The sequence below is a fragment of the Malania oleifera genome, chromosome 4 (genome assembly GCF_029873635.1).
Source record: "Malania oleifera isolate guangnan ecotype guangnan chromosome 4, ASM2987363v1, whole genome shotgun sequence".
Lineage (NCBI taxonomy): Eukaryota > Viridiplantae > Streptophyta > Magnoliopsida > Santalales > Ximeniaceae > Malania > Malania oleifera.
Genome location: NC_080420.1, coordinates 56,795,744 through 56,867,832, shown reverse-complemented (window position 1 = coordinate 56,867,832; position 72,089 = coordinate 56,795,744). Strand labels below are relative to the sequence as shown.

At 36.1% G+C, this 72,089-nt stretch overlaps 1 protein-coding gene across 6 annotated transcripts; it reads right to left on the bottom strand.

The window, feature by feature from the left end:
* Positions 1-36,326: 36,326 nt before the first annotated feature.
* Positions 36,327-71,754, bottom strand: LOC131154527 (probable UDP-3-O-acyl-N-acetylglucosamine deacetylase 1, mitochondrial). 6 transcript variants are annotated; one of them, XM_058107346.1, is made up of 8 exons: positions 71,482-71,754; positions 71,031-71,339; positions 63,793-63,831; positions 56,986-57,192; positions 44,755-44,856; positions 42,962-43,026; positions 37,990-38,134; positions 36,327-36,789 (listed from the first exon to the last, which is right to left on the bottom strand). In XM_058107346.1, exons 1-8 carry the CDS (start codon positions 71,533-71,535, stop codon positions 36,736-36,738), a joined length of 975 nt encoding a protein of 324 aa, XP_057963329.1. In that variant the 5' UTR covers positions 71,536-71,754; the 3' UTR covers positions 36,327-36,735. The 6 variants fall into 6 exon arrangements, with proteins under 6 accessions (XP_057963329.1, XP_057963333.1, XP_057963327.1 ...); XM_058107350.1 differs by having other exon boundaries at positions 71,507-71,693; XM_058107344.1 differs by having other exon boundaries at positions 71,479-71,668.
* Between the last annotated feature and the right edge of the window lie 335 nt (positions 71,755-72,089).

Sequence of the window (72,089 nt, the reverse complement as noted above, 5' to 3'; positions counted from 1 at the left end):
AAAAAGGAACCCAGAGCTTGTGTTCATAGTGAATACTTATAAGATCTAGGGTTTACAAGGTTTGTTTTACAAATTAGGAAAGTTTGCAGCAAATCTCGTGCAAAAGATCATCGCTATCAACCAAGTCGCCCTTCTGTCATTCGTGTGCATGCCCTAGTCGGATCTTGCGGGAAGTTAGGGATTCAAATATTCAATGTCTTCGACTTCATCGCGCCTCAGTGTCTTTATGGTCAAGCTGATGGTCGAGACTTGCAGTATCTCGATCCTTAGGAAATCTTAGTATCTCGACATAGTCGCCCCTGAAGGTCTTTTAGTCGAACACTTCATTGAGACTCTTGATTTTTCTAAATTTTAGTTCTTTTTCAATATCTCGACGTGGTTGCTCCAAGGTGTCACTTGGTCATGCACTTGGTCAAACCTTGCAGCATTCTGATCTCGATCTAAACCTTGGAGTTTGCCGTGGAAGACTAAGTCACCTTTATGTGTTGCTAGTCGTGCCTTGTTAGAAATAAGGCAAGACAAGTAGGTCAAGGATATAACCAGGAAGAAGGAATAGATTTTGAAGAAACCTTTGCACCTGTACCTAGAATGGAAGTCATTCGAATGCTTTTAGCCTATGATGCTTTTAAGTATTTCAAGTTGTATCAAATGGATGTCAAAAGCGCATTTTTAAATGGCTACATAAGTGAAGAGGTATATGTAGAACAACCCTTGGGTTTTGAAAACCATAAGAATCCTGATCACGTTTATAGACTAAAAAAAGTTTTGTACGGTTTAAAGCAAGCTCTTAGAGCTTGGTATGAGAGACTAAGTGGCTTTCTACTGACAATGGATTTATCAGAGGGAGGATAGACAAAACACTTTTCATAAAGTCTAAGAACGATGACATGCTCCTAGTTCAAGTATATGTAGATGATATCATATTTGGAACAAAAAATAAAGACTTATGCAATGATTTTGCAAGCACTATGCAAAATGAATTCGAGTTGAGCATTATGGGTGAACTAAATTTCTTCCTAGGATTTTAGATCAAACAATTGAAACATGGAATTTTTATAAATCAATCGAAATACATTAGAGATCTGCTCAAAAAGTTTAATATGGAAGATGGAAAAATACTAGGGACACCTATGAGCTCTTCTTTGAAATTAGACAAATAGGAACAAGGTATACCAGTAGATTTCAAGCTCTATCATGGAATGATCGGTAGCTTACTATATCTAATTGCCAGTAGACCTAACATAATGTTCAGCATATGTTTGTACGCAAGATTTCAGGATGCACCAAAAGAGTCACATTTGTTAGCTGTCAAATGAATACTTAGATACCTGATAGGAACTATTGAACTGGGGTTATGGTATCCTAAGTATACATCCTTTGAGATTATCAGCTATTCTGATGCTGATTTCTCTGGTAGCAAAGTGGATAGGAAGAGCACGTGTTACATATCATTTCTTAGGACATTCTTTATTCTCTTGGTTTTCTAAGAAGTAAAATTCAGTTGCTCTTTCTACAGCTAAGGTAAAATACATAGCGGCAGGAAGTTGTTGTGCTCAAACGCTATATATGAAGTAACAACTGACAGATTTTAGATTAAGTTATGACACAATTCCTATAAGATGCGATGATACGAATGCAATAAACATCTCAAAGAATCCTATATTACATTCATGAACTAAACATATAAAAAATTAGACATAATTTTCTTCGTGATCATGTACAAAAAGGAGATGTGACACTTGAGTTTATATGCACAGATGAACAATAGGCAAATATATTCACGAAACCACTTGCGGAGGATAGGGTTATCCAAATTATACGTGAATTAGGCCTGATGCATAGTCGATAAGTTGCCTAAAAATATATTAGATGACATAATTCAGGGGGAGCAACATCACTTAATATTCAAAATTGATTAAAAATTTCAAATTCAGCTCATTTGTTCCCATTTGGTATCACATTTGTTCACATTTGGTATTAAACTCATATCATGAAGAGTGCATGTTAACTGACACATGTTAATCCTCACATAACTTTTCAACTTTAGTGACTGTTTTTGCTCATCCATGTCTATGAAATTTGACACACTGTGTATGTTCACATTGTAATTTAATTCAACACCACAGTTTTTTACATTAGCAAAGGAGAGAAGTAAATTGAATTAACAATTTTTTAAATCTGAAGGTTGAATATTTTTAAAAATTTTGAAATTTAAAGGGGGAGAAAAATATAAGATTATGTCCGAACATTTTTGTTAAATACCTTTTTGTTGATGTCGAAAGAGGAGGAAGAATATCAGGTTATAGCAAAAATAGTTGGCAAAATTAATTGTATATGAGCATATTTCATATTGCTGAATATTTGATTGTGTATTATTTGAGGGGGAACCTTGTTAGGCATAACCCATTTTATATTTTTGCTCATATATTTGTCATCATCAAAAAAGGGGAGATTGTTGACTCTATGAGTCCAATCCTATTTTGATAATGGCAAATCACTTGGTATTTGATCTGTGCATTGAGATTGTGAACAAGAATAATGTTTAGCATGCACGAAAAGAAGGCTAGAAAGTCATGGAAGCCATGAGGATTAAAATATATACGTCTTGGCACAATCCATGGAACTAAAAGAGTAGAAGAATGAAGATGCAAGCGTCAAGTTCAAGATCGTCATTGGAATGGGTATTTAGAACTGAATGTATTTACATATTTCATATGATTTTATTCGAAACTCAAAATATACCCTAGACTGACCTTAGGACTCATGCATCTCATGAAAATATTTTAGGGGTTATTTATTAATTTAGAGACTCTATTTACAATCCCAGAAAATGTTTTATGAACATGAAAAGCAAGAAAGCAAAATGAGTTTTGAAAATAAAATAAAATAAAAAACTGAAGTTAGACTGCCCAGACGACTGAGGATTATCCTAAGATGTATGAAGATCCAACTTCAGACGACTAAAGTTTTACTTTAGATGTCTGAAGAATTTCATTAGAAGACTGAAGAATTAGTTCAGTCGTCTGAAGAATTAATTGCTGAAACACAGAACAGGTAGAACATCTTCAGACGTCTGAACCTTAAGTTCAGTCATTTGAAGCAGGGACTTTAGAAGTCTGAACCTCAACTTCAGACGTCTAACTTTATGTCCAGTTTAATTTTTTGAAGCTTTAAGGAACATCAGATGTCTAAACCCTAGACCTCAGTCGTATGAACCTATGGGAAGTTTAAAATTTTGATCTTTAGCGAGAGAACACACGGGTTATACACTTGATCAATTTAATCCAATGGTCAGGACTTATTTTAAAGCCAAGATTACCTATATAATCAACATCTAAACCCTAGTGCCCCAAGTTTTTAAATAATATTGAGAAACTTGAACATATTGCAATACGATTGTCTGCACTCCAACTTATACTCATCAAGTTTGGGCAAATCATCTCAGCAAAACGAAGGGATTTCATTTACACATCTTGATAGCAAGCTTTGGTGATTGAGGTTTAGTAAACAAGGGATTGGTTTGTGCTTTTAAATATATAGATATCTTGAAGAGTTTTCATATCTCATACTCATACATCTATTACTCTTATTGAAAAAGAAAAATCATTTTGTTGTTATATAAAATAAATTTATTTGTGAAAGGATTTTCTAAACATCGAATATTTGGTGATCTTCAAGTTCTTATTTTCACTCAAGGACTCAATACTTTGTTATTGCAAAATCTACCTGATTGAAAAGTATAAAGGTTCTCAATATACATTTGTGAGAAATATTGTTGTGGCAAGTTGTGTTTCAAATCTTTGCAATTTTCAAAGCCTTTTATTTATTCAAAGATTCAACCTTACAAATTATTTTATAGCAAGGACTTAGATCTTCATAATATTCAAGACCAATTTTTTAATAAAATCATATTCGGTATTCTTACATCTTGTAAGTTGAACTAAAATCCTAAGTTCTCCAAAGCATTTACTTATATAATTATTTTGGGAGATTTGATTAAAAGGAAATTTGGTGAAGAATATCATTCATATAACGATTACGTCATTACATACATACTGAGCTTCAAGTTTTATCATATGGATATGTGTTAGGATTTTCCATTGTACTCACTAACTTTGTTAGAAGCAATATTGAGTTTTTTGTAGATTTGAAATTCTATATTGTAATCATGATTCGGGTTGTAAACCAGGTAAGGAGGAAGTTGTGCCTCTTGTAAGCAGCGGATTGTAAGGGAAGCTCCATCCCAGTTAAAGGATCAGGGATTTAGTGAAATCCTTGAGTGGGTTGCTCAAGGCGAGGACATAGGTCGCGTTGGCTGAACCTCGTAAAATCGTGTTTGCCTTCTCTCTTCCCTTATCTTTTTAATTTCTGCTTGCATTTCATTATCAGCTTTTGCATGTTTGTATGCTGATTTATATTATATGCACTTGATAATTAATTGGGTAAAAGAGAATTTAGTAAGATAATTATTTGAATTAATTTCAAGCACCAGCAATTAATTTCTTAAATAATGAAATAGGGCTTAAGTACTTAAAGAATTTTAAAATACCCAATTCACCCCCCCCCTCTTGGGATTACACCCGAATTAACAGGCGTGATTGGATGGGCTGAAGGCTCATTAGGTCCGAGACTTAGGCTTTGGGCTTGGTTCTAGGATTTGGGCTTTTGGTTTCAAAACTTAGGCTTTGGGCATTTCTTCTGGAATTTGGGCTTTGGGTCTTGGCTTGTTGACTCAAACTTGGGATTTTGGTTTTGAAACTTGGGCTTTGGGCTTTTGGTTCTAGGATTTGGTCTTTGGGGCATTGGGTCACCTTTGTACTAAAAGCAAAATCAAGGGTTAATGGACCCAGGTCAAAACTTGGAACTGGGTCTCAGGTTTTTGGGTCCACATGTCAAAATGGCTCGTGTCAACAGGTCAGATGCGGTTTAATGGGTCGGGTCAATGGGTAAATTTCAGAACAATTTTTGCATTATTGGATTCATATGATCAAGCATGAAAACAATGCCAAACACAAAATCAAAACCAACATTTGGTCTTCAACTCCTTTAGTCTTCTTGTCTAATGTTAGGTTTTTTCTACTCCTCTTTGCTCCTAGTCTGAACCTCTGACTCTAATTCTTTGCCTTAAAAATTTTTCAAGTCATTTGTAGGTTGTGCATTCCTCAACTTTCAACTCACTTTGGACTATCTTTCTGACTCTGTCTGCTCCTCTCTCAATCAGAGCTCTCTAATTTCTCTCATGATTACATGTGCTCTCACTATGAGCGAATCTTTGTGATTGCTTGTGAATGTCTGTCCTTGCCTCCCTCGGAAAGCCTCTATTTAAGGCTTGGGACCATTTGCCAACGTTAAAATCAAATCAAAACAAATCAATTAATTTAAGAAGCAGATCAATCAATCTTTAATGCTGATTTCATAATTTTCTATCCTTCCATCTGTGCCATTTTCTTCTTAAAGAAAACTTCCATTATAGGCTTGGGAGCATTGAAACTTGATCTTTATTGTTTATTTCCTTCCATGTGTGTCTCATAGATATTTAAATTTGACCAATCAATTCTAAGAATGGATCAATCAAATTAAGAACCAAATCAACCAATCTTTATTATTGATTAATCAATTTAAGAAACAAATCAAATGATCTTTATTACAGATTTTCCTAATGCTTCTTTTGTGTGTGCAGGTGCCAGCATGGACTTTGAGAATCCAAATTTTCTTTTTTTTTCCTGTATTTTTTATATATATTTTTCTGTCTTTTTAATGTAAAATTGTTGTATTCATAATTTTCCATGTAGTTTTTTTTTTTTTTTTTGTGTTTTTATTGCATTTTTCCTCATATCATGAATTGTATAATTTGTTATATTCAGCCACCAGACAAAATGGGGTGTCTATAGACTCGACACTTATCCCTTTTATGTGTACCTTCTATCATACTCCCCAACTTTATCTAGCCTTACAACTTCAATTTTATTTTCCTTTTGTTCCTCTACCTCTGCCTTATAGGTCTTGAAAGCATCTAGTGCTTCAACCATATCAAATAAAAGATCAAGATACATGAATCTAGTATGATCATCAATGAATGAGATAAAATATCTTTAACCATTTAGGCAAGAAGTAATGTGTAGCCCTCCCCCCCCCCCCCCAAAACCCGGTGGGGTCTAGAGTGCTATTCTCCATACATAATCTTTGATACCATAACTATATCGACCCGAACCCAATGTGGGGTACTAGGTACACTCGTCAATATCCCTAATAAAACATGCAGCGAAAATACATCAAACCTCAAAAACTATACTAGAGTTCTATTCTCATCATAGTTTCACAGGTATTCCCAAACGATCATATTACATCCAAAATATACAAAACATAACCATACCCACATATATACATGCTAGTGTCTCACATACACTTACTTTAAATACTCTATCTAGTCCAGCTCTGGAGCTTTCTAGGCTTGGTTCCATGGATTTCCTGAAATGTTAGAATCATAGGAGTGAGACACTTCTTAATAAGAAGGAATAGATTATTATCAATGTGTGGTAACATGAGTTTTAGTGTAGCATAAACATATCCTTTAAAAAATTAACTTTAACTGGTAAATCATGTAAATTTGTACTCACACCTATATATTTGAAAATGCATACTTTTTCGTAATAAATTTCTCTATGTGCTTAAATCATCATATATACAATCATATACATGAATGAGTTGTGCCGCCCGAAGGCAGGACTTAGCATTGGTTGGTCAACCAAGCTAAGTAAAACATAACGTGTATGTAAGTACGATTGGCCACCCAATCTGACCCGAACTCCAGAAGGGTACTCTACTCTTCTCTGGCCTAATCGACTATCCAATCACCAACATTTTTTTAATAGTGTGGTGGCATTGACTATATCATATTAGCTACAGTACCATACTATGAACATAATTGGTCCATTATGGTTCTTATACCATATAATGTTGTTTATATATAATAAAACAGTTACATGATCTCATTTTCATAAAACCTGTCATATCATAAATCCACGTAAATCCTGTCATAATCATAAATCAGTATAAAACTGTTATATCATAAATCTATATAATTCATGTCATACCATAATTCTGTATGAATCCTGTCATATCATGAATCTGTCTCAATCCTATCTTATCATAAATCTATATAAAACTGTCATTTCATGATTCCATAATATTTATAATATTTCCTGAAATTAGTATAAAATAATACTTTGTTGTGTATTATCATAAAATATTCTAACAAGCTTATTTATGCAGTAAAAATAATCATACTCATGCCACACAATTTGAGTGATAAATCATAATATAATGACTACTTGGAAAAAATATATTTTATTGAGAAATAAACTTATAATCATCTCTAGGATTTACTTAAACTCAAAATACCTAGTTTTTCCAAAATCCACACACACACACACACACACACACATATATATATATATATATATATATATATAATATCAAATTATCATTTTCATATGCATGATTATTCAGAAAAATCATATATAATAATCCTATAATCACATACTTCATTTTAACTTGTTAACTTTTCAAAGATAACTGACATAATTTATTCCCCTAACCTTATCCTTGGAGTGGTGCCTTGGATGCCCAAACGATAAATCCATTTTGGTTAATAAGCTGACGATCAAAGTTAGGACCCAAAAATGGTGTTCATTCCTCAATTTGAATGAGTTTTTAAGGAGAAATTGAAGAGAGAGAGAGAGAGAGAGAGAGAGAGAGAGAGAGAGAGAGAGAGAGAGAGAGAGAAATTTCACAACCTAAAGAGAGAGGGAGAGAAATTTCTAAAAAAAATGAACCTAGATCCTATTTATAGGTTGCAGGCCCAAAGGAAACCGTCGACGGTTTTGTCTCTAACCAAACCGTTTTTCACTGTTTTACCTTTACTGGCCCTCAGTAACTCAAAACCGTCGAGAGTTTTCCCTGAGCTTACCAGACTATCGAAAATTTAGTCTGCACCAAACCAACTTCCCTATTTTATTGCTATTATTATTATTATTATTTATGGGTCTCTACATATTGAACGGTCCATAAACACTGTTGTGTATGATCTTTAAAATTTCTAAGCTCTTTTTGGCACCTTTAATGGACTTGTTGGTTTGCTTTCCCTTGATGCAATCCACACAATTACCAAAATTAGTAAAATCAAAAGTCTTTAGAACTCCATTATTTGATAATATTTGGAGATGTGTACCAATCTCTTATGCCACAATACACAGAAAAATTATCATCAATCATGCTCCTTTTAGTATCAACATTGACATGCATTAATAAATAGTTGAGCTCAAAAGTGGGTTGTAAATCTTTTTTGTATAAACCATTAATTAATATTCCACTAACAAAAAAAAATTTATTTTTCAAGGGATTAATAGTTTTTCCTTCAAAAAGAAAACCATAACCAAAATGAAAAAAGTCTCAAAGTTGATATTTCTAGAAAAATATGGAATATAAAAAACATTTTCCAAATCTAAAACAGATCCAGATTTCAAAATCAATCTAAAATTACACACAATTTCAACTTCAAATCACATCTGATTTCCTAAATAGATGCCTTCCTCATTTCCTCTTCACTTCCTTAGGTATAGAAAACCCTACATGGTATTCACAATATGGATTGTAGAACTAGAATCAATCCACCACATATTAGTAAAAACATCAATATAAAGATTCATTGCACACTAAAAAGGTGAACTTACCTTTCTTTATAAGCCATTTTAGGTACTTCGGGCAATCATTCTTCTTATGTCTCATTTCCTCGCAAAAGAAACAATTGTTGCCTTTTCTCTTCTTTGGAACTTCTCCCTCTTTCTTCTCATGTGGAGTATTCTTACCCTTCTCGACATTTTCTTTAACATAATTAACCAACTTAGCACTTTCATGCTTCTTATGTTTCAATCTCTCTTCTTTTTGAACACACATGATCAACATTTCATAAATTCACCATTTTTCTTTGTGCGGTATAGTATATTTTGAAAGGGTCGTATTTGGATAGAATTTAATATCAAAGGGACCAAGAATGACTCTAATATCTCAACCTCTAGGGACTTGAGTTGAGCAGCAATGTCCACCATTTCCATAATGTGCCCATGTACACCTTTAGAATAGTCAAATGACATATCTGAAAGATTTTTCATCATGGTGCTAGCTAATTCCTTGCTAAAAAGAACAAATTATTCTTCTATAGCTTTTAGGAAGTCTGTTACATTAGAGAATTTAGAGATAGAACCCTTTATACCCTTACTCATGCATGACCTTATAAGCATCAAATGTAAATAATTAGAACGCTACTCATAATTAGTCTTTTCTTGTGGGATACGAGTGGTATGTCCACATAGAGTGCCAAATCCAAATTGAGATGTCCCAACACAAAAAGAACATTTTTTTTCCAATTAGAAAAATTGTCACCACATAATATTAGAATATTGGAAGTATCAATAAAAGCAATAGGAAAAGCTACAAATAGTAACCAAGAATGCCTTTTAATTCTATGAAATGTAAATGTAATCTAAATTAATCAATATCAATTCAATAGTAAGTTCTAGCCTTCTAATTGATAAAGGTTGCATCAGGCAAAAAATTCACCAAATACTTTATATAACATTAGCAAATAAAAGTATTAAGGACACATTTTTATTCATACTGGTGGTTCTAGAAGAAAAGCTATTCTCAACACCCATTTACCATCTTATGCAATTATATTATAAAAATAATAACCTCCCTATGAGAGCATGTTATTACCTCTAAAAAATAATTACATATATTCGTAATTTATGAGATTTATTTTGCTTTTTTTTTTAGACTTTATGTAATTATTAACATGCCTTAAGGTGCTATTGTCATTCCTTAAGTCATTTGAAATTGTTATCTTAATATAGCATAATTGTAGTAACCGGGAAAAAAATTAATTATTATTATTAATCAATTTAATTAATTAATTAAACAAATAAAAGGAATAGTATGAGAGAAAAAAATATATTAATTAATTAATTATTATTATTAAATTAAATTAATTAAATATTACTAAATTGAATTCATAAAATAAATAATAGGATAAGATATATGTATAAGGATAAAGACAGATGAGTGTATATATATATATATATATATATATATAATCATATAGGAAAGCTTCTTCACGAAGCTTCCCAAATCCAATTTCAAATTGGATTATAAGAGTCCTGCGTCCCATCTCTCTTTCTGTGTTATCTCACTCTTCGTCTCTCCTTCGTTCCTCTTCCTCTCTCTTCTCATTTTCTCAGTAAATATTCAGCCGATTGGAAAACGGAAGATTTCATTGGGTTTCTATCTCCACCACCGACATTACCGAAGTAGATTTGTCATGGGAGTGACATAGGCACCACTCCTAGGGAAAGGTATACTCCCTCTCTTTCCTCAATTTCTCCTTAGATCTTCAGCTAAATTGATGATCGGGCACCATCACGGGGTTCTAGTCTCGATCGTCGTCATTTTGGCTGGAGCAAATTTTTAATTTGGGGGTCTTAGGCACCACTTCAAAGTAAGAGTGAGATTTAGGAAATTAAGTAAATTGATTATTTTTGAGAGTTTAATTGTTTATTTGGAGTTTTGGACCTAAGAAATTTCAAAATAGTATTTTATTTGAGATTAAATTGATTGAACTAGGGTTATTGAATTCAGGGTTCGGGTGAGCGCCACGGGTATAATTTTGAGATCTTCATAGGCGTAGTTCAGGAAACCAAGTAAGGGAATAGATTAAATCAGGTATTTAAGAAAAATTAACGTTTATAATACAGTATATGTTTTAGGAATTATTTGTATGATATAATTAGTTTTAGGAAATACTAATGTTGAACTGAGTAAATCATGATTTGATATTTAATAATATTTTATCAGTAAATTATGTTTTCTAGGCCAAATATTATTATGTAGAATTACTCACTCGTGCGACATGAGTATAAATTGAATGTATATATAGTATACCAGAGAATGTTTATATTTCATGAGACAAACATGATTTTACAATGATTTTAGAAAAATGATAATCAGTACAGGAATTCAGATAATTTTTCAGTATATTATGATATGATAATAGGCGCAGATGCCGAGATATGAAAGCTGGTGCAGATGCAGAGATATAATAGCCGGCGTAGATGTCGAGATAAGACAGTCAGCGCAGATGCCGTGAATAGTATTATTATTATGATGATATGATCCAGAAATTATGAAATAACAACTTTTATACATAAATATGTGAAAGTCAGATTCTATTATAGAAATATGAAAATACTATTTATGAACGTAAATATGTATTATGTGAAATGTATTATATAGTATCAGAACATGAATGGTTACTCAGGTTAAGATCACGGTACCGTAGCTAGCTAGTCAGATTGGTGTAGTAGGTATACCCACTGAGTGCCGACCCAGTGGTTTTGACGGTGTAGTAGGTTGGGTGGACCAGATTGGGTATAGTCGACAGTGCAACCACACTAGAAAGGAAGTGTGGGTCGGTGGCCAATTAGCCCAAAAGTGTGACGGGATAGTAGGATACCCACTGTGTTACTACCCACTAGAAGTGTGTGATGTGCAGTAGGATGGGCAGGCCAGGTTGGGTGGACAATCGTGCATAGTATGTTATGTTTGACTTAACCTGGTAGGCCAGCTAGGTTAGGTCTAGCCTTCGGGCCACACAACCCAGATCATGAGGGGTGGAGTTATGATACAAGGACATCTAGGGTATACAAATTTAGCAGATGATTTAAGTGTTATATATATATATATATATTATGAATATGTTTATAAGTACAGATTTTCATGTACTATCAGTTATAGTTTAAGTTATACTACAATTAAATTACTTGTAGTACATATTTATAGTATGATAATACTCACGTTGTCATACACTGATATTAGTCTATTTCCCTTACTGAAAAGTGTCTTACCCTAAAATTAAAAATATTTTAGGAAACCCCGACAGACGAGTGGAGCGAGCTTCATGACTGAGGAGTTCATTGGTTTTACCCAGTAGCAAGGTAAGTAGATGAGTTTGGGACATGACAAATTTTTGGGGTTTATATGTTTATATGTAGAGATAGCGAAACTCTAGTTATTGAATATATGTCAAGTATGTTATAGTTTCGCTGCTTAAGTAATATGTATGTATAACAGGTAAATCCTTGGTACCTATGGATCCTAGTTGACTTTGACTATAGATTATGGTATCAGAGTTTTATCAAGGTAATAATATTTTTTGTGGAAAAAAATGGTTCAAAAATCAAGGCGCTACATTTTGGTATCAGAGTCTAGGTACTAGGTTCTGTAGATTTTAGTGTGCAGCAGAAACAATACAAGAGTATAGGAATAGATCAAGAATTTAGTAAGTCAATGCTTGGGAAATTAAGATGAGTATTTAGGGTTTTTTTTAGTGATCGGGAAGCAGAATTTCTGTAGTGGTTTCTATGTTTTTCCTGAGGTGACGATTTTAGGAAAGTCATAGTAAACTATTGTCGGGTTATGTTTCTCAATTGTTGGACTGAATCTTAAATTGAGAATAAGGACATTAGGTTAATTGAGGATATAAGATTTCAGTTAGATAAATATATTAGTTATGTTATGTAGATACGGTCCCCAAACTATGTGTATCTTCTTTTTAGGATGGACCCAGGGGTAGCAATGCCCACACTAGTGGAGATGATGGTGCAGGCTCCTCTGGTGTGGGTGGCGGTGATTCAGACATGGTTTTGCGTAGTGTGGCTTAGCAGGTTATGGCTGAGATTGCACAGAGTTCTAGGGAGCAAGGAGGATTAGCAGCAAACCAAGGCTACATTATAGAGAAGTTCGCTAAAATGAATGCTTTGGCATTTTCAGGAGGAGCTGATCCTGCAGTTGCTAAAAATTAGATGCAGGAGATTGAGAAAATATTGGTGGTGTTTTACTGTACCAATGAACAGAGGGTCCTATATGTCACGTATAAGTTGACAGGTGTGGCTGAGAGATGGTGGACTATTGCGAGATTACTTGAGGAACAGAGACTCGTACCAATGGTCATTTCGTGGAACTGATTCAAGGAGATGTTCTTTGATCATTATTTTCCTCCTACTATTAGAGAAGCTAAGATAGCAGAGTTTCTGAATCTGAGATAGGGGCAACTAATAGTGCAACAGTATGCAACAAAATTTATCGAGCTGTTATGCTTTGCTCCCTATATCGTTCCAAATGAAGTTAAGAAAGCAAGAATGTTTGAAAGGGGTTTGAGGCATGACATCCATAGACAGGTGGTGGTCCTAAAGGTACAAGATTTCTCTGAACTAATTGACAAGGCCACAGTGGTAGAGGAGAGCAGTCAGAGGGATGTGGGGACCTCGAGTCAAAGGAAGAGGCTCGCGCCTTTAGGATTCTAAGTCGGGTCCAGGTGAGGCCCTTGGAGAGGAGACAGATATGGCAAAGTCCAGAGGTAGGATACTGGAAGACATGAGATTCAAGATGAGCAGACATTTCCAGTTTGTCTTACATATGGGGAGAGACACCTGGAAGAATGCCGAGTAGGGAGGAATGTCTGCTACCGATGTGGTGGATCGGGTCATATAGCATGGAACTGTCATATGTAGTATAGTTGCTCCTACTCCTAGACCATTTGGTGGGAATATCCAAGCACCCAGGGGTGGCGACCAGTAGAGGAGCACAGCTCTAACAAGGGTCTATGCATTGACGTCGGGAGATACTAAGGCTGCAGGCGACGTCATGACAGGTATGATTATTGCTTTATCATATAAATCTGTTGTTTTATTTGACTCAGGTGCCACCCATTCATTTGTGCATTAGGATATGTTAAGACGACTGGAGTGGAGAAACAGTTGTTAGATAGTGATTTGTCAATAGCCACGCCAACTGGATCAGTAGTGATATGTGGAAGGATTCTTAAAAACTATCTAGTGGGCATTCCAGAAAGAATATTACCAGCCGATCTTATAGTGTTAGACATGCAAGGATTTAATATAATATTGGTTATGGACGGGCTGACAGCTAACTACACCAGTATATACTGTTATCAGAAAGAGGTAGTGTTCAGACCTCCAAGAGGACAAGGGTATAGATTTATAGGGTCATGGGTGCACACCCCACCACAGTTGTTATCTGCCATTCAGACGAGGAGGATGTTGTTAGAGGGTTGCCGTGGATATTTGGCTTGTGTGAAGGAAGTATTGGAAGGGCAAATTGAGGATATTTCGGTGGTGAGGGATTTTCCTAGTGTATCCCCCGAGGATTTTTCGATACTACCTCCTAATCGTGAGGTAGAATTTGTTATTGATTTAATTCTAGGGACATCGCTGATTTTGAAGGCGCCATACAGAATGGCATCGGCAGAGTTAAAAGAGTTGAAGGAAAAGTTGTAGGAACTATTGGAAAAGGAGTTTATTCGGGCAGCATGTCACCCTAGGGAGCATCAGTTTTGTTTGGGGAAAAGAAATATGGGTCGATAAGAGTGTGCATCGGCTACATATTTTTATATTTTCATAAGTCAAAAAAAATAGTGGGCAATAATTGGACTCCTATGTTCTGTGGAAATTCTTTATTCCGTGGGAAGTGGGAACATCTGTAGAGACCCGAAGAATTGTAGCAATTAAATAATAAAGGAAAATAGAGAAAAAGGATTTTTCCAAGGGAGCTCAATAGGGTCTTGTCGACGAACGCAGAATATTCATTGACGAGTGACCTTCTTGGGAATGTCGTTGAGGAAACGTGTCTTGTCAATGAAGAGAAACCAAGAGTAGGATTGAGGACATGCGAGCTCATGGACAAACCCATAGTCTTTGTCGATGAACTTCCTTCTTGGACTCATCAACGTGGAGACGCGGCTCGTCGACGAGGCCACGAGGACAGCACTCTATAAATAAGCTCAAATCCGGATTTTAGCGAGAAATTCGCATGCAAAACCCTCTCTCTCTCTCTCTCTCTCTCTCTCTAAAATCTATTTCTCTGACTTCTCTCCAGAATTTCGGCTTCATTTATTGCCAGTTTGACAATCAAAAGTCACCACGTTACTCCTAAGAAGATTCTCTACAATATTGCCAGATCAAAATTTTGATTTGGGGCATTTGGGCACCATCCCAAAATCTGGGTAAGTTGATTTTTTAAAAGTTTTATAAGTTGTTGGGTATTTCTAAACTGAGGGGAATGTGTTGGAAGGTGTTATACTGGTGTTTGTTGATTTGTTGGAGAAATGTAAATTTCAAGATGTTGAGCTAGGAACACACAAGAGTAGGTTTGGTCAGATTTGTGGGCTTCTCAATAAGTTAGGTAAGGGGATAAATTAAGTTAGCATTTTTCATGAAATTATTTATTAATATACAGCATTTATTTTCAGAAATTATGTATGTTATAGTATAGTGTTTGAGAATACTACTGTTGAACGAGAAAATATATTTAATACATTTTATCAGAAAATATGATTTCATATCAGACTTTATGTTTAGAGTATTACTCACATTTGTGTGGCATGAGTATAAATTTTCATGAAAATTATGTTATATCAGAATAATATGATTTTTCTAGAATAAGCATGTTATGACAGCTTTCAGAAAAATCATAAAAACAGTACATAAACTATGGTTGAGAATATTATGTTAAACAGTGCAGAAATTTCATGTTCAGTATGTTATGATATGGCCGGCGCAAATGCCGTGATTTATATGTTATGATATGGCCGATGTAGATGTCGTGATTTATATGTTATGATATAGCCGGCGCAGATGTCATGATTTACAAGTCGATGCAGATACCGTAATTATGCATGTTATGTCAGAAATCAAGAAAATACTATCATGTCAAATATTACTTTGAAATATGAAACAACTATGTATCAGTAACATGAAATGTACTATATGTTATCAAAACCTGGATGGCTTAGTCTAGATTTCAGAACACGGTACCGTAGTTACATGATAAGATCAAGTTAGAGTATAAGTTTATGTTAGTGCTACCACACATCTCAGATAGAGTGTGGGAGACGGCAGGTGATGTGGCTTCAATGTAGTGTAGGTGTCCCTCTGGAAGTCTGGACCAGGAGGGGCAAGCCCATCGTACTTACAGACATATGTTTGACTTAGCGTGGTCGGCCAGCCATTGCTAGGTCCCACTTATAGGCTGCACAATCTAGTTATGTGGGGGTAAGACATGACATCAGCTAGATATCCATCCTCGGTAATATTTCAAGTATTGTACAGTTATAGAAGATGTTTGCATGATTACAAAATTTAGTGAATTATTTATTATGATATGATGAATTATGTTTTACTCATAATCTATATAGCCAGTTTTATCAGGTATATATATATTATGTATAGTTCATGTTTAAGCATGATAATACTCATGTTGCCACACACTAATATTAGTTTATCTTCCTTACTGAGAGATGTCTCACCTCAGCATTACAAACATTTCAAGAAATCCAAGTAGAAGGGAAGATAGAGCTCCGCAATAGTAGAGGTTGACCGAACTACCTTGTCAGAGGGATAAGTAGTTGAGATAGGGTCATATTGGTTTTGGTTTATGACCCTAGGGTACTTTTTGGTCCTTTTGTGGATGTTTGTATATATATGACAGATTCAGTAGAATTCTAGTATTGTGCTCGATGTTGTATGGTTTGTATATAATTTATATTTTCTACTACTTAGGTATCAGAGATGCATGACAGGTATATCCTCGGTACCCATGGGTCCGGGTTAATCATGACTATATCATTTTAGCAGGATATCAAAGTTATTATAAATGTTGTTATGTAGAAGAAAAGAAAAAAAATAAATGAATATGAATATATATATATATATATATATATATATATATATATAGTAGAAATAGGCAAGTTGTTACAGTTTGGTATCAGAGCCTAGGTTGCTAGTTTCTTTAAACTTTAGAGTGCAGCAGAAACAATACCAGAGTATAGAAAAAAGGATTCAAGGTTTTTTTTTGTAGTGTGGAGGCAGGACTTCCGTGGTGGTTTCTGTGTCTTTCTTGTGTGACGATTTCAGAAAAGTCATGGTAAACTATTGCTAGGTTGTGTTTCTATAGTGTAGGATCGAATCTTGATTTAAGATAAGGATGTCAAGATGGTGGTTAGATACGTAAATTTTACGAATAAGGTCCCTAAGCCATGTTTATTGTCTTTTCAGGATGGACCCCGGGGTTGGTAGCACTCATGTGAGTGGTAAAGAGGGTGCAAGGCCCTTGGGTGCAGGCAGAGGTGATTCATACGCAGTATTACGCAGTGTAGCTTAGCAGGTCATGGCTAAGATTGCATGGAGCTCTAGGGAGCAGGGAGGCCCATCTGCAAGCTACGGGTATACGATAAAGAAATTAACTAAGATGAACCCTCCAGCATTTTCAGGAAGAGCTAATCCTGCAATCACCGAAAACTAGATGCAGGAAATTAAGAAAGTATTGGCAGTGTTGCAATGCATGAAGGAGCAAAGGGTCTTATTTGCCACCTATAAGTTAACAGGAGAGGCCGAGAGATGGTGGACTGCTATAAAATTATTGGAGGAACAGAGGTCAGTATCTATAACTATGACTTGGTGCTGATTTAGGGATTTGTTCTTTGATAGATACTTCCCAACCACCACCAGAGAGGCCAAAGTAGTGGAATTCCTGAATTTGAAGCAGGGATAGCAAACAGTCTAGCAGTATGTGGTGAGGTTCATAGAGTTGTCCCACTACGCCCCGTATATCATTCCTAATGAGGCAAAGAAGGGAAGACAGTTTGAAAGAGGTTTGAGGTGTGAAATATATAAACATGTAGCGGTGTTGAAAGTATAGGACTTTGCTAAGTTGGTAGAAAAAGTTGCTATGGAAAAGGCCAATGAGCGGATGGGTGCAAAGGAGCAGGGACAAAAGAAGAGGTCCACGCCTTCAGACTTTCAGCAAGGATCTAGTTAAGACCCATGGAGGAGAGGTAATTATGGTAGGGGCCAGAGGCAGGAGGCGAGGGGCTGTGAGGTTCAGGGTATGCAGATCTACCTTGTCTGTCTGACATGTGGGAAAAGACACTTGGGGGATTGTCGAGAGGGAAGATGCGTCTGCTATCGCTGCAGAGGACCGGGACATTTAGTACATGATTGCCCTACACCACCTAGTACCGCTCCTACTCCCAGACCTTACCGAGGAGATTATCAGGCACCCCCAAAAGGCCAACAGAGGAATACAACTTCGGCAAGGGTTTAGGCATTGACGTCGAGAGACGCTGAGACCGCAAGCGATGTCGTGACAGGTACCCTTATTACTTTATCATATCAAGTTATTTTTTTGTATGATTCGAGTGCTACACCAATCCTTTGTGTCTACGGGATATGTTAAATTGTTTGGAGTTGAGACACATTTATTAGATGTTGAATTTCCAGTAGCTACACCAACAGGGTTAGTGGTAAGGTGTCGTAGGGTGCTCAGAGGCTATCCAGTAGATATTGAGGGGAGAGTATTACCAACTGACCTAATCGTGCTAGACATGCATGGATTTGATGTAATACTAGGTATGGGCTGACTAGCAGCTAACTATGCTAGTATCGACTGTAATCTGAAAGAGGTGATATTTAAACCACCGGGAAAGCAGGAATTCATATTTGTAAGGTCACAGGTGCATCCCCCGCCTCAATTAGTGTTAGCCATACAGGCGAGAAGACTACTCCTAGACGGATGTTAGGGGTTTATGTCCTATGTACAAGAGGTGATAGAAAATGAATTGAAGCTTGTCAGTATACCAATGGTAAAGGAGTTTCCAGACGTGTTTCCAGAGGAGTTACCCGAGTTGCCTCTCAACCGCGAGGTAGATTTTTCTATCGATTTACTTCTGAGGACGGCACCAATCTCTAAAGCTCCTTATTGAATGGCTCCAACAGAATTGGGAGAATTAAAGGATCAGCTGCAGGATTTATTGAATAAAGGGTTTATCAGACCTAGTACATCGCCGTGGGGAGCTCTAGTTTTATTTGTGAAAAAGAAAGACGAGACTATGAGAATGTGCATAGATTATAGGGAAATAAATAAAGTAACAGTTAAGAACAGGTATCCTATACCCCGTATAGATGATTTATTTGATTGGCTTTAGGGTGCGTGGGTTTGTTCGAAGATTGATCTACGCTCTGGGGACCATGAGGTAAAATTCATAGCAGAGGACATTTCTAAGACTACGTTTCAAACTCAGCATAGCCATTATGAATTTTTGGTCATGCCATTCGAAATGATGAATGCTCCTGTTGTATTTATGAATTTGATGAACAGAGTATTTCATCAGTATTTAGATCAGTTCATTGTGGTTTTCATTGATGACATACTGGTCTACTCGAAGAGTTTTGAGAAGCATGAGATGCACTTAAGGCTAGTACTTTAGATGCTCAAGGAAAAGGAATTTTATGCCAAGTTTAGCAAATGTGAATTATGGTTAGAGAAAGTTGCGTTTTTTAGGCATGTTATATCAGGAGATGGAATCTCAGTAGATCCTAGCAAAATAGAGGCAGTGGTGAATTAGGTCAGGCCGAGGAACGTTTGGGAAATCAGTTTTTCTTTGGACTAGCGGGATATTACCGTCGATTTGTAAAGGGATTCTCAGGATTATTAAGGTCTTTGACGCGACTAACCAAGAAGAATATCAAGTTTGAATGGAATGACAATTGTGAGCAAAGCTTCCAGGAATTGAAGCAGAGGCTCGTCACTGCGCCAATATTGACCATTCCGTCAGGAGGTGATGGTTATCTGATCTACAGTGATGCATCTTTGAAAGGGCTCGGATGTGTGTTAATGCAACAAGGCAGAGTTGTAGCATATGCCTCCAGACCATTGAAAGAATATAAAAGAAATTATCCTACCCATGATCTAGAATTGTCTGCAGTGATTCATGCATTGAAAATTTGGAGACATTATCTGTACGGAGAGAGATGTAAAATATTTTCAAACCATGAAAGTCTAAAATACTTTCTCATGCAGAAGGAGTTGAATATGAGGCAGAGGAGATGGTTGGAACTTATTAAGGATTACGACTGCACCATCAGTTACTACCCAAAGAAGGCGGATGTGGTGGCTGATGCTCTAAGCTGGAAATCAAAGGGAGCAGCACAATTAGCAGCATTGATTTAGCACCTGATCCAGATGGACTTGGAGAGGCTCAGTGTAGAGCTAGTAGAGAGTGATCCTCGGGCATTTATTGCCAACTTGGTGGTACAACCTACAAGATAGGATTAAAGCTGCTCATAAGGATGATGCAAAATTAGTGGAGCTGATAGCTAAAGTGCAGGATAGACAGGGAAAGGAATTTAGTATTTTAGATGACAAAACACTAAGGTTCCGTACCAGGTTGTGCGTGCGTGCAGATATGGATATCAGAAGGACAATCCTAAAGAAGGCTCATAGATCCCTATACATAGTGCATCCTGGTAGCACTAAAATGTATCAGGATCTTTAGGAATTATTCTGGTAAAGCGGCATGAAAAGGGAGATAGACGAATTTATGGAGCATTGTTTGACATGCCAGCAGGTGAAGGCTGAGAACCAAAGACCGATGGGACAGTTGTAGCCACTTCCTATCCCTGAGTGGAAGTGAGACCATATCTCTATGGATTTTGTTACAGGTTTACCGTCAGTGTTGCATGGGTAGAACGCGATTTAGGTGATTGTAGATAAACTAACGAAGACTTCTCACTTTATCCCTATCAAATTCAATTACCCTATGGATAGGCTATAAAAATTATATATTCAAGAGATAGTACGTTCATATGGTGTGTTAGTGTCTATAGTATCGGACCAAGACCCATGTTTCATACCACGGTTTTGGAAGAGCTTGCAAGAGGCTCTAGGGTCTCAGTTATCATTCAGTACGGCATTTCATTCTCATACTAATGGGCAGAAGGAGAGGAAGAGCGGAGGACGTCGTAAAGACAGCCTTCAATACCAGGTACGGGCACTATGAATTTCTCGTTATGCCTTTTGGTTTGACGAATGCCCCGGTTGTATTCATGGACTTGATGAACAAAGTTTTTCACCAGTATCTAGATCATTTTGTAGTAGTTTTCATTGATGATATACTGGTGTACTCGATGAGTTTTGAGGAGCACGAGGTACATTTGAGACAGGTGTTGCAGACTCTCAGGGAGGAACAACTTTATGCTAAGTTTAGCAAGTGTAAGTTCTGACTCGAGAAGGTGGCATTTTTAGGCCATGTGATCTCAGGGGATGGCATTTCAGTGGATCCCAACAAGATTGGCGTAGTAGTAGATTGGGCTAGGCCGAGAAATGTGCAGGAAGTCATAAGTTTCTTAGGACTGGCAGGTTATTACCGTCATTTTGTGGAGGGGTTTTCAGCTTTGTCAGGTCCTCTCACGCGGTTGACCCAAAAAAATGCCAGATTTTTATGGGATGAGGAATGTGAGCAGAGCTTCCAGGAATTAAAGCAGCGGCTCGTCACTGCACCAGTTCTTACGATTCCATTGGGTGGCGATAATTATGTTATTTACAGTGACGTGTCCTTAAAAGGGTTCGGTTGTGTGCTGTGCAGCATAGTAAGGTAGTACCATATGCATCTCGATAGCTGAAAGAATATGAAAAGAATTACCCTACTTACGATCTAGAACTAGCTACGGTGGTACATGCACTGAAAATCTGGAGGCATTACCTTTATGGTGAGAGGTGCGAGATATTCTCTGATCATAAGAGCCTAAAATACATCTTTACACAGAAAGAGTTGAACATGCGGCAGAGGAGGTGGTTGGAACTCATTAAAGATTATGACTGCACCATAAGTTACCACCCAGGTAAAGCAAATGTGGTAGCTGATGCACTGAGTTGTAAGTTAGGAGACACAGCACAGTTAGCAGCAGTAATTTAGCATCCGATTCGAATGGACTTAGAAAGACTCGGTGTGGAGTTAGTGGAGGATGATTCCCAAGCACTTATTTCCAGTTTGGTTGTACAGCCCACATTGTATGAGAAGATTAAAGCTGTTCAAAGAGATGATCCAAAGTTAGTAGAGGTGTTTTCCAGAGTACAGGATGGTCAGGGGAAGGAGTTTAGTATTTCTAATGATGGCGCCTTGAGATTTCGCACCAGATTGTGTGAGCCTGTACATGATAGAATCAGGAGAAAAATTCTGGAGGAGGCACACAGATCTCTATACACTTTTCATCTTGGCAGTACGAAAATGTGTAGGGATCTGTGAGATTATTTTTGGTGGAGTGGCATGAAGAGGGAGATAGCAGAGTTTGTGCAGCAGTGTCTGACGTGCCAGCAGGTTAAGGCTGAGCACCAGCGGTCGACTGGTCAGTTGCAGCCACTTTTCATTCCCGAGTGGAAGTGGGACCATGTGTCCATGGATTTTTTTACTGAGCTGCCGCCGGCGTTGCATGGTCAGAATGCCATCTGGGTGATAGTTGATAGATTGACGAAGACAGCGTATTTTCTGCCTATCAAAGTCAGGTACCCTATGAACAGGTTAGCAGAGATTTACATACAAGAGATTGTTTGATCCCATGGAGTGCCGGTATTCATAGTCTCAGACCGTGATCCAAGTTTTACATCACGGTTCTGGAAGAGTTTGCAGGAGGCACTAGGGACTCAGCTAACATTCAGCACAGCTTTTCACCCTCAGACCTATAGTCAGACTAAGAGAACCATCCAGGTATTGGAAGATATGCTTTGTGCTTGTGTGCTAGACTTTGGAGGTAGCTGGATTCAGTTTTTGCCTCTAGTTGAATTTGCTTATAATAACAGTTATCATACTAGCATTGGCATGGCACCCTATGAGGCATTATATGGTAGGAGATGTCGATCTCCTCTTTTTTGGGATGAAGTAGGCGAAAGGCAAGTTTTGGGTCTAGAGATAATTCAGCAAGCATGTGATAAAGTCCGACTTATTCAAGATAGGATCAGCGCAGCACAGAGTCGGCAAAAAAGTTATGCAGATACTCGCCGCTGGGAACTGGAATTTGGAGTAGGTGATCATGTTTTTCTGAAGATAAATCCACTGAAGGGGATCTTAAGATTTGGGAAGAAGGGTAAGTTGAGTCCTAGGTTTATTGGCCCTTTTGAGATACTTGAGAAGATTTGGGCCAGTAGCCTATCGGCTAGCTTTACCGCCATCTTTATTTCGAGTTCATGACGTATTTCATGTTTCTATGTTAAGGAAATACGTCCCAGATCCTTCCCATATCATCAGTCACTCAGAATTAGAAGTTAGTGAGGCTTTAGCATATAAAGAACTACCAATACAGATTTTGGACAGAAAGGTCCAAACTTTACGCACTAAAGAAATACAATTAGTTAAAGTTTTGTAGAGGAATCACACCATAGAAGAAGCTTCATGGGAACTCGAGGAATAGATTAGACAAAGATACCTGTAGTTATTCCAAGGGGTATAGAGGTACCCAGGTAAAGTATAATAGTTAGATAAGTTTTCTTGCAGGTACATGTATTAATTTTAGTTAGTAGATAGTTTAGTTTATATATATGTAATCTCCCAGAACCACTCATGTAACCATGGTATTCCTCCACCATAAGTGAGGTCAGGTAATAAAATAAGTAGACCTTTTTCTGTACAAAATGATTGAAGTATAGATAGAGATTCAAATAGTAAATTTCGAGGAAGAAATTTTATAAGGAGAGGAGAATGTAGTAACCCGGAAAATAATGGAATTTAAACAAAGAGGGAGAGAAAATAGAAATCGAAACAGAAGGAGGTCGTAGACTTCGTGTCTCATCAATGAAGAGAAACCAAGATAAGGATTGAGGACATGCGGGCTCATCGACGAACCCAAAGTCTTTGTCGACAAACTTCCTTCTTGGACTCATCAATGAGGAGATGCGGCTCGTCGACGAGGCCACATGGACAGAACTCTATAAATAACCAAAAATCAAGATTTCAACGAGAAACCCCTCTCTCTCTCTCTCTCTCTCTCTAAAATCCGTTCCTCTAACTCCTCTCTAGAATTTTGGCTTCGCTTCTCGCCAGTTTGACGATCGGAAGTCGCCACGTTACTCCTGGGAAGATTCTCTAAAATATTGTTGAATCAAAATTTTGATTTGGGGCATTTGGGCACCATCCCAAAATCTGGGTAAGTTGATTATTTTTAAGTTTTATAACTTATTGGGTATTTCTAAACTGAGAGGAATGTGTTGGATGGTGTTATACTGATGTTTGTTGATTTGTTGGGGAAATGTAAATTTCAGGGTGTTGAGTTAGGAACACACAGGAGTAGGTTTGGTTAAATTTGTGGGCTTCTCAGTAAGTTGGGTAAGGAGATAAATTCAGTCAGCATTTTTCATGAAATTATTTATTAATATATAGCATTTATTTTCAAAAATCATGTATGTTATAGTATAGTGTTTGAGAATATTGTTGTTGAACAGGAAAATATATTTAATACATTTTATCAGAAAATATAATTTCAGATCAGATTTTATGTTTAGAGTATTACCCACATTTGTGTGGCGTAAGTATAAGTTTTCATGAAAATTATGTTATATCATAATAATATGATTTTTCCAGAATAAGCATGTTACGACAGTTTTCTAGAAAAATCATAAAAACAGTACATGAACTATGGTTAAGAATATTATGTTAAACAGTGCAGAAATTTCATGTTCAGTATGTTATGATATGGCAGGCGTAGATGTGGTGATTTATATTTTATGATATGGTCGGCGCAGATGCCGTGATTTATATGTTATGATATAGCTGGTGCAGATGTTGTGATTTACAATTCGGCGCAGATGCCATCATTATGCATGTTATGTCAGAAATTATTATAATGTCAGATATTACTTTGAAATATGAAACAGCTATGTATCAGTAATATGAAATGTATTATATGTTATTAGAACCCTGATGGATTTGTCTAGATTTCAGAGCACTATACCGTAGCTATATGATAAGATCAAGTTCAAGTATAAGTTTATGTTAGTGTTACCACACATCTCAGATAGAGTGTGGAAGATGGCAGGCGATGTGGCTTCAGTGTAGTGCAGGTGTCCCCCTAGTAGTCCAGACCAAGTGGGCAAGCCCATTGTACTTACAAACATATGTTTGACTCAGCGTGGTCGGTCAGCCATTGTTAGGTCCCGTCTACAGTATAGTAACCCGAAAAATAATGGAATTTAAACAAAGAGGGAGAGAAAATAGAAATCGAAACAGAAGGAGGCCGTAGACTTCGTCGACGACATTGCATTTAGGAGAGTAAAAATAATTTTAGGAAATTGCCCAGCTTCATTGACGAACACAGGGTCTCGTCGACGAAGCTCTTCAGAATTTCGTCGACGAACACAGGGCTTCGTCAACGAGAAAATACTGAGAGAGGTTTTCTGCTGCTCTGAATTTCGTAGACGAATTTTATGAAAGACTCGTCGACGAAGTGACGTGTCTCGTCGACAAATCTGGCAATATAAAAGGAGGGAAACCGGGATATTTTGTCATTTTCACCGCACCTCTCTCTCTCTCTTCTTTCTCTCTTTCTACGTCTCCCTCTCCCTTCTCTCTTCGATTCTGGCCCCACCAGTCGCCGGATCGACGATCCGAAGCTACCACGACACTTCTGGAAGAGTTCTCTGCACATCTGCCGGAGCGGATTGTCGAGAAAATAGAGTTGGATTTCATCCCAATTCATGGTAAGGCCTTTTAGTTAGTTTTTGGCTTTTTGGCAGTATAGGAAATGATATAGACGGAAAAATACTGATATTTTGTTCTGGCATATTTTGGTTTCAATGTGTTTTATAGGAGGCCCTGCGGGTGTTAGGCTTGTATTCCCTAGGGGCTTTCCAATAGTCAGGTAAGGGAAATATGTTATGCTAGGCATTTCTTAAAATATGATACAATTTATTTAATTACGAAAATTATGTATTTAGTATGGTGTGGCTTGTGAATATGTATATGGTACGGGGATATATTTTACGAATTTAGTTTCATGATTTTATGAATTTCAGTATTATGATTATGCGAATTTTAGTACCATGATTTTATGAATTTTAGTATCATGATTATACGGATCTCAGTACCATGATTACATGAATTTCAGTATTATGATCATGCAGCTTCAGTATTATGATTATTCAGTTCTCAGTATTACGTATGAATTACAGTTACAGTTTATGCAGCATCATGATTATTTCAATACTTCAGAATCATGACAAATCAGATATATATATATATATATATATATATTATATGATATCAGACCCTGTTGGACTTGTAGCTATAGAGCACAGTACCGTTGCTACAGATACTATGTTACTTATTTAGTGCAACCACCTATTCAGATAATACGTGGTAAGGTCGACCACCTAGGCCCTTGAAGAGGTAAGGCTCCCCATCCAGATATGGGTTGAGGTGGGCAGGTCAACTAACGGAGTTCAGTGATTTATTCCTGGTTGGCCAACCAGGGTAAATCCAGCCTACGGGCCGCATAACCCTGTCATGGGGGGGGGCAAGTCATGATACACCGCTAGCCACAGGGAACAGTTTCAGTTACTATTACATACATACGGATTTACAGTAACAGGGACTATACTTATGTACACTAGAAGTATTTGAATTATAACCATAATACTATCATGTTAAGTAATAGGGAAAAGGGGTGGTGTATTCTATTATTTGTACTGTACTTTTGTACTCATTTATTCATGTGTATATGAAAACAGATTTCATGATATATGGTAGCTCATTTACCACACACTAGCAATAGCATATTTCTCCTTACTGAGCGTTGGCTCATCCCAGTGTTGATATATTTTTCAGGTGATCCAGGTAGGCTAGCATTCCAGGCTCGCAAATAGAGAGGCGTCAGTAGTGCCCTGCCAGAGAGTGGGTATGTTTTTGGGAGTGTTTCTGTACATCCTAGTATAGTTGAGGGAATTTTTGGGAAAACAGATATATGTGTATATTTTGGGAAAAACATTGTAGCACTCTGGTATTGATATTGTATGATATGGACATGTTTATTCAGTTTATGCTTTTCGCTGCTTAGGTTTATGATTGGGTTTTTCCCCAGTATGGTATCAGAGCATGTAAAATATTATAGTATGGAAAAAAAAAAAACCCCCATTTAATTAGGCAGGTCGTTACATACAAGCCGCATAACCCAGTTATGTGGGGGTAAGACATGACATTAGTTAGCTATCCATCCTCGGTAATATTTCAAGTATTGTACAGTTATAGAAGATGTTTACATGATTACAGAATTTAGTACATTATTTATTATGATATGATGACTTATGTTTTACTCAAAATCTATACAACTAGTTTTATCAGGTATATATATATTATGTACAGTTTATGTTTAAGAACGAGAATACTCATGTTGCCACACACTGATATTAGTTTATCTCCCTTACTGAGAGGTGGTTCACCCCAGCATTACAAATATTTTAGGAAATCCATATAGAAGGGCGGATAGAGCTCCGCAGCAGTAGAGGTTGACCGAACTACCCTGTCAGAAGGGTAAGTAGTTGAGCTAGGGTTAGATTGGTTTTGGGTTATGACCCTAGGGTACTTTTTGGTCCTTTTGTGGATGTTTGTATATATATGACAAATTCAGTAGAATTCTGGTATTGTGCCTGATGTTGTATGGCATGTATGTAATTTATGTACCCATGGGTCCGGGTTGATCATGATTATATCAGTTTAGCAAGATATCAGAGTTATTATGAATATTGTTATGTAGAAGAAAAGAAAAAAAATGAATATGTATATATGTATATAGTAGAAATAGGCAGGCCATTACAACATCACCATAACCTGAAACCAACCATGGGAACATGATGTCATGGGCATCACGTTGCCAAGTCTTCCGAAGGATCCTGTAAAAAATAACACTTAACAGAATCATTTTTAGTAACTTACCTAGGAAAAAAAATCATAATGATACTCGGACCTTTAGCAATCTGCTATCTAGAAGGAAAACCATACATGCTTGGACTTGAAAATTTATCTTTTCGCTCTAACTTGTGCAAATCCTACTTGGCAATGGGACACCAATTTAACCGCTTAGGCATCGGCTCGATTGGGATTTAACTTGTATACGGCTTCATGTGAAATATTTTGTGGTTATATGCAGTTGATTATGGCTTTTGAAGTCATCTTCAGAATCTAATCCTTCTACCATTAACAATTCTCTAGTACAAATAAATGTTACCCTCTTTTTCCTAGTCCATGTTACACAAGATTTATGTTGCCAGACAATATCCGATCACTGATCATAGCTAACTAAACAACTTTAGTAGTATAGTATTCTGCACCAAAAACCAAGACACATGTGTATTTCATATTTTTCCATCCATTAGAGCAAGATCAGGGTTGACTTGAGTCAATATAGCAGGACTTAGACTTGCCATAATTGCAATCCATGTTTTTCATTAAGGATTTTTTCAAACTATATTTTGATATTCAACGTTTGACCACATAGGTTAGAAGTGGAATCTTAAAATTGTTGGAATCAAGAAAAAAAAAATCTAGGAACCAATTTGGTAGGAAAACAATACATTATGTTGATATAAAAGTGAAAGCTCGTGCATTAGTTTGATATTGAAAAGAAATTGGGTGATTAGAATTCAAAGGAATGTTTGGAAGTTCATATAATTTTTACTCAAACAAATCACAAGTTATGATGAGAGTGTGAAGTATCTTTTATAAATTTGATCTAACAGGCTAATGATTACACATCCTGGTTTGGGATATCCCAGCAGGTATGGTTCTTGATGATATGATTTGGAGGCTTCTAGTGAGGAGGATTTTGATACCTCCACGATGCTGCAGGGTTATTCTTGTTATTAGGATAATCTATCTTACTCTTTATGTCAGTGATGTAATAAGAGGCATACAAGTGAATGCCGAATCGGGACTCCTAACTGCTATAGGTTCGGTAAACCGGGGCACATTAGGAGGAACTGTCATGAACTGTTGCCTATTGCACCTATACCAAACCAAATTAGGGGAAACCAGCAAGTACCCTGAGGTGGAGGTGGAGGTAGTCCAGCACGTGTGTATACCATGATCCCGACTAAGGCAAATATTGCCAAGGGTGTAGGTACAAGTTTATATTTAAGATAAATAATGCTTTTATTTAATTGTAGATGACGTAGAAGTTTATATGAAGCTATATATATATATACTGAATTGTATGACATATAGTGAGTTAATAAATTTTAGAAATGTGAAAAAAAAAAAAAGATCGGATAGCGAATTTCAAGGGCAAAATTCTTCTAAGGAAGGGAGAATGTAGTAACCGAGAAAAAAATTAATTATTATTATTAATCAATTAGTTAATTAAATTATTAAATTAATTAATTAAATACTACTAGATTGAATTCATAAAATAAATAATAGGATAAGATATATGTATAAGGGTAAAGATATATGTAAGGTTATAATATATATATAATCATATAGGAAAGCTTCTTCAGGAAGCTTCCCAAATCCAATTTCAATTTGGATTCAGAGAGTCCTACATCTCATCTCTCTTTCTGCGTTCTCTCACTCTTCGTCTCTCCTCCGTTCCTCCTCCTCTCTCTTTTTATTTTTTCGGTAAATATTTGGCCGATCAAAAAACGGAAGATACTGTTGGGTTCCTATCTCTGCCACCAACATTCCTATCGAAGCAGATTTGTCATGGGAGTGACATAGGCACCACTCTTGGGGAAAGGCATACCCCCTCTATTTCCTTAATTTCTCCTTAGATCTTCAACTAAATCGATGATCGGACACCACCACGGGGTTCTAGTCTCGATCGTCGTCATTTTGGCTGGAGCAAATTTTTAATTTGGGGGTCCTAGGTACCACTCCAAAGCAAGAGTGAGATTTAGGGAATTTAGCAAATTAGTTATTTTTGAGAGTTTAATTGTTTATTTAGAGTTTATGGATTTAGGAAATTTTAAAATAGTATTTTATTTGAGATTAAATTGATTGAACTAGGGTTATTGAATTTAAGGTTCGGGTGAACGCCGCAAGTATAATTTCGGAATCCCTACAAGCGTAGTTTAGGAAACCAGGTAAGGGAATAGATTAAGTCAGGTATTTCAGAAAAATTAACGTTTATTATACAGTATATGTTTTAGGAATTATTTGTATGATATAATTTGTGATATGAAATACTGATGTTGAATTGAGTAAATCATGATTTGATATTTAATAATATTTTATCAGCAAATTATGTTTTCCAGGCCAAATATTATTATGTAGAATTACTCACTTGTGTGGCATGAGTATAAATTGAATGTATATATAGTATACTAGAGAATGTTTATATTTCATGAGACAAACATGATTTTACAATAATTTTAGAAAAATAATAATCAGTACAGGAATTCAAATGTTTTTTCAGTATATTATGATATGATAACAGGCGAAGATGCCGAGATATGATAACCAACGCAGATGTCGAGGTATGATAGTCGGCGCAGATTTCGAGATAAGTAGTCGGCGCAGATGCTGAGATAAGATAGTCGGCATAGATGTTGTGATCAGTATTATTATTATGATGATATGATTCAAAAATTATGAAATAACAACTTTTATATAGAAATATGTGAAAGTCATATTCTACTACAGAAATATGAAAATGCTATTTATGAACAGAAATATACTTTATGTGAAATGTATTATTAGTATCAGAACCCGAATGGTTACTCAGGTTAAGAGCACGGTACCGTAGCTAGCTTGTCAGTTCGGTGTAGTAGGTATACCCACTGAGTGCCGACCCCTGTGGTTTTGATGATGTAGTAGGTTGGGCAAACCAGAATAGGTATAGCCGATAGTGCAACCACACTAGTAAGGAAGTGTGGGTCAGTGGCCGATTAGCCCAAAAGTGTGACGGGGTAGTAGGATACCCACTGTGTTATTGACCCACTAGAAGTGCGTGCGGTGTAGTAGGATGGGCAGGCCAAGTTAGGTGGGCAATCGTGCATAGTATGTTATGTTTAACTTAACCCGGTAGGCCAACCAGGTTAGGTCCAGTCTTCAGACTGCACAACCCAGATCATGAAAAGTCGAGTCATGATACACGGACACTCAGGGTATAAATTAATTATTATACAGATTTAGCAGATGATTTAAATGTTATGTATATCTATTATGAATATGTTTATAAGTACAAATTTCCATGTATTATCAGTTATAGTTTAAGTTATACTACAATCAAATTACTTGCAGTACATATTTATAGTATGATAATACTCACGTTACCATACACTGATATTAATCTATTTCCCATACTGAAAGGTGTTTCACCATAGAATTACAAATATTTCAGGAAACCCTGACAGATGAGTGGACTGAGCTCTGTGATTGAGGAGTTCGTGGGTTTTACCCATTAGCAGGGTAAGTAGATGAGTCAGGGACATGACAGATTTTTGGGGTTTATATGTTTATATGTAGAGATAGTGAAACTCTGGTTATTGTATATATGTTAAGTATGTTATAATTCCGCTGCTTAGGTAATATGTATGTATAATAGGTAAATCCTCAGTACCTATGGGTGTGGGTTGACTTTGACTATAGGTTATGGTATCAGAGTTTTATCAAAATAATAATATTTTATGAGGAAAAAAAATGGTTCAAAAATCAAGGCGTTACAATAATACTATATGCTACATATACCAAAATAATCGTGTTCACCAATATCATAATTTTTGTAACAACTTCCTATAAATAAATTTATCATATGTGTTAGAAAAGCATGTTCACCAACAGATCCTAAAGTTGTTAGTCATATGATTACAAAAATTCATAATTACCATAATGAATAAAAGATGAAAGCAAATCAAAACAATGTTTATACCACTTTCATCTTACATTAAGAAATAGCTAATGTCATTTGCATCATAGTAATTAGGTCAATTATGAAAAGTTCTTACTGTAATTGTTTTCTTAAATCACATGATTGAAAGAGATAATTTATAACTTTATTTAGATGCCCACAATTATGAACACAATTAATCATGCTTTAAAAGTTATCCAAGTAAATATGTACATATTTGTGACAAATCCATCTTACAATATAACACATAAGCCATTATATATATTGCATCATTCAAGACGGAACTTATATGACTTGGTCCATCATTATATTACACAAACACACATACCATACAACTTTTTCTAATTAAAATTATGCATGCACGACATGACGCACAAAACATCATGCATGGCACCTTTGGTACTATCTAAATGTGAATATTTTTGTACCAGCATATCAAAACTCTAACAAGCTTTAGCACACAATAAACATATAGAAATTGAATATGCTCATCTTATAGGTACCATACAATAGCAAAAAACTATAATACTACTTTCCATGTCTTTTCTATATACTAAACATGGAATAGAGTAGGTTCTGATACCAACTACGAGATTTATAATAAATTATAAGGACATACCTCTAGCTATAGTTGCTCAATCAAAATCACAATATCACTCTTATTCTTACAATAAATGAATAGTTTCTTCTAGCCTATGTCTAACCTAGATGCTTACAATTGATGGTGATCATAGGCTACTAATAAACTAGGCTAGGGATCCTATTTAGACTCCTACTCCAACTCTTCCCACCATCAAAGAAGCTTATTTATAGTGGAGACATGAATTATTTCCATAAGAAAAGAATGTGATAATACTTTTAATTATCATCAATATGTGATAATACTCTTAATTATCACCCAAGATAAATATTATTTTATCTATATATATATATATATATATAGGTGATAAATGGGTCATGTTAAATCTCTTTTAAAAGAAACGTTTAGACCAAACATCGGACCTTAGATTAGACCTCAATTTGTTTCAAAATGTATATTTTAATTGCAGCTTTTATAAATGGACCGTAAATTAAAGACATTCTCTAATTAATTTATTTAATTAATTTTACATATTGTGTGTGGTTTGTATCACTAACCTTGAGAATAAGTTATTGCCCATTTGTCTTGTAGACAAATAACCAATTAAAATAATTAAGCAACTAACCATCCAACCAAAGGAGTGCGACAACATCATCCCAGGGTAATCTGGTAGAGGCCGGCTGAGGACACCCGACGTAATAAATAAATAAAAAAAAAGGAGTGCAACAACATTTTGGGGCTCCACACATCCTTCAATTTTGTAACGTTTTCTTCCCCCCCCCCCCCCCCCCCCCCCTCTTTTTGGATTAAGATTTAATGTTAAGTAAATGAATGTGTGACAAATATAGCGTAACCTTTAAATTTTTGGGTAAACTATTCCTAGACAAAAAATGAACTCAACAATAAAAGGCAAATAATACAAATTGAAGAAAAGGAAACATAAATTGGTATAGGAGTTTAGTTACATTAGAAAAAAAAAATTCAAAAAATTCAAAAAGAACCCTATTCCTCTCGAGACTAGATCCCCTTTTTTCTCCTCGACATCCTTGTCCTCCACATCAATAATGCCTACACACTCAGGGTCCCAACAACCTCTAGAGGGTTAGACTCAGGCTTGGTCGTTGGAGGACACTTCTCATCATTGGCCCAATGCTCTATGATCCAAGGATCTAGACCCTCAAGGAAGCAAAACGAAATACTTATGGAATTACGGGTGTTAATGACCATCCTCTTGCACAACAGGAAGTAATCAATCCAAGAAGCCTTGCTGAAATCATAGAACTCATCCTGGTAGATTTAGAAACCTTGAACCGCTTTGTTGTCACATCCTCGGAGCTTGTGAGGGCTTGCTTCACCTTCGCTAGAGTTCCTTTGGTCTTGGATAGCTCCTCCCTAAAAAGGTAGAAATAGCCTCCTTATCGTTTAGCTTCTAAGCCATCTTTTGCTTTGCAACTAGAACCTCTCAAAGATCCTGCAATTAGTTTCATTTCTAACAAGAGATAAAACCAATCTATGAATGTAATTGAGTCGTGTATGTCACACAAGTGCTAGCAAGAGCAGTCGCAGAGAATCTCCTCAAGAAAAGGGGACCAAAGTTCTAGAAGAGGAGGTAGACCCTTCTAAGGCAACAATAGGGAGGGATGCCAATTTGGACCGCTCGTGGATTGCAACCTCTACTAGGTGCAAGTAGGGTTCCAAAACTTGAGCCTCTTCACTAGCCAACTATAACCTTAGAGATGGGACTTGAAGAACCTCATGAGTGGAAGCCTTAGTAGCTTTTGCAACTATTTATGTTACCTTCTGAGTTGAAGCCTGTCTTAACACCTTGTGTGCAACATTGTCCAGTGACATCCCTTCCTCTTTGGCTCGCTCTTCCTCTAACAAGTTGGGATCGAACAACAAGGTGAAGGAAGAAGCATTAGATGAAGGGCTCCAAGAAGCCAAGGAGGATGGACCACCTTCAAAGAAGTGTAAAACCAAAAAGTTAGGAGACAAAACATCAAAAAGAAATGAAAGATAAAAGGAATGGTACAAACTCTAGGAACCAAGGCACAAGATAGTTAATTCTTCGAAGGAAAAAAGGCATAGTTGAGTATGGCCTAAATGAGCCCCTATATGCATGAGGAGAACTTTGAAGGAGAAAATGTGCAGAGTGCATAGGGACTTGATTTGTTCCCTCCACGCTCCAGCATCCTCCAGCGAGTGTTGAACTTGACACCCTTCACTCAGCCCCACCATAAAGCATCTACCGACCACTCATTAGTAAACAAGGGAAAAATAATTTTTTCCTTCCAATCATAAATAAACAATTGGACATCGGAGCAGGAATCTTGTATTTAGCTTGGCATGGAAGTATACCACTAATATTGGAGTTTAGGGTGCTTGTTCACAAGGAACAAGAAATAAAAAGGTTTCACAATGGGGGAAGCCCATACTTCTAAAAAAGAATGGCAAACCTATAAAGCGTCTACTATGAATTTGAAGGAATTGTGTCATGCATAGACCTCGACAAAGAAAGGATGAAGAAGAAGACAAAGACTAGCATAGACAACATCCTCATATATGTTGATCTCTCATAGTTGCACATAGCAAACCCATTCTCCAAGTTCAAGAAGTTGGAGAAGCGAGGAGGGAGGAATTTTGAAATTGTGCATCAAGCTATGGAATCCCTTAACACTAGAATACTTGGTTCAGACAGGGGTCTACCAAGCTTCTCCAAAGAAATTACACATTAATCGAGTCATCCTTGGGCAGGCTACCATCTCCCGGGCAACTAGAGTTGCCTACCCTTTCCTAATAGATCTCCCACTTTTATGGCTCCCCTTTATGGAAGGGGCACCAAAGGTGTAACCTCCATGAAGAGAGACCAAGGAACCCCCTTTCTTGGTTATAACCATTTAGGTGAGAAATAAAGGAGAAGAAAATTGTAGAGAAAAGTAGGGAACGTCACGGGTAATTTCTATGAACACTTGCCTTAGAAAAGGCTTAATTAGGGAATACATGTAGTAGAGAGGGACCCCAAAGGAGGAAGAAAAGATCAAGAGCTTACATGAAAATAGAAGGAAATAAGAGAAGCACGCTACTAGGGAGGAGCACCAAGGTGAGAATGGAGCGAAAGAAGGGGGTGAGAGACCTAAAGAGCGATTGAAGACTAAAACTAGAGAGAAGAAGAGGGAGTTGTGACCAAAACTTAATACCGGCAGGACGGGAGATACCGACATAACCACCACCCCTCATACATAGCAAATTTCTTGTTCGCAGGTAACACGTGTAACTCTGAAATCTAAAAACGCACCTTAATCATGTGTACAACAACCATATGACTCCCTATGTGTATCTCCTACCAAAACACTTTCTAGGATCAACTAAATATCACATGCAAGAAGCCCACCACACAAAATAAAAGACCTCGTCAACATTAGTCCAAACCTTAACTACATAAAAAGACCTAAGGCAACACAAGTCTCCACGCCTCATAACCCAGAATTATTTTCAACTTGCAAGCAAGGGGAGCAACTAGTGAGGGCAAATCAAGAGGCATGTGCAAATGCCCACACACTTTGCAAAGAGTAACGACAACATGATGGTGGAAGGATCATCACAAGTCATCACAGTTGAATAATCGTAAGTGTCAATAATACTCTAGAGAGCAGGAATAGATCACGTAAACAATCTCGCCCACATGGCCCATTAATTGTAATTAGAGGCGGATCCCAAAAATCCCATAACATTAATCAATGGAAATTCTGTACAAGGGACGAGGGAACATCCACAAGGTAAAACAAAAAACCGTCTTGATAGCCAGCACCTCTTCTTGATCACCCTACTAACTAGAGCATTAGAGGGATTTTCTAGAGCCAAGCTCTAATCACCCATGTGTTCATCTCTGCAGGTATCCTAATAATGAGGAGTTCAGCCATCTATTACCAAAAGATCACAATCCAAAATCTTGACCATTGGTGCATTAAAGCCAATTTTTGCATCAATAATTATTATTGTTGTTATACATAGATAGGAATATTACAAGAATGTAAATGTTTTTATTGTTATACATCAGTAACAATCTACAAATCAGTAACTTGCATAAAGTCATCCATGACAATTTATCACCAACAGAAGATGTTTAAAAAAATCTGAAAAGACATTGTAATACGGTTAAAATTTATAAATTCAACAGAAAAAAAAGGATTGAATTGACATAGTTCCTGTATACTGCCAATCCAAAGACAAGTTTTATGCTTGCAACCACATTGGCAAACTGCAACAGGGGCAACTATTCTGACCGCACACCATCTGCTCCGTTGCTGTTGAGTTGCCCATTGTACAACTTTCTGCCATACTATTGCAACTTTTTGCCATACTATTTTAACTGGCACCCAGAAGACGACGTGCAAATCTGATATGCAGTGAATGGCCACCCTGTATCGTAAACGTTAAAATCACCAAAGCTTGATAAGAATTATTTGTCTAACAATCAAGAGTCCAAATTTTACAACAACAAATTTTAGCAAATATAATAGACATAAGATCGTGAGGTTTCAGATATTACATGAACATTTAAAACAGAAACTGTTTCCGTTTCCATTAACGAATGTTGAAGGTTTTTTTAACTTGAAAAATAGAATGCATGTTCACAGAGCCAAGGCAATGCTTGCTATCAGCATCATATAAAAGCAAAAAATTTGTCGTGACTTATCATTTGTGATGCAGTTGGGAGTAACAACCCCAAATTTGGTTCATCTACAGCTGTTCTTTTGAGCTTTGGCCCCATTGTGAACCAAACTAAACAAATATATAAATAAATCTCCAAAGTAATAAGCAAAGCCTATACATGAAAAAACAAATAAAACAAATAAAAAATAAAAAACTAATCAATTTCATCCCAAGTTATTAAAGAGGTAACTACTAACTAGTAGGAAAAACTGAACAGATGGAGATTAAAATGGAGGATTTCAAGATGAGGAAGAGTAGAACAAGAATGAATTATGGAATTTAGCTGTAAACTAGTCGTAGGAGCACTATCAAATTAAATGAATTTCTGACAAGAATTTTGAATAAATTATAAAATTGAATTCCATAGGAGAGGAAAGAATACAGAAAAAATTGACATCAGGAGATACTAAATGCAACCATTGTTATGTTGAATCAAGCATCATGTGACAACGGGATCAAAATGAAGTGCCTAGAACAAAATAAGATTATATGAAGTGAAGTACTTCTAAAGTATTGTGCAATCCACAAAGTAATTTCAATTTGAAGGGAATACTGCATATAAGATGTCTATAGTGCCAGCAATAACCAATGGAATGCAATGTGCAGTGATTAATTATCAACATGACCATTCAAAAATCATAGAGCATGAAAAGAAAAGTTGCATCAACTGAGAATATACAAGCAAATCATCAAAGATGTGTCGGCCAAGAAAGACGAGCCCAGCCCAAAAGAATGAGATTTTGGCAGGTGGGGTGGACACACAAAATGGTCTTGCATGGTGTGTGACAAAGATTTGCACATTGCATGATACTGTTCTTTTGCCCACAAATCATAAAGAATATGTAAAAAATTAACAACTCATAAATTTGAAGTACATGGAAAATGCAAATAGTGACAGGCACGTGCCTTGTAAGCAACTATATGTGCTACTGGTATCCCCTGACTCCCATGCCTCGCACAAAGGGACAAGTCGCCAATAAGATCTAGAACTTTATGGCGACAAGGTTCATCATGGAAATGCAGCGGTGGGTTTAACCAACCTTTACTGGAACTGCAGAAGAAGAACAGCAGCTAATTTTGTTCAAAAATTAATGACTGATAAAAAAAATAAATTAGATGAAAGAAATTCATTAAGTGCTTGTTGACTAAATTCAAATATCAGGCAGCAACTTCTACAGATCACGCCCTTCTCAAAAGATAAATAAAACATGTAAAGTAATAGAAAGCAGGAAAAAAAAAATTTCTTGGTTGAAAAATCAATTGAATTATATGACACAAAACAAACCAGCCAATTTTATAGGAATAAAAAGATCATCTTTCAACTTCAAAATAATGAAATGTGGAAATTTTTTAGGAGAACAATAATTTGAATAATGCCCTGTACTCAAAAATAATTGTAAAGAATCCCATGGATTAAAGTTTCATCGAAGGCAGAACCCATCCTGCCCCCCCCCCCCCCCCCCAAAACCCAAAAACTCCCCTTTGTTTTTATTTTTGACTCGGAATAATCTATCTTTGAAAAATAAATGGGCAACCGTTCATCCAAGAAACAGAACCAATGGACTTAGTTTAAAAACAGGAGGAATAACCAAAATGAGATATATGAAGGGCAAAAGAAGTTTAACAATCCTAAATTAAGCAGCAAACAGCAAACAACACAAACCAACCCAAAGAAAGAACTGCTATGATACCAATTTGATGCACCTTGCAAGGCAGAAATACACCATAGAATCCTTCATATTAGAAATCTGATAGATTAAAGACGATTACAGGGACATATAGTGGAAAAGATGGATCCTCTCACGTGGAAATGCAGTGGTGAAGGCTATGGGAGGAGGCACTGAGCAGATCCTCAACCCACACATCCAGATCTTAGGAAATTCTGAACAGATCAGAATTAATAACCAAATGGAAATAAAAAATTCTGTACTAATCATCAGCATCTGGGCTAAGATAAATATAAATACAAAACAGCATTGCACATTAAATGTGCTCAGGGAAATGACTATTCTTGACTACAGTTGTTTCTAACTTCTCTAGACTCAAAAAACTTATTATTGAACTCTGAAAATAAAGCTGGACTTAGGAAATGACACACTTTGACTAGACCCTAGCAATGATATCTAGATAGCAACAGCTAATAACTATTATAGAAACTAACAATATTAACTATGCTTCGCTATTGAACCAGAAATGCATCACCAAATAATCCAAAAGGTATGTTCCAAACACTCCAAGAAAATTTACAGTGAAGGGAGAAGTGAGAAGAAGATTCTCAACTTACAAAGCATAATGAATGAACACCCAGAGATAGAGCCTAAAAAGGCCTCCTACTCTGCAACATATTTGATAAGTTTAACTCTATTAAGAACAACAAAGTCTTAATCTTAGAGGGAACTTTGGAATCCAAAATGGTACAATGAAGTGGGAAAGAGAGATTTTCAAAAATATGAAACTCAAAAATTGGCAGGAGCACTCTCCAAAGAGTCTAGAACCTATGACCGATAGCCTCACCAAATGGAAGGACAAAACCCTTCCACCAAGACTAACAAAGAAGTGAGCCCCAACACCTCTCTATCATTAAGATACCTATGAAAATGAAAACTCGAAGAGTGCTCATCCCCATTTGAATTGAGAAAGGAAAAGATAGATCCATCGTGCAATGATGCAAGCCATTCCAAATGAGGAAAGGAAGTGCAAAGTCAAGAATCACCCACCCAAGTGTCTTTCCAAAGCAGAATGCAATTTCCATTTCCTACAATAAATTTGGTGTAATGAATAAAGAGAGGATCGATATGCAAAATACACTTCCAAGGGCTCCCAAAAGAACACCTTAGCTCCATATTAGCATCCCACCCATTACCCTGCAGAACTTTGGGCCGAAGGGAATTTCCTCTAAGGGAAACACAAGCTATTTACCCAATAAAGCAATGTTTTAGACGCCAAATTCCCCAAGCCCCAAACCCCCTCCTTTTTAGACCTACAAACAGTCTCCCAGCTTAACAAAACTATCCCTATTATCCCATCATTGGTCCAAATAAAATCTCTCATCACTCTCAATATTTTTAGCTACCCCCACAAGCATATTAAAGCATACAATAAATAGGGAGGGTACTAGAAAGAAAAGCCTAAATAAGGGTGATCCTCCCACTGAGAGATAATGAAGCACCCTTCCAACTATCTAACCTCTTAACCTTCTCCACTACAAAATCCTAAAACCCAATCGACCTAGGATTACAACCCACCCAAAGGCATTCCTAGATAAGCTAAAAGCCTATCTAGTATACCACATCCAGCTATTGCAAAAAACTACAAAGATCGAGATTCTCAAGTCAATATAAACTAGACCACTCTTCCCCATATTTATTTTTAAACCCAAATCCCTCTCAAACAATTTCTAAATGGTAAGCATATTTAAATAAATAAAAAATAAAAAATAAAAAAAAAAAAAGGAAAGACTCCTTATGATCTTCTAAGAAAAAAATAGTGTCATCCACAAGAAACCACAACCCCCTCTCTCCCCGCCCCAAACCCTCTCACAAGCCCTATATCTACAGCCCTCAAGATATCCACCAGAAGAACAAACAAAAAAGGAGAGGATCCCCTTGCCTGACCCCTCTTGAAACCCTAAACCATAACTTTGGTTCTCAACTAATGATAACTATAAAAGAGGCTTTAGTTCATTAAATCCCTACCATCCAACAACCACATCCCAACAATCCTAAAAGAAAGCAATACTAAACCCATTTAGATCTAGCACCTTATTCCTATCCATCCCAAACACAACCACCTTCACCTCACTCTCCACAAAAGGCCTTTACAATCAAACTACTTGATCAGACTCCGCTCTAACCCCTCAAACACAGGCCTAGACACATCCTCCTCTGCAAACGAATCAGCAAAAAAAAAAAAGTAGTAATCTCATTAGCTATAAAACTAGAATCAGGAGTAACCTCAGCCCCTACTCCTGAATTCCAATTCCCTAACCTTATCTTTCTCTTGCCATTAGCCAACCTGTGAAAAAATTTTGAATTGCAATAACCCTCCCTTCCCCATTTAGATTTGGTTTTTTTGTCTCCAACTCATTTCCCTAAAAATCATGTCAAACTCACTTTTCAGCAACACCCAGTTAGATTTATCACACTCTAAAAGATCCCATCTTATTTTCCTATCCAACAGATCAAACTTATCGAGAATACTCTTCTTCTTGACCCTAATATCCCCAAAAACTTCAATATTCCACTTTTTAAACTCTTCTTTATGATGCTTCAGCTTTTTCATAACATAAAACCTTCCCAACCTTCTCCACTTCCCTACCAATGACTGAAAAGGCTTATGACCAAGCCACATATTTGAAAAACTGAACAAAGAAGGACCACACTTAATTTTGCTAGACTCTTAACAAAATTACTGACACTGGTCCAAACAAAACCACTTGTGAGAGATTAGAAAACTCCTCTTCCCACTCACTACGAAACAAGAGTCTACCAAACCAAAAAAAGGACCTAGGAGCAGGCCTAGCAGGATCATAGACTGAAACAAACCAGCAGACCCCTACCTTTAACATCAATAAAACTAACAAAGCAAAGAAGCCCACAAGACTATCCATTTTCGACATAGAGCATCCCACACAATAAGAATCACCACCCCCACCAGGGGTGGGGCCACCCCTAATAGGGAAAAGCCTTCCACTCCGTATGCCTGCCCTCCCATAAACTATAACACCCCCCCCCCCCCACCAAAAAAAAAAAAAATCTATTCTTTCAAGTTTGATTTCTTTATGTAACACAATATCTGGACACTCCTATTAAAAACTTCTCTAATAAGCCCCCTCTTCCTCATTCTCTAAACCTCTACATTCCAACTAATGATCCTCATACTTAAACCAATTTACCCCCCTTGCTTGCCCCTCCACAATTAAGAGAGGTAGCTAATTTATCAATTTTTTTTGCATCTTTTTTTTGTATTTCTCATAAGGATTAAGAGTAATATTAACAGCTGCCTTCAACTCTTCCCCTAAAGGACTCAACAATCCATCCCTTCAAGGAGTTTTTGCAGGTCTTGGTTTTCTCTCTCACCCCTCAATGGATTAACACCAATTAACCCCTCCCTCAGTCGAATTTTCCTTTTGGCACAAACAAATATCAGTACTGTCGGACTGCATCAATGTCCCTTATGAACATCATATTTCAGACTGCTACAAAAATATAGTGTCCAGACGTACTACGTAACATGTATATGAAAATTCAAACTTTTGATGTTTAACCTATAAAAAAATCAAACCAAATCATTATTAATTTATTTAAAAAACATGTGCTATGCGCAAAATTATCAGTTACAGTAAATAAAATAATTCAATCATTTTATAACAGCTCAACCCGCTATTCATAAAGTTACGAAGTCTTCTTTTAACGATTATGAATTTAGTTTAAATAATATTATTTGACTGTCATTTTAATTACCTTCATAAATTTATTTATTATTGCTGTCTAATATTGTGCATATTATAACCTTTAGCTATTACCATCAGATTCATATATAAAATTATATAAAATCATGAAATAATATAAATGTATGTATTTATTATTGTATACTTAAATTCATGTGAATGCATATGAGCGAAAATATACTGAAATGATAAAAACCTTAAGAACTATTTATGAGCATCTTTTTACATAATGCTTAAGGTCAATGGGTGACGATGCAAAACCAGAGCATACCACCATACCAGGTTATATCAAAACAACTTGTTTCCTTGTAGAATATGAAGTTAAATTAGTATTCTTCACAAAGCATAATGTAGAGTAGCAGTTGTTGCAATTAACATTGCAAACTCCTAATATATATATTTGTATATATACGGGATCAACCACATTACCTACAAACAATGGCATTTTCTAAGGAACCTCCTCTAATAAGACCTGCATTTTGCATTCTCTCCAACTGCAAGCATGCATTCATTAAAAGATAAGTGAGACAGCTTTTTTTTTTTTTTTTTGGGAGACAAAGTGAAACATATAAAAGATTGAAAATTAATGGCAGATTGTAGAAACCAGAAAATAAATAACAAAAGAAATAATATTGGGCATTTGGATAAAAACAAAACAAATAAAGAACTAAAATCATAATAATAATAATAATAATAAATAAAAAACTCAAGCTGCTTCTTTATGCACAAATAAAATGAAAGCAAATTTTTTTCCTTCCAAAAGAATGATAAAGCACTAATTATGGCAAGTCCATAATGCAAGTACTTTTAAAATGTGATGTCATGACTTAATCAGCCAATAGCAAGAACAGTAAGAAAGAAACCATATTTATTTGGAAAAACCAAAACACTTTCATATCTCCTAAGAGCTACTATCCTTTACTTGCACACAGGGAAAAAAGTCTCAGGCTTTGCTTTTAAAAAGAAAAGATTCTTGCTGAATAACTTGTTCAAGAAGCAACACATGTTGCTCAAATACTGGCTTCGCCAGAGTTGTGGCTATTGTTTTATTCTGATGGCTCCCTCGAGTTACAAAAGTTTCAACATAATGGACTATCCCATGAATAGACAAGCACTATGCTAAAAATGCGCTTCGCAAATAAATCAAATGTCACCAATTGATACATTAGAGACTCACAACTCTAGCTACATCTAAATCATCGTGGACCACTTGTTTAAAAGGGATGTTTGAATCTGATCAAATAGTAGACTAAGCTTTCAACCCATCAAATAGTAGTTTCTCAAGTGTATAATTCATGAGGCAAAAATATGTTTTACAGGCCCTGTGGCTGTCGTAGATGAAAGGACATGTTGAAAGAATCACAAAAGAAAGAAAGAACACCCAACGTACAAGACCCTCATGCCAAATTGACAGTCCAGAAAGGGCATGTTGCATGCAGCCTTACCTCCAGATTCGGTAAGGCCGTTTTGGCAGTTTTGATTTGAAATCATGACCTCCAAGTACAGGAGATGGACCCTTAGCATTGGGCCAGGGTTCATTCTCTGAATTAAAAAGCCACTGAACAAACAAAACTGATAAACAAGCTAGGGTATTGTGTATAGAGATCAATTATAAAGCAGATACAAAGTTGAAAATTTATATATAACTTTCATCTATTGATCAGACATGTCTTTGCCGAAATCTAATAACAGAATTTCTGTGAATCTAAAACTTTATTTAATTTTGTATATTGTTTCCAGTCAATGGCTTCAAGCATTTCCCATGTAATAAGGAAACAGATCCTTTTGGATTTCTGGGAGAAGTTGAAAAGATTTTTTAACACTTGAATGAAAAGGATATGGCCAAACATTTTTTAAAAATTTTACTGAAAAATTCGTTAAAAAGCAAAACACTTGAAAGCAAGTTCCAGTTCAAATTAGGTAACTCTCTTTTTTGTTGTATAAAAGGATACTCAGAAGGCCAATCAGCAATTTGTCCAATTGTGGTTAGAATCTCCACTTTTGAGGTTGCTTTTGAACATCCTCGATATAGATCAGGTGGCATATAACAAAATAGATATACTGTATTGTAGCTTCATACTATACTAAAGTAACAAATATATTTCATTGCAGAGTCCGGGAAAAAAAAAACAAAAAACAAAACAAAACAAAACAAACAAACTAACTAACTACCACAGCAAACAGATAATAAGAAGTCTATTTATACAGTACAGCTAATTAACCTCCTCAAAAATGCAGAAGGTTCTTGAAGAAGCTATTTGCTTGGCATAGAAAGATTCATCCAAAGGGGCTGAAGAGAACCACTGGCAGCCAATAGCTGGCACCTACAACCATAAAGCATTCAAGGATTATTCAGTGCTGCATGTCTCTTAGTCATAGTTTATTAAAAGTACAAAGTACACTAAGGCACAGAGGGCACAAGGCCCAAGTGCACGGTACAAAGCACAGGCACAGCCCATAGGAAGATAAAGCACATATCTATTAAAGAAGTGTATAAAATGTGTACATAAGAAAGACAAATGATCATATACATACATATATACAGAAACAATACATTGAACTCCTCTATATGATAATAGGACGCTAAAAGCCTAGCACACAATCAATAAAGTAAATGCATAATGATTAGAGTTAATTTACCCATTTAAATTTAATAATTTATTTTTCTGGATTTAAATATAAATTGTTATCTTGGCTTAACCATACATACAAATATATATGTATGTATGTATGTATATATTGATATAGGTATATGTATATTCCTGACTTGATTGAATTCCATGGTTTTTTAGAGTATTTAGAAAATTGTGTATTGTCAGTACAAATTATTAGGTTGACCAAGTGTAGAATGTCTTATGAAACCTTTTAAAGAAAATTTCTGCAAGCATTTTGATTCCTAATCATTTTTATACAAACCTTTTTTTTCCTCTAAATCCTTGATTTGATGGTATGCATTTGAACTTGAAATTAGGAGAGCCAAACAATCCTGAAATTTTTCAATTTTGTTCTTGAAAGGGAAAGCTGACTTTTTCTCAGGGAATTTAAAGTTGTTAAAGCTGAATATACATTGTGGGCTCAACCCCTAACAGCTAAATCTTTGAGGTAAAGTGGAATCTAACACAGTATCAAATCTGGTTACCGGGAGGTCCTAGTTTCTAGTATCGTTACCCACATTTATTGCGTGTTGTTTAAAACTTTATTGTATTCCCTGTAATGGGTGTTATTTATTGTGTGTTTATCACACCACAAGCTATTGGGCTGTACATGTGGGGGAGTGTTAAAGCTTGATATACTTTGTTGGCCCACAACCTAACAGCTTAAGCTTTTAGATAAAGTGGTAAGCTGACAAATGTTTTTTGGTTATATTTTTATTGAATTCAAATGGGGAATATTTTCTTATTTACATGCAAAATCTGTATATAGAAAGGACAGAGTACAGATGACATTATGCTGAAAAGAGGATACCAGATGTTTATTGCTGGAAAGGGGACAACATGCACCAGAGCAAAAAAGGCATGTTTGCCTAGTGTAGGTCACCTCACCTAAAACTACCTTACACACACACACACACACCAAAAAAAAAAAAACCTAATAAGCATGCCTTAAAAAGCAATGATTTTACTTGATCAATATTTCATTTCATTTACAATTTAAATTATGCATGTCCCAGCACACCATGACATATGGAGAGAAATGCCACAACACTGGCACCCTAAACCTGAAAATAAACAACAGCATTCATTTCCCAGAAACTTTAGATGCAACAACAAACCACTAAAACCAAGTTTTCATTAACATAACAATTAAAGAGTACTGATCAATATGTCAAACGCATTGCATGTGATTGTAAGTAAATAATCTTGAGTAGTATTCAGATAATTTATAATATAGTTAAGATTTCCTTAAATAAATTGACATTATATTCCTGTAATTGAGTTTATATAAAAGTTCGAATATTCAAAGTTATTTATACAATCATTGCAACTATAAAAATATGGGAACATGAAAAAGATCAGGAATATTGTCATACTTAACATGTCTCCGTATATGGGGAACCAGCAGAAAGGACATGCTAATTAGACAAAATTCTATTTAAATATATTGCAGACCATAAATATTACATCTAATATTTAAAGGACATTAATTGAAAAACCTAATAAATACAAATGCACCTTCTTAGCTCTTTTAATTTTGTAAAACTTATCAATATATAGCTTCTTCCATTAAAAATTTGTCAATAATTTATGACAATTTTTTTAAAATAAAAAATCAAATTTATAGTGTTTTTCTTCTGTATATTATCAAATTTTTTGAATGAAATCATATTATAACACTTTGTAATATGCTTAAAATACATTTACGTAAGTGTTGGACAAGCATCTAAGGAGTGCTTTGAGAAGTGTCCAAAACGTTTCAAGCATTAAAAAAAAATGGATTTTTTTTTAAAATTATGGACATCTGAGATCAAAAGAAATTATATTGTAGCACGTCATTATATAAACAAGAAGAAGAAGAAGAAGCCTTAAGTCCCACTTGTAAAGTTGACTACATGAATCCTTTTCTACCAATTCACGCAATTGAAAGCATTATCCTCGGATAGCTTAAAAGCTATGTCTTCCTCACTATCTCATTCACATTATTTTAGGTCTTCCTCTATCCCTTCTACTGCCATTAATAGTATCAAGCTCACTCCTTATAAGTGCACTATTTGGCCTACGTTTCAAAAGCCCGAACCATTTAAGCTACCCCTCCTTATCCTAATCTTCTACCAATGCAGTGCCTAACTTATTATGAATATGTATATCACTCATCCACCTTAGCATTCACGTTTTAGCAACTTTTACTTTTCGAATATGGTGTTTCTCAGTTGTCCAACACACTAATCCATATAAAATGTCCGGTCTTAGAGCTATCCAATAAAACTTCCTTTTAATTCTAAGGGTATTTTGCAGTCACACAGCAAACCCAAACCACTCCCCCGTTTTACCCAACCTACTTTAATTGTATGTATTATATCCATTTCTCCTTCCGCTTGCATAATAGAACCAAGTTATTGAAATCTGCTAGTGCTTTTAATTTCTTGCCCATCAAGTTTAATTTTTTCTCCAATATTTGTATTAGATCCTCTTCAGTTTCACCTTCCGCTCGCATAACAAAACCAAGGTATCGGAATCTGCTAGCGCTATTAATTTCTTGCCCATCAAGTTTAATCTTTTCTCCAATATTCCTCCAACGATAGTTGAAATTATATCTCATATATTCTGTCTTATTTCTACTTAAACTAAAGCCTCTAGACTCTAAAGTTTCTCTACATTATTCTAACTTAGATTCTACTCCACTCCTACTTTCATCAATCAAAACAACATCATCTGTAAACAACATGCACCATTGGATCTCGCTTTGGATGCTCCTAATGAGTTCATCAATCACTAACGCAAAAAGGTAAAGACTCAAAGTAGATCCTTGATGTACACCAATTGTGACGGGAAATTTTCCAGCCTCTCCACTTGTATTTGTAACGCTAGTTGTTACTGTATCATACATATCCTTAATGACATCAATATACCTACTACATACTTCTTTTCTAAAAACCACCAAAAAACTTCCCTAGGTACCCTATCATAGGCTTTCTCTAGCTCAATAAAAACCATATGCTCCCTCTTCTTTTCTCTAATATTTTCCATTGATCTTCTTACAAGATAGATAACTTTTGTAGTCAATCTCCTAGGTATAAAACCAAATTGATTCTCTGAACCCCTCATTTCCGACCTTATTCTTCATTCAATTGCCCTTTTCATTTTATGACTCACCAATTTAATTCTACAATAGTTATTACAATTTGGAATGTTTCCTTTGTTTTTGTATATAGGTATTAACATGTTTTTCCTTCATTCATCTAGAATTTTCTTGGTTTTTATAATTGTGTTAAATAAATTAGTAAATCATATACTTCCATTATCCTCTAGATATTTCCACACTTCAATTGGGATGTTATATGATCCAATATATTTCCCAATTTTCTTTTCTTTTTTTAAAGTCATCTCGACTTCAGTGACTTTAATTTTGTGAATAAATCTCAAATTTTTAACCTTTTCATCCTCTGTCATTTTCTAAATTTAAACTTTCAATTCAGTTTTCATTAAACAACTTATTAAAGTAGCTTCATCATCTCTCTTTTATGTCTTCTTCTTTAAACAAGACATTCTCATCCTCTCTCTTAATACATTTTACACGACCTAAATCCTGACACTTGCTTGCTCTAGCCCTAGCTAGTTTATATATGTCTCTTTTCCCTTCTTTTGTAACTAGTCTAGTATAAAAATTATCGTAAGCTCTATGTCTAGCTTCACTGCTGGCCTTTTTTGCATCTTTTCTTGTCTCTTTATACTTTTCAAAGTCTTTTCTACAAGTTTGCCAAGTATTATTACAAATATTTTTTTATCTTTATATTTTTTTTTTTTGAACATCTTGATCCCACCACCAACTTTCTTTATTGGTTGGGAATCCTCCTTTAGATTCACGGTTCACCTAAAATCTCTTTTGCTATTTTGTTAATAGAGCTAGCCATCCTACTCCATAGATTGTTAGCATCTTTCCTATATTGTCCAATCACCCTCTTTTATCAGTTTATCTTCAGATTTTACCATATTACATATATATACAACACTAAAACTCTATGCTATGTAATCAAACTTTCACTTGGGATAACTTTACAATCCTTACATGATAAGCAATCTCCCCTCCTAGTTAAGAAAAAATCTATTTGGCTTTATTTTGTCCACTCTTGAAGGTTATTAAGTATTCTTCCCTCTTCTTAAAGTATGTATTCATTATAACAGGATCACATGACATGGAGAAACTAAGGTCATATAGTTGAGCTCATTTTTATCTCCTTATCCATGGCCCCCATGCATCATCTCATAACCCTTATTGTCCTTTCCAATGTGTCCATTCAAATCAACTCCTATGAATGTTTCCTTGAACCCTATTATCCCTTGTATAACACCATCCACTTCTTCCCAAAATTGTCTATGAAGGTTTTCTACTAAGTCTTGGCCTAAGGCTATCTTGATCTTTATGATTCTATCCCCTACTCTCTTAACATCTATTACACTATCTTTTAGATATTTGTCTACAATGAATCCTACCTCATTCTCATGTTTTTTTTTTTTTTTTTTTTTAGTGTACCAAAGCTTAAATCCAGATTTTTCAATTTCTCTAGCTTTCTCCCCTGCCCACTTGGTCTATTCGAGGCAAATTATGTTAATTTTTCTTCTAATCGTTGCGTCGGTTATCTCCATGCTTTTAGTGTAAGTGCCTTTGTATTCCAAGTTGCTAATCTACCCTTAGTTTCCAATACACTTCTTAACCCTCTCCTGTTCAAAATAATCTGGCCTAGATCACCTTTGCCCATTTTTCGCCACACTTGGGTGGTACAAGTGCAGCACTTCATTTGTAGGGGGCACTGAAGTGAATATTTGATAAGGATTAATGTTATAAAGGTTTGAAAAGTTTTAGACTGGCTGTCAACTACCTAATGCAACCCTACTCATTTACCTAGGCTTGGGACCGGCTATGTGTAAAGAGATTTAAGGCAATTAGTGTTATGCAGGTGGAGTCTATTTTTCTATCAAAAGTTCAATGTTAAAATGTACTCTATAAGTGTTGTTACTCTGTATTGAAATTCGAAAAGGATCATAAGTCAAGGTTCTATTTCGACACCTGAAATGGGATAGTAATGAGATTATGATTCATAAACTAATGTAAGCCATCTATACATACATGTTGTAACACTAAGTTGACATTAGGCAAGATCATGGGTATATAATGGAATCATCAAGAAAATAATGAAAAAAAGGATCCTAAAGCAATGAGCTGAACTTAGAACTGCTCCCTTGAGGAAAGGCCAAGAGTAAAAATGTAAAGTCTAAGAGAAAAGGAGGAGGGAGGGAGGGATAGATCTGATCTGAGTAGCACCATGATGGTCTTACAGAGGTGGTCGCAATCATAGTAATGTTGAGCAAGGCCCAAATACCTTGGCCCTTCGAGAGAAACTCTTAGTAGAGCTTTGATTTGCCCCTTCAACAGAGAATAGGCTGCTTCAACAATGAGGAGATTTCAACCCTAGCCAAGATCTCTATCGAGCATGCTGCCCATCCTTCGCTGCTGCAAACATTATCAATATGCAGAGAAGAAGGCTGATTATAGAACAAGGAGGGAAAAGAGTAGGAGTCTCACAGATCAAGAGTCTGGAAGATGCCAGTAGATTTGGTGATTCAGCTAAGGGTCCAATCACCACCAAGAAGCTTCATTTGTGTGGCGTCGCAGAGATAGGGAAGAATCTGAATGGTTTCTCCACAAACAAAATCAAAATGCAGCACAAGCAAATCACTAAGTTGAGGCAGAGCAGATCAACCAACTTGAAATAGAACAAACGAATGCTATGCTGAGTCAAGCATAACCCACATGCAGAACAAACCTAGATCAACAGAACGACATCATGAAAGAAGCTAAACAGATCTGATCACCACAAATAAAAGAATGCTTCCAACTTAAACCCAAGAAATCATTCCCAAGGATCCAATTCAATTTGCTGGGCATGGTGTACAAAACCCTAGAAACCCCTTTATTTCTTCTCCAAACAAAAGACACAAAACAGACACCAAAATCTAGGGTTTCGAAGAAGATTGGAGAGAGAACAATCAAGAAGCAAGTAAATTGAGATAGAAATCAAAGCTTTCTCTAACAAAGTCACTAGATTTCTGAAAAGAAATGCAGATTTCTTACTGCCAGAGAGAAAGTACCACCTCGCATACTCAAAGAGAGAGGGGCCTGGATGTAGCAGAGGCAGCAGCTCTTGGAGGTGGTAGCAGTGACACTTCACTTCGGTGTTGCAAGCAGCGGATGCACAATTGCTTGAAGCTGTGTTTTTGTGGTGATTTGCTTATGTTAATTCAGTTATGCTCCATTTCTGGTATACTGTCGTTGCTATTCCACTGTTCCACATATTGGTATTAGTTATACTCTGTTTCTGGTTTGCTGATGATATTGTTTTGGTGTTGCTTGTGTTTGTGATCAATTTCTTGCAATATTGAATGAATTGCTGGTTGGTTTCAACTGGTGTTTGATGACTCTATTTCCTATTCTAGCATGCACTCACTTCCAATAGCTGCCAGCCATGTCTGTAGCTGCTGCTAGGTTGTTTAATAAGTTCCTGCAGTGCATTGTTGTGGTATACCTTGTTCTTTGAGGTCAAGCAATTCCTCCTAGGATATTGTAACTTCAGTTCTGTAGTTATAGGTGCCTCTTGAAGTTATGGATCTTTGAACCTCTTAAGTGCTATAAGTTCTTGATCTTTGTTATTCTGAAGTGTTGTTCTATGCTAGTATGAGCAGCCTAACTTCTTCTCATGCTTCTTCCTATGATAATTCAACCATCATTAGCACTGCCTAAATCCATGGTAAAAGAAATTTTGGAGGACAAGGTTTGGATGGCAGTCATGGCAGAGGTAGCGTACAAGGATGAGGAGCTTGTCGTCGCAATTCTCACATTTGCACACATTGTAACAATGACAATCATATTGTTGATCGCTGTTGGGATCTCCTTGGGAAACAATTTGGACCAATAAGTCTCTTGTCGAGAGTGATTCTACAGTTAACAATTCAAATGCACCTAGCCACCCCACTTGGGAGATGAGTGCATCAACTACTGTGTCCTGAGAATATAACAATCTTGTTTGCATGGTTCATCAACTCCAAACTCAATCTATACATCTAGTGTTATTGTGGCTTATTCAAGTGCAGTCATGCTTCTTGCCTCTTCAACCTCCTCACCTTGGATTTTTTATCATGGTTCCTCCTCCCATATGAGAGGTTGTCCTAATTTGTTAGTCCTTGAAGCACACTACTTTACACTCTAGGGTTACTCTTGCTGGTCGTGAACTATGCCAACTTCTAGTTGTGGCAATACTTTCATTTCCTTCTATTCCCCTTTCTCTGTGTTATAATTATATGTGCCTAAATTTTTCTTAAAATAGTTATCACTTTCAGTTAGTCAATTAACTAAATGTCATATTATCATTATTGTTCAAAGACCTTCTTTCCTTCTCATTGTTCTATTCAGGATACTTAAACCAACAAGAGGATTGGTGGGTAACTTGAGAAGGATGGCTGTACTATTTCAATGCAGGTCGAGGGGGATTAAATTCTTGTCGTATAGCCTCTTATGCTTCTCCTCATGGTGTTTCTTTGGATCAGTGATATGCTCGTTTGGGTCATCCATCCCTTCAAAAACTGCTAAAAGTTTTTTCCATGCTCAAGTCTATTTCTCATTTTGAGTGCTCTACGTGCCAATTAGGAAAGCATATCAAGACATCTTTTTCATCGAGAGTTGAGTTTCATAGTAAATCATTATGTCCTCTTATTCGTTAATATTTGGGTGGTCCAAGTGAAGTCAAGAATCTGATTGGTGTTCAATGTTTCATGTCCTACATATTTCTCACATATGATCCAAGTCTATATGTTAAAAGACCAATCTAAATTTATTAGTTTATTTATTCAAGTCTACCAAGAAATAAAAACTCAATTTGGTATTAGTATTCAAATGTTTTGATGGGATAAAGCCCTTGAATTTGTTCAAAATGAACTTCAATCTTTTTGCTTGTCCAAGGGGGTTATTCATCAAACATCATATGTACATATCCCTTAGCATAATAGAGTAACTGAATAGGAAAATAGACATTTACTCAACATGGCACAGTTTATGTTCTTTCATATGCATGTTCCTAAAACCTTTTGGACTAATGTTCTTCTTCAAGCAAGTTTTCTAGTAAACAGGATGCTCTCCATTGTTCTAGGGGACAAATTCCTTTTTCCCATGTACCCAAAAACATTCATATTCTCTATTGTTCCTCGTATCTTTGGGTGCACATGTTTTGTTCAAGTTCCATGTACTGGTCAAGACAAGTCTCTCCTTATGCTATTAAATGCGTCTTAATTAGGTACTTGAGAACATAAAAAGGAAATGTTAACTTTTGTTGAGGGTACACCTTATTTCTCTAGAGTAGAATCCTCCTTCAATGAATCTATTTCTAAGCCCACAAAATATTTTTGGTTCCCCCTTGTGTATTGATCCTCATGTTCCTACTCTTATCCCTCTAGAGAAACTTCCACTCCTATTCCAAACCCATTAATTACTAACCTAGAGAAGTAATTGAGCGTTTATAAAAGATGGAAAGTAGGCACAAACATGACTACCACCGTGCAGCCACCCTTTTTGCCCTTCACTATAATGACTTATGGCTCTAGAGATCCTAGTGTGACAGATTTGACAATTGCTCACCAAAAAGGTACCTAAACATGCACTTAATCCTTCACCTTCCTAGTCCTATGCATTCTTTTATCTTGTCTATTTCCTTTATTTCCATCCCTTATCACATGTTGAAGCTCCTCCTATGCCTAGGTGGAGACATCACAAAGGATGTAGAAATGGATGCCTTGACCACTCAAAGGACATAAGACTTGGTGGATCTTCCTCCTAATAAGGAGTTGATTTGATGTCGTTGGATCTACGCCATTAAATATCTTCTCTATCAAACAGCTTAAGGCTCAATTTGTTGTGCAGAGCTACACCCAAAATATGGTATGGATTATTTTGAGACCTTCTCTCTTGTTGCTCAACTAACTTTTATTTGTGTAATGATCCCATTGGTGGCTAATTTTGACTAGGCCTTATACAAGGTAGGTGTGAAGAATGCTTTGTTATATGGATATTTGCATTAAAAGGTATACAAGGAAAAACCTTCAAGGTATGTTGCTCAGGGAGAGGATGGTAAGGTATGAAGGTTGCACAAGGCCATTTATGGTCCAAAGTAGTCTCCTTGAGTAGGGTTTGACAAATTTAGTGGTGGTCTCTACAGTTTGTTTTATCTGGGGCTACTCATCCAATCTTTGATTGCAAAAGGAGAAATATGAGGTACATCTAGTAGTTTATGTTGATGATATATCATAGCAGTGACCATACTGGGATTGTAAATGTTAAGAAGTGGCTTTAAGCAAAAATAAATCAAGGACTTAAGTACTCTACATTAAGAAAGGGTTGAATCTATCTCAGCAAAATATACCTTGAAGTTGCCAAATGAGACATGCTTTTGAAGCTAAACATACTCTTATAGATCCCAACATGAAGTAGTCCAGGGATGCTGGACCCGAATTTAAAGATAAACGTCGATATAGGCAGTTGGTTGGTAAGTTGATCCACTTGATTGTCACTACACTTAACATATCCTCTGCTGTGGGGTAGGTGAGTCAATTTGTAGAAAATTCCAAACAGCCAATTGAGATGTTATGTAGGATTATACAATATCTCAAAGGCTCTCCTAGTACAGGTTTGATGCATAAATGTGATAGAAACTGTGATATCATGGAATACTCCAATGTAGATTGGGTTGGCTGCATTAATGATTGAAGGCAATCTCATTACATGGCACAGCAAGAAACCAATTATTGTAGCAAGATGTAGTGCTGAAGCAGAATACTGAGCTATGGCTCATTATGTGAGTGAGCTTCTATTGTTGAAGCCTCTTATGTCAAAGATGGGAGTCTTGGATACGGAACCCATAGATATGGTGTGTGATAATCAAGCTACCATTTACATTCCTAGCAACCCAATGTTTAGAATACAAAATTCATTTTGAAGTTGACTGTGATGTTGTGAGGAGTGTTGTATTAAAGAAGGTTGTAAGGACTCCATTTGTGAAATCTATGGATTAATTAAGTGATGCTTTCATGAAGGCTTTATTTAAACCAGCCTTGTATAATGGTTGTGACAAGCAAGGGTTATATTTATGCACCTCAAAGCTTGAGGGAGAGTGTTAGAAGAGAATATGCTATTTTATTTGTTATATGGTTTAAACAGGGACATTTTTGTCATTCCAGTCTTTTCTGTATGCTCCAGGAAACTGCCACCTAACTTTTCCCCTTCCTTTCTTCTCCTCCTCTTCTCTTCTTCTCTCCTCCATCTCTAACCTTACAACAAAATTGATACTGGAGGGCACTGATGGGAGTCCCATTGAGGTGAATTCAGCCCAGTGGCTTGAAAGGCCTTTCAAAGTTGAAAAGATTAAAATAATAAATAAATAAAGTGTCTTAGATGATGAGGGAGAAAGGTCACAATCCTCATGGTTTCACAATGGCCTTCTTTCAATATAGTTGGGAGTATTTGCACAAGGACATTCGAAGTTTTTCGAGGAATTTCTTCACGAGATGGTGGTTAATGTGTGAATTATTTCCTAAAAAATTGAGAGAAGTTTTGGCTGAAATGGTGACCGGGGCTTAGTTGACTTTCATTGAATACAGAAAAAATCTTAGATGTTGTGTCAAATTGCAAATGAGGTGGTCGAGGATGCAAGATGGGGTAGAAAGGGGCTTATTTTTAAGTTGGATTTCAAGAAAGTTTATGATGATGAACTATAGTTTTCTGGAGAAAGTGATCATAAGGAGGACAGGCTTTGGGATTGAGGAAATTAAATAAAGGCTGCTAGAGCTTGATCAATTGGTGAGTAATTGTTCATGGTCAGCCTAGGTAGTAGTTTAAAACTTCTAGTGGGCTAAGGTAAAGGGATTCATTGTACTCATTTTAATACTCTGGTAGTTAATGTTTTTGAGTAGGATATTTTTGCACACCAAAAGTGGTGGAGAGGGGGGGGAGAGAGAGAGGAGGGGGAGGGGGTTTCATTAGATGTGTATATTAATATGGAGGGAGAAGGAGGTGTCGCATTGTTCATACTTTCTCAAGGACAATGTTGCGAAATTCTGAAAGGTTTTTTTACATTGTTGAAAATTTTCGAAAATGTTTCAGAATTAAAGATCAACTTGTCCAAGAACAAGGTGGCACAGATGAATCTAGGTGGTAAGGACTCAGATAAGTTTAAGGTCTTCAACAGTTGTGCCTCATTCAATTAGCTGCTTTCCTATTTTTAGTTATTTCTTAGTTGCCCAACATTCTAATCCATAAAGCATGGCTAGACTTATAGTCATCTTAAAGAACTTTCCTTTTAATTTTTTAAGGGAGTTCTATGATCGCACAACACGCCTAACACACTTCTCCCTTTTAACCAACCTGCTTTAACTCTGTTTTACATCCTCTTCAATTTCTCCTTCCGCTCACACAATTGATCCAAGATATCACAATTTGTTAGTGCTATTAATTTCTTGATTATCAAGTTTAATCTTATCTCCAATACTCCAACATACATCAGTGAAATCACATTTCATATATTCTTGTTAATATATTTTTTTTTTGTTATCAAAAAAAATCAATAGCGAGGAGGATAAGAAATACAATGAGACACTTCCTTAAAATTAAGAGACATAGCATAGTACCTTTCATGTGCTAATATCAATAAGGAGCAGATACACATTGTTAAAAAAATAGCAGGGCAACAAGAAGTTGACCTGTGGAAAATCAATCAAATAAGTAACATTAACATTTGATGAAGGGAATGCAGCTATAAAAGAATCATCCTTCCAGACAAGCAAGGCTTCATTCAGAAATGGAACCATTTTTTCACGAGTCCTGCCACCCTGATCTGTGGCCACCTTTACACCAGCTTGTTCTATAGCCTCCACCCATTCCATTGCTGAACCATCAAGAATGGGAACCTGTGTCAGTTAGTGGGCCTTATCAGTGTTCCTATGATACATCCCGTAGGCCTAAGTGTTTTGCATTTCCATATCCATATCCGCTTATGCTTCACTGAGTTTATACAGCAAATAGCAATTTCTTTTTATGAAAAAGAAACTTTGATAAGAGAAGAAAAAATATAGGAGGATGATAAGACATCTTCTTAAACAAAACATTCAAGCAAAAATAAAAATATAAAAAAATCAAATACAAACTAGAAATTTAAAAAAAAAAAAAATCAAGCTGACAGAGCCAGCCAATCTCACTGTATATCAGAAAAATCCACACTTCTAAAGCAATTGGACAAAAAAATATACTGCGAAGCAAAATATACATTTCAGTCTCACAGGTCAAATATATAGACAAAACCTGATCTTAGAAAATATTAGCATTCCTCACTAGCAAAATCACCTAAAATACAGGAAAAACAGCACACTACCAAACATTCCCCATGTCCTTATGCCTCCCAAAACCTCTGAAATCAGTCAACAGAAAATCCTACAAGAAATAGATAATACCCAATATTTTCTGAATGGACGAAACAATTTGTTCCATAAAGACCAAGCCATAGAAAAATTAAGAAAAAAATGAGCACATCTCAGCACTAGCTAACACATCACACACATCAAGAGACAGAGCCTTGCTTATACAATAATTTTTATCACCGACAACCTATAAGTAATCTACTATTATTTAAGTGAGGAAGCTTTTTGGTGTGCTTTTGTTTTAATCTCCCAGAACTATCCATGTACTCATTTTCCCATCATTACGAATTTACTTTTGAAGTTCACAGGGATTCTGCGAAAAAATAGGTTTTACTAATTTTCAAATCAACTTTCTCAAGGGATAGTTTACAGTTTTATATGAAAATGAATCTACAGTAATGAATTTCAGGAATACTGCCACAGTTCCAGCCTAAATGAACTTGAAGAATTCTGCTATGATTTTGAGAGTAATAGAGATGGCCACATATAAAGCAATTGCAACCACATGATCTGTTTTACCTAACATGGTAACTTTCACCTACTCAATTTCATGGTTGGTTTATCCCCAACTTTTTTCACCAATCTTCCTTACCTAACACTGTATCTATAGTTATTTAAATATCAGAAGTTGACAATCCCTAGTTTATCTAAAAAGCAAATTCATAGCAAAGCACATAATCAAATTCTTTCACACAAGTACAAATATGAATTAAGGGCAAAATGCATTGATCACCCTAAAATTTTCCAAGAAGACACAAATCTCCCCTGCAGTCTAAGAAGGGACATCAACCTCCCTTGATATGTACATATAATGACATTTATACTCTCTCCATTAGTTGAACATCTCCCATAAAAATAGATTTTTCACCTTCTTGAGAACAAACATCCAAATTGTTAAAAGATTTAAAAAGAAATAAATAAATAAAGACAATAGCAAATACTCAATACATTTTTCCACATGTATGCACCTTTTCATCCACAGGCCCATCCTTTAGTAGGATCAGCTTTGAAAATTGGCTGGGGTCGATGCTCTCATCGAAACTCACTTTTTCATAATCAAGTTTCTTCTACTAACATTTAGGGGGTGGCAAGTTCATTCTTATGACAAACATATCAGGCCATTTGGTGTCAACTAGTAGTGGGAATATAAATGTCACTATATTTAAATTTCAGGGATATAAATTTCAGCATTAGGGCTTCTTCCACTTACTATTTTGGCCAATGTCAATTTCAGGCCTCTATCTTTTCGGCTAGTGTATTTGTGTGATGCCCAAAGTGAAAAATTAGCAGTGAAGAATTTTTTCCTTCACGACTTATCCTCATACATGGTTTTATTAGTAACTAAACAAGTAATAACTATAGTTGTGGTGCTTTGGTTATGGTTTGCTAGATGGGTTTGAAGCTCTAGCTAGAGCAAGGACCTAGGCATTGTAAAACATATAAAAAATGATGATGATAGTGTCTTGGTTAAAGAAGATGAGATTAACTCAAGCATCCCCCAAGGCTATAGTTAATAAATCAGCAAGCTGAACCACAGACTTCACATGAGTGGTTGCAATGAGCTTAAGCTTCTGCACAAACTTCTCCCAAACAAAGTAGCAATCAACTTCAACGTCTTTTATCTGCTTATAGAAGACTGGGTTGGAGGCAATATGAATAGCAGCTTGGTTATCACGCATTATATCCATAGACTAAGAATGTGGAAAACCCAATTCTTCTAACATGTTTTTCAACCAATCAAGTTCACATGTAGTGTGAGCCATGACCCTATATTCTAACTCAACACTTGATCTCACCGCAATTTGTTTTTGATTCTTCCAAGAAATCAAATTACCACCAACAAAGATATAGTTCCCAATTGTGGATCTTCTATTGGAAGGTGATCCAGCACAGTATGCATCAATATATCTTTGAATAAGAGTGTGACCCCAATCCTAATATAAAAAACCTCTTCCAATTGCACCTTTAAGATATCTCAAGATGTGAATAACTGCATCCCAGTAACTTTTTCTTAGAGAATCAAGGAACAAACTCATAACACTTGTTGTGGAAGATACATTTGGTCAAGTGATTATGAGATAATTCAACTTTCTAACAAGTCTTTGGTACCATCCTAGGTTGACCAACAAATCACCTATATTTGGCACTAACTGTTAGGATCCAAGGTGTATCAATACATATGGATCTCAACAGCCCAATCTCATCTAAAAGATCAAGAACATACGTCCTATCCGACAAGATGGTTCTCATACGAGAGCCCAATACTTCTATACCCAAGAACTTAAATGGTCCCAAATCATTGGTTAGAAACTTTGTTTGTAAGAATTATTTTAGGCCCTGGATTCCTTGATCATGATCACCAGTAATCACAATATCATCCACATACACAATATAGAGTATGACCATAAATTACAAAGTGATCTCCTACATGTCATCAGAGGCCAAACTCAAGTATTAGCGCACTGAATCGACCAAATCATGCTCTAGGAAACTATTTAAAACCATATAATGATTTCTTGTGCAACACACTAAGCCTAACTCCCTTTGAGCAATAAACCCAAGTTGTTGCTCCATAGAGACCACTTCCTAAAAATCACCATATAGGAAAAAAAAAAAAAAAAAAGCATTCTTCACATCTAATTGATGTGGAGGCCAGAGGCCAGTGGCAAGTGGTAACTAAGGAGATTGAGAACATACTGAGGAAAATTTGGCAACCAATGAGAATGGATCTGAATCCAAACCATACACCTAAATATATCCCTTAGCAACAAGGCCAGCCTTCAATCGAGCCATGGAACCATTTGGATTGACCTTCACTATATGCACCAAGCGACAACCACCCATGGACTTATTAGGAGAAAGAGGTACCCACTCCCAAGTATCATTATTATGTGGGGCATGCATCTCTTCAATCATCGTAGACCTCCACCCAAAATCGGAGAAGGCTTCAAAAATAAGCTTTAGAAGAGCAATGGAAGACACGGTACTATATGAGAGTCACAAGAAATCATAACAAACAAAATTGGAGAATGGACGTTGGATACAAGTGTGTTTACCTTTTTTAACAGCAATAGGGGGATCAACACCTTGGGAAATAAGATCATTTGATGAGGGAACTAGAGGCATAGAAATTGAAGTTGGAGGAGGCTCCCCTCCTTGAGTTGCCATGTGTACCTGCAAATTGGGATGATCCAAGTAACGAGAAGGACTCAAACTAGATGAAGATGTAGGAGGACTAGGTGGAGATAATAGGCTAGGCTCTAGAAGGCTAGGTAGAGAAAAGGACTCAACAAGGTCAATAGAACTCGAGGAATCAAAATAATATGGTGTAGACTTAAAAAGGGTGAGATTGGCAGCAATAGAACTCATCAACAAAGATAGAACCGATGTAAAGTAGGGCTATAACATTGATTTCCCTACTAAGCACAAGAATAGCCCACGAGAATGCATTTGATATCACAAGGTTCCAACTTATCCGTTCCTAGAATTAATTGATGGACAAAGGACACACGATTGAATATTAAAAGGAGGAAGTGAGAACAATGGAGCCTCATGGAAGATAACTGGATATTAGATTTTACCACCAAGGACAGAGGATGTCATTTTATTTATAAGGGATCAAGCAATGAGCATGGCATCACTCCAAAAAACTTTGGAGACATTCATTTGATACAATAGGGTTTGAGTGACTTCAAGAATATGTTTGTTTTTCCACTCTACAACTCCATTTTGTTGTGGAGTGTGAGCACAAGATGACTAATGGGTCATACCAAAGTTTGTCATATAGGTAGCGAATTGACTACTGATTGTCATATGGGTAATGAATTGAGTACTGAAGTACTCCTTAACATTATCTCTACGAAGTTTCTTGGCAAATCAAACTGAATCCTCATTTGATAACAAAAGGCACAAAAAATATTAAACAACTCAGAACGATCTTTAATTACAACCAAGTCATTTTGGAGCAGTAAAGTAAGACAAGAAGCAAGGGCTTTGGAAGATCCTTGTTGGAGAATACTTCAGAGAAATTGAATCGAGCATTGTTGGGTTTAGTTAGTAGTTAATTATGTGTTTAGTATTAATTAGTATCCAATTATGTGTATTTGGGGGTTGTTGGTAATATTTGTGTAATGCAGGGGTTTGTTTATAATTCATGTTGTTTTAAGGGTATATGTGTAATTTCATGTGAAGAGACTTTCTTATAAATTGAGTGAGGAAACCATGTTGTAGGCAGTTGATGTTGAATTTGAATTGAGAAAGTGAATGCGACTCCCCCCCCCCCCCCCTCCCCATCTATCTCCTCTCTTCTCCTTCCTCTCTACACTTTTAAATTCTCCCAAGGCTGCAGATCCTTGATTTCCAGCATGATATTTTGGTTCCAAACTTGATATTGTTCAAGTAAGCATGATAAATTTCTACGAGAAGCAAGAAATTTCCACTGCCAGCATTGGAAATCAGGTTTTATTGCCGCAATTTGATAGTTTCGTACATGAATTTGTTTAATTTCCGCATGACACTTAAAATCTAAGGTGAATTGAAGATATTTCTTGAAAATCGGTAGTCAAGTGTTATGGTTTTGCATGACTAGATTGAGAATTGTGGGCAACTGTGTTAGGGCTTTCAGTGATAGATAGTTGTAGCGTGTATATGTACAAATCCAGCAATATGGTGACAAATTATTGGACAAAGAAATGCCATTGATCATACCTTGGGAAAAATTTTAAGCTTTTCCACACCTTTCTCGAAATGTTTGCAAAATCACCATTGATGGAGGATGCTCTATGAATATGGCTTCTACAAATGGAGTCACTTGAATGCAATTTCCTCTGGAACCTCACCCAGAGCCTTATGAGATATCTTGGGTTGATAACTCTACTATATGTATTTATGAAAGATGTTTGGCTCCTATCCATGGGTGCTTACTTTGATAATGTTTGGCGTGATATCATACCTATGAAGATTGGCCATGTACTCCTTGGTTCTCCATGGTTGGATGATTTGGATGTGACTCAAGGACATAAGAACACATATATCTTCCACTAATAATGGGAAGAAAATCGTTTTGAACTCTGCTCTACCAATCAGCCAAGACAGAATCAAGGACGATTGCTCATCTTGAAGACACTACAAGAAAGGAAATGAATGTGTTTGATGACATCCAAAGTCCTTCACACATTAAAATTGTTGAGTTTGTCATTCCCAATGTGCTCATTGATGGTAACTCTCAATTCAAGTCTATGATGCTTCCAAAGGATCACGGTCTCTTGTATCACTCAAGCGCTGGATTTTGAAGAATCCAAATTTGCTTCTTAATTCTAATCCTCTAACATTTCAAAAATTCAAACTTAATTTTTTCTAACTGAGAGAGTTGATGTAGGACAAGAAGCAAGGCATTGGGAAGATCTTTGTAGGAGAATACTTAAGAAGAATTGGATTGAGATTGTTAGGTTTAGTTAGTAGTTTATTATGTGTTTAGAACTAATTAGTATAGGATTATGTGTATTTGAGGAATGTTTGTAATATTTGTGTAATGTAATAATTTGTTCATAATTTATGTTGTTTAGGGGTATATGTGTAATTTCATGTGAAGAGGCTTTCTTATAAATAGTGTCTGAAAGCCATGTTGTAGGTAGTTGATGTTGAGTTTGAATTAAGAAAGTGAACATGAGTTTCCCCCTTGTATCTCCTCTCTTCCCTTTCCTCTCTTCCCTTTCCTCTCTTCAATTTCTTCAAAAAGTCTCTCATGGCTACAGATACTTGATGCTGCCCCTGCATCAAGTAGTCGACAACAATTGTAACAAGGTATTGAACCCCAACTTTGACGTGACACAACTAAGACCACAAATTTCGAAATGGACAACATGAAAGGGCTAAACACATGGTTATTGACTCAAGAAGCAAAGGGAACACAATGATGCATTCCTAATTGACAAGACTCGCACTCAAGATTCAATGCAGAACTCAACGTAGGAACTAGTTGCTTTAACTTGTCCAATGACGATGATCAAGGCAACAATGGATTTGATGTGGTGTAGCAGCAGCATCACAGGCAATAGGATGAGAGAGCGACTCAAAGTAGTATAGTCCACTAACCTCATGTCCTATGTCAATTGTCTTTCTTGTCTTTAGATCCTGAATAAGAACAAAATCAAGAAAGAAAGTTACAAAAAAAATATAGTGACTACGTAATTTTACTAACAAACATTAGATTAAAAGGGCATTTAGGAATGTACAAAACAAAAGAAAGAGAGAAGGATGGGGTAGGATTCACTACTCCTATCCCTTTAACTATAGTAGTGGATGCATTGGCAATGGTAACTTAAGGTAGATTTTTAGAATATTGGAGGGTAGAAAAGAAATTGGTGAAGCCTGTCATATGGTAAGTAGCAGCAGAGTTGATAACTCAAGGACTAGTGGGAGAGATACTGCATGACCTACAGAATGTAAGATTACCTTTCTTAGCAAAAGATACAATGTGATGAGATGATTGTTGGGATACCTAATACAGTAGGCATGGTTGTTAGACTCTTACGATCCATGATTCGACTCATACAATTCATATCAATCCCACACCAAATCAATTCGAAGCTTACCATCTAATCTAAAATCAACCGAATCGCTGCCGAACCTATCAATTCACCTTATGAATCTAGCAAATCGATCCGAATCTATTGATTCACATGATTCTAGACCTATCATATCCTAACAAGCCTGGCTAGTTTGAAACCCCATTTGTTTTAATTGCTCTTTTTTTAACACAATTAGCTTCCATTCCTCGTCTAAATCAGTTTTTTGTGCTAAAAAAGATGAGAAAATAGAACTTTAGGTCTTTATGTTACTTTCACAAAACCATTCTTCACTCTTGGGGTATAGTGCTTTGCCATTGAGAAGAAGGGACAAAAACACATTGGTTAAGGTGTTTTTCACGATTTGTTATGTTGTTAAGATTCAAAAGTTGTTTTTCTTTTAGTATTTTGTTCAATTATTATCATTTTCAAAGTTAATTATTTTTTTTCTTTTTACTGAAGAAAGAAAAAGCATGAAATGTGTTTTTAATTGTTGATAAACACCAAAAGTTCAGTTTTTTACTTATTTTTTCTCGATTCCTTTCGTTAAACAGCAAGATGTTCATTTTTTAATTAACATTTCTTGACTCATTCCCTTACATTTTTATTTGTTCAGGGAAAGCATACATATGAAATGTGATTTTTTTTATTGTCATAATGTAAATGAATTGTGCCATTTTGCTTCTTGTTTAAATATCAATATATGCATGTCATTTAGAATTGATTTTGGAAATTTGTATTGAATCTTACGGTTCAATTTGATTCCCGGTTCACGCTTTCCAAAATTGGAATTTCAATTCACGATTCAAATCTCGATTTGACAACTATGACAGTAGGAACCTTGAATACTCCTCCTTTGAGACAGTTATAGTACATTGTTCACCCAAACAAGTGACTAATGAGAGAAACACAATTTTGGGATTTGGGGACTCCATCCCAACACACACACAACATCAATACAGCAGCAAATCAAAAAGACACAGCAAACAACATGCTCTTGGAATTTATGGACACCATCCCAATACACACAACCTTCGACAACTGGAGCAAACCACAAGCACATGACAAACAAAGCACAAACACAGAAAATATCACCGTTTCAAGCCCCAGTGAACTCAATAAACCTAGACAAAAAGCTTCAAGAATTCTCAAACAATCATTTCCCCGGTGCTGCATATGAGTAACTAAAAAATGTGAGACATTCGGACCAAAAAAATCACCAAAAACTTCAATAAATATTTATAGAGGGATTCGAACACTGCAGGAGGAACTCAACACAGAAACATGCCTGCTAACATTCACGCGCCAACTCATGGGGTTGGCCCTGCCTGCCTTCAACCGGCACATGATGGTGAGTGGCAGGAGCTCTGGTGATGGGATTTCAATGGGGATCAGACCAGCAGTGTCTGCGGGCGCAAAATCTATAGGGGCTTTCATGCTCTTGAACAGGAAATTTCAAATTTCCGGCAACTGTTGTGGCTTCCAGCAGCTGCTGGTTGTTTTTCCAGGGCTATGGTGATGCTGGAAATTCTCCTATGATGGTAGACATGCAGCCAATTTAGGGTTTTACACTTTGATTTTGACGGTGGCTGTGGCAATAATGCTCTGAAAACATGTTGAACAATTGGGTAAAATGGAAGACCTAATCACAGCAATAGATTTCTCCATATATTTATGATGTATGTCAAGTACAACACCGACGACCATGTTACCATTACTAACTCACTCATACCAACATAACACTAGCGGGCACTAACAATGCTAAATGATAAAAATAACCATTAACTAGATCAAAGAAAGATGGTGAAGTTACTTTAATAAGCTATTTAATGAAAACCAAGTAGAAGCTTAAACTTAGATTTGACAAAATGAGAAAAGACCAAAAATTTGAGATTTATTCACAAAACTAAAGTTAATGAAGTTAAGTTCCCATTAAAAAAGATGAAAAATGGAAAAGCTGGACCGGATGACATCCTAATTGAAGCTTGAGAATACCTAGGACTTGGTTAACTGATTTATTTAACACAATTATAAAAATTAAGAAAATTCCAAACAAATAGAGGAAAAGCATGTTAACATCTATAAACAAAAATAAAAGGGAAAGAGAAAAGGCATCACCAAACCACAAGGCTCCCTACTTTGCAAGGGTAGGGGGAGGGTCATCACAGTATATGCAGCCTTACCCCCTGCTTTTATGCAAAGAAGTTGTTTCCATTGACTCGAACCCAGAACCAACAAATCAAAAAGGAGTAACCTTATCATTGATTTAAGGCATATAAAAAATGAAGGAAATATTCAAAATTGTAATAACTATCGTAGAATAAAACTTATGAGTCATACAATGAAACGATGAGGAAGGGTAATTGAACAAAAAATAAGTCTTTTGTTTTTCACAAAAGAAGATGTATTAAAAAAGAGAATGTACAAGCATAATGAGGATACTAAATCCTCAAAGAAAAAAGAGAGAGAGAAAAAACAAAGTAAAACTATAAAAAAAATTAAAATAAAATAAACACAAAACCAAAACCAAAACCAAAACCCCAAAAAAAAAAAAAAAAAAAACCCTGCTATTATCAGCCCAAAAATCCCCTCTTACCCCTTCCCATCATAGATCACTAAACACCTCAAATTAGCTAATTCCCTTTGACCCTTCTTCACCTTTGATTTTCCCCTGTCAAGCCTAACTTCATTCCCTCCTTGATCAGACAACTTAAGGCCCAATTAGTTTGGTTTTAAGCCTCAAAGATTGACTACAGAAGCTATGTATCTTTTAGAAAGGACTTTGCACATGGTTTTTATTGACTTGGAGAAAGCATGATAAGGTATCTTGGGAAGTTCTATGGTGGGTTCTAGAAAGGAAAAAAGAAAAAGCAATATACAATAGGTATACTAATGTCATTAAGACTAGGAGGAGAGTCTAGGGAATCTCCAATCACAGTAGGTATACAGGATGTGCTTTGAGCCCTTATCTTTTTGCACTAGTGATGAATAAACTTACTAGAAGCATCCAAAATGAGCTTCCATGGTCGGTATTTTTCACAGATGATACAATTGTGATTGATGAAACTAAGGATGGAGTAGTAGAATCTTAGTTGGAATTGTGGAGAGAAGGCTTTAGAATGCAGAGGTTTTAGGATATGTAAAAATAAGACAATATATAAAAAATGTCATTTCAAGTATTGGTAGGAGGAATACTAGAGAAAAGATTAAAAATAGTCAAAAAACTATTAGCACTCGTAGATTTCGATAAATTGGATCTAGTGCGCAAGATAAAGGAGAAGCTGAAAATGTAATGCAGAGAATTAAAACAGGTTGAGTAAAATGTAGAAGTGCTTCAAGCGTATTGTGTTTGTATAATACCCTTAAAATTTAAAAAAAAAAATTACAAAACAATTATAAGACCGTTATGCTATATAGATCATAACATTCAGCAACTAAGAAACATGTCTAAAAAATAAAAGTTGTTGAAATGAGAATGCTAAGGTGTATGAGTGATACAATGTCAAATGATAAATTAAGGAATGACATTATACGCAGTAAGTTAGGAATGGCACTTGTAGAAGAAATGGTTTGACACCTACAACTTAGGCCAAATACTGCACCAATATTTGGAAGGGGTAGAAATAGACCTAAAATAACTTGGAATGGAAATAGTGAGTAAGGATTTAACAAATCTCAAATTATTGGAGAAAACTGCATGTAAACTAGAGGAAAAGGATTTATGTTGCCGAACCCCACCTAGAAAAGCTTAGTTTGTTGTTGTAACTAGGTTGGGGCCTTTTGGCGATAATGCCTTAAAAAATGACAAGTAGTAAAACCAAAAGTGATTTCTTAAGAAAACCAATGTGGGGATGATTAATATTTTATGTGAATGGTAAATTTTACGTGGATAATTAATACTTTATTTTATATTAAGAATTTGAGCTGGGGTATTTATTGGAGAAATATTTACCTTAGTCTCATGGATTAAATTGATAATGCTTGGAAAAATAATAAGTTGCTATATTTTGTAATTTTTATTCAACAGTGGAAACAGCCTCTCGCAAAAAATGCAAGGTAAGGCTGTGTACTGTAGACCCCTTGTGGTCCGCCCCTTCCCCGGACCCCACATACGCGGGAGCTTTGTGCACGGGGCTGCCCTTTTTTTAGTGCATGAACGGTATCAATTTGGATGTTGCTATCATGTTTAAAAAATAAATGCCCTAAAATAAGTTGGGAATACATTAATTAATCAATTCAATAGATAATTTAAAGATCTGATAATTTTAATGTTTGGTGGGATCCACTATGTCGACTGGTGTGAAATTCTTCAGAACAGATTTATTTGTAAATAAGTTTGAGTAAAAGTTTAACTCAGTAAAGTATTAGGACATAATTGAAAATAAAATAAAAGAATCATGGCTGATTTCTGAATATAAAAAATTGTTCTGGATCAAATAAAGTTAAAGTAAATTTTTATTTAAAAAGAAAAATAAAAATATATGTATCAAAGATAAAGGTGGGATTCCAAAGCTATTATTAATGCTACTGCTGCGAGCCTCTGAAACTTCATTTCTCAAATTTCACAATTTTTCATTGGGTTAAATGCTGTGTTGGTAACGAGGAGAGAGTATATTTAGGGAGTATTCATGGATTTGTACAGATCCTTTTGGCATTGCATTTTCCTCATCTTCTCTATCTATCTATCACCACAATGCTTCAATATCAGATTTTTTTTTGGTTATAGGGGACTATTGTCTGTTGAAATTTCTTTTCCAAAAGTCATTTGAGTGAAAGGGTCATTTGAGTGAAAGGGAAACTGAGGAGTTGGCCAAACTCTTGCGGGTGATAGATTCTTTTACTCCATATTGTAGAGTTCAGGTTTTGGATGGGCCAACTCTTGCAGGTGGTAGATTTGTTTTCCTTTATACTTCCTGGTTTGAAAAGCCAAAACCCCATCTGAAATCAGGGCTTTCATTTGGTCCACTATTCGCAACTCATTTATTTCCTCATTCTCCTTTTTCTTGGGGCATTTAGTGCTAGATTTTTGTTGTGGTTAGGGAGTATTGGGTGCGGCCAGTGTCTTTGGAAGGATTATCCTTCAAATATACAAGGTTTTGGTTCTTGTAAGGAAACAAAAATACTTTGGGAGACGTGCTTCTTTCACTCCTATGTGGAGTACTTGGTTGGAGCATAATTCTAGATATTTTATGGGGAAGGTGATGGATTTAGGTATCTGTTGTGTGGAATATTTTGGTTCATTTGAGTCACAAGACTGGGCTGAGGGCCGTATAAGGTCTCCTTACTTGTAGCAAGTCATTTGTATTAATCTTGTTCAGAACTAGAGTTGAGATAAAAATCTGAATTCTAATGGAACTTTTGCTTGCCAAATGGCTTTGCTCAAATGGAATGAGTAAGGAACTGTTGGTTTTAGAAGATGAGTAATTAAAGACTTGAGAGGAGAAAAACCTCGAAGAAAGAATTAGGAATTGTAGGTTTCACAAGTTCATTTTAAAAAAGGTACAAGGATGTTTTGATCTTTTTAGAGTAGTTTCTCTCGATTATATTCAAATCTCTCTAGTCTGGAAAAGAAAAAGGCACTTCATCCTTCCTTTTTCCCCACTCTATAGTTCTTTCCACCTCTTTTCTCTTCTCTCCACTTTTCTCAACCAAAGGAGAGAAGTGGAGAGAAATCTTCTCTTTCCTTTCCCTTTTCTTCTCTTCTCTCTTCTCCACTTTCCCCAACCAAAGGGAAGGAGAATCTTTTGTTCAACTACTCTTCATTGAAATTTCTCTAAGGGGAGATTTGGTTCACAATATCAAAAATATTCCCATGGAATGACATTCCCCACCTCATGAGAATATTTTTGTTTACTTTGCATTGTAAGATTCACAAGAACGTATTCTCATGTCAATGTTTGGTTCAATATGGGAATACTGGTATATCCTTGGCATGCGTGTAACAATGAAGAAAATTATATCTGCAACACAAAAACCTACTAAGATTACGTACTTAATTAAATTCATGTCCTAAAATTTTCAACAACCATAAATTTAAAAAAGTCAACACTTAAATAATTAACTAATTGAAATAATTGAGGGCAATATAGTGTATAAACATAAACCATTAGATTAAATTATTATAACACAATAATAATATTACTTTTGTTCAAAATATATAACAGAATGTAATAATACTATATTATTAGGGCATTGTTGTTAAAACTGCCAAAAAGGTTCTAACAATTTGGTCCTAGAAGTAAGAATTTTACGTGAATGAGATACTACACAACTAATGCATAGAGAAGGGTGGGAATAAAATCCCATGTTTTGTAGGAATATTTTCATTTCCAATGTGAAGATTCTCGCCACTTTAAATTCCTATGCTCAAACAAAACCGAAATACCATGTAAATTTCTAAGAATTTTGAAAGATACTGCCAACCAAACGCCTCCTGTGCAATTATTCTCTTATTGGTTGTCTCACTTTTTATGTTGACTTAATGTGTTTACTCAAACTACGCACAGCAATTAAGTAGGCAGCCGCTAGATCCTATTTTATGCCAAAATTTCGGGAAAATTAAAATTGAGCCCAATTTTTACAGTTGATGAGTATTTACAGAAGGTTGTAAATTGTTAAGTACCGCTAGCTTGAACTTTTGGAATTTCTTGCTAGCTTTTAAGATGCAACGTGTCAACCCTCAAAGTTGAGAGGAATTGATGTATTTTACGAAGGAACTGAGCGGTGAACTTGAGCAAAAGAAGAAGACAAGCTTGTCGTACTTACCTCGACTATTGGATCTTCGGAGTGGGAAGATTCAATCTCAATTCGGCAATTGTCGACGCTGGCGGCCTCAAGAGCCGAGAGCAAGTGCTCGACGGTTTGAACCGTGCGACCATCTTTACAAAGCTTGGTGCAGAGAGGGGTCTCTACAGCGACATCGACGGATGCGGGTATGACGCCGGAACGGCAATTGAAGTACCTTCCTGCGCCGGCAAACTCCGGCCACAGCTTCACCTTCGTGACTTTGCCGGAGTGTAGAGTCTTCCCAGACCTCTCTATGCATCCCCCTAGGGTTTGCTGGAGCTTACCAGTCTACAATCAGAAGAAAAGCACACGTGCGCCGGAAAGAGAAACAGCACAAAGATTAGAGAATGTGAGAGCGTGGCGAGTAAAATGCCGCCCAATAAATGAATGGAGAGAGAGAGAGAGAGAGAGAGAGAGAGAGAGAGACTACTGATTTCCACGAGACGAGAGGGGACCTTTTGAAGACCTGAAAGGCGCGGACCATATTGAACGATGGCGGCGGCGAGGAGAACACGCCGGCTGTCCGCAGCTGTGCCAGCCGCCCAGGCCTTGTATTGATGCTTCGGACATAAAACTGAGTTTGGTCTGTTTCCCGTTTTTAGTTCTTGCACGAAAAAATTAAAATTAGTATAGGCTGGCAAGGACCTGCGTCCGCCTAAGATAAAAGTGAAGTCAAGGGTTCGAAGGCATATATGCGATTTACGCCCTTTGTATTGGTTAAGGACAAGGGCACGTGTGGGATTAGTCTGTTGCGTAAACTTAAGACACCCATCAATATCCAAAAATAAAAGGTCAAGGACACGATTAACATAGGTGTAGGATTAGTCTGGTATGTAAGTTTAGGACACCCATCCATATCCAAAAAAAAGATAATTGAAATTTATTATTTGATTTTATCATATTTTTTGTTCAAATTTTTATTGGAGTCTTTTTTCTATTCTCATTCCATCTGCAAATCATAAAATTAATTTCACATTTGTTGCTTTTGAATTTTTATGCTCAATCTTTAACATAGTGATAATAAATATTAATAATTTT

Coding starts and splice junctions, on each gene's coding strand:
- LOC131154527 (XM_058107344.1), bottom strand. CDS start 71,535: ATGGTCCGCGCCTTTCAGGTCTTCAAAAGGTCCCCTCTCGTCTCGTGG. Junction 63,832..71,030: donor CCGAAGATCCAATAGTCGAG/GTAAGTACGACA, acceptor GTTCTTATTCAG/GATCTAAAGACAAGAAAGAC. Junction 57,193..63,792: donor CAATTGACATAGGACATGAG/GTTAGTGGACTA, acceptor TAACTGACACAG/GTTCCCATTCTTGATGGTTC.